This window comes from Nannobrachium achirus (genome assembly GCF_963921795.1).
Source record: "Nannobrachium achirus genome assembly, chromosome: 4".
Classification (NCBI taxonomy): domain Eukaryota; kingdom Metazoa; phylum Chordata; class Actinopteri; order Myctophiformes; family Myctophidae; genus Nannobrachium; species Nannobrachium achirus.
This window is the reverse complement of record NC_137813.1, coordinates 67,840,332-67,912,420: the sequence shown is the minus strand read 5'-3', so window position 1 is coordinate 67,912,420 and position 72,089 is coordinate 67,840,332. Positions and strand designations below refer to the sequence as shown.

The following is a 72,089-nucleotide window of genomic DNA, read 5'->3' as shown; positions in this document are numbered from 1 at the left end:
CGTAACCTTTAAGGACACACAGGTTCGTCATACGGGATACCAGAGCAATATAACGTTTCAGGAGAGAGTGACCAAGACACCAATTTAGAAAAGTATAACAAATCTTTATTTCTAGTTACAGAGGCCTCTATCACGCCATAAAACACAGTTCCAAAAATAAAAGAAATGAATCCTATCGCTCCTAAGCTAAAACTAGAAAACTCTAAACAACAATAAAACATCAGTTCAAAACCCCTCCTTCGTATACGTTTCTCACTTAGCAGTTAAAGTGCACTTTTCAAAGTTAGCTCCAGGCCTGTTACGTCCTTCAGATTGTAATAATATAATTATTACAATAAATGAATTTAGGCAAGGAGCGCAGACTAATAACTATTGATTATTACTATAACTAAACAGATATCAATAATAGGCGGAATAGTGACTTCTACAGCAGGTATGGATAATAATGGATAACTTCTACAGCAGGTATGGGATGCACCCAGCAGGACACAGCCAATCTTCAGCACGTCTACTTCTTCTGTCCACCCATCTGTGAATACAGAAAAGACGCCAGTATCTCTGTCGCTTCCAATATAACGCTCAACTTTAGATCGGTGGCTACAACAATAGTAGTGTACAGGAATCAGGTACTCACAACAAGGCAGGCTTTTGGCCTGCCGCTGCGAGTGAATCGCACAACACTAGCAAAGCCACTGCGGACCCCTCTCGTCGGCCTGGGTAGACTGGTTCGCTCGCCTGGACCCCTCCGCTGGCACTGCCTGGTCTCGAAGGTGAATGGCTGACACCGCCTGGTACTGCTGGACACCCCGATCACGGTCTGGAATCGCTGCACTGTACTGTAGAGTTCTAGTTCAAGTTCACATAAAAGCTCATTCAAGTTCAGTTTCGTTGCTCTGAGGCTACACAGTTAGCCGGCGCCACGAGCCGCTAACTGTCCTGCTTCTCTGCCTCGACCTGCTCACACAACGCACCGCACTGTCCGCCTGTTCCCCTTGCCGTTCAGAGACAGAGTGACTCTGGCTCTCCTTTTAAAGGCCACCCCTTCACTCTGCCAGCCGCCCATTGGCTAGTGATGACATCAGTCCGCCCGCATTGGCCGAGCTACTGGGCCTAGTTACCCTATCAGTTCTCAGTTCAGGACACACATGCACAGTAGGAGGAGTTGGTTCAGGGGGGAAACAGCATTAATAACATATCACAAAAGTCCAACAATGTATTCAAAAGTAGAAAGACAGAAAGAATACATGGAAATAGTTAATAATAAAGAAAAACAAAAAATAATAATACCGCTTCCTTTCACCCCCTCACACTCTCCCCCTCTTAATCGTTGCCAGTCCCTGAAACTATCCTACAGGAAAGAGAAAAAAAAACACCACGGCTCATACATTAAGTCACTGGGAGCTACACATACCTTTAAAACATTACTGTGCACTATTCGATCCCGCTAAGAAGTCAACTTCCTACCTGCTCTCTGCTCGTACATACGTTTGCGCTGTCTGGGATCTAAAGTCTTGATAACCTTGGCCTTCTCCAAGTAGCGCATGCAACACTCCACCATGTGCCTCATGTCCTCATCTTCCTTCCTCAAGACCTCCTGGAGCTCATCAATCTTCTTTGCCATATTGCCGTCCACTTTGGGTTCCAGGTCATCACTAACCTCCCTCTTCTTCTGCATGTCGGAGTGGGCCTCATGGAGCTTCTCCAAACCCTCCTCTGGCCTGGCCTGGCTCCTGCAGAGCCCGCTGAGGCTCCTCCACTTTGGCTCTCCTCTCTCGCCGGGACCCCTCAATCTGAGACTCCCTGCCTGCACCCTCCCGCTGCAGGGCAGATAGCTCCTCAGCCATGTGGCGGATTTGGACATTACACTGCTCATGCACACTCTCCACCTCTTTCCTGGTGTGGACAGCAGCATCCTGGATCAGCTGCTTAATGGTCTCCTTGGCCTTCTCCAACTCATCACACCTTTGCTTCTCCCTCAGAAGGGCCTGCTCCTTCTGTAACGTAGCCTCTTCGGTGAGCTGAGGGCTGTCGTGGACTTTAGCCAGGGCCTCGTAGCGCTCCTCCTCAAGGGTGGCGCACCTCCCCTGGAGCTCACCCACATTTCCCACCCACACGGCCTGCTCTCTGTGCACTGCCTTAGTCTCCTGAGACGCTGCTACTAACCTGGCTTCTAACTGACTCAAGGCTGACTGAAGCAGTTGTAGTCTCCAGTCCAAGGCCTCCTTCAGATCCTGAGCCTCCGCTGTGTCTTCCTCCCATCCCTGCATCTGGTCCTGTACGGTCTGTAGCCGCTCGGTCATCTCCTCCACTTTAGCTGTGGCGGTCCTCAGCTCCGTCTTGGCCTGCCTGAGCTGGCCACGTAGCTCCTCCATCTCCGTGCTCTGCTCCGTCACCATCTTGCGGAACTGCTGGTTGTTCCTACATAACCTCGCTATATGGCCTGGCTGCTTACATTGTCGACATATCGGCCTACCTCTCTCATCCCACTCGTTTCTCTGGGACGGCTCATACCGGCGTCTAGGCGGCGGCTGAGGGCGCCCAACAGGAGTGGCGGGTTGGAGGATTGGTCGGATTTCATTCATGAACCGGTGCATCTGCATCTTAACTCATTCTGTGCCAATCACGTGTATACACGTGATATATTAGCGCATCCCACAGTGCCAATCACGTGTATACACGTGATTCAAAAAAAAAAAAAAAAAAAAAAATTGAAAAATTTTTTTTGAATTTTTTTTTTTGGACCCCATCAAAACTAGTGAACATGATTTCAATCGCGATTTTGCATGTTTAACCCCCATACAACCCCCATACAACTCAGGTAGCAGACCTCCAAGCTCACAACAGTGTAAAACATAATGGCTATTATCTCAAGAATGCCTGAACGGATTTCCAATCGGATTTTTTTGTTTGAAAGCTGTGAACAAACTGCACAAACCCACAACAATGCAATCCAGGATTGCATTGGATTTTTTAGAGCTCATTCTTCTCTGTTTTTTTCCCATGCATGAGGTGTGCAAGGTTTAATCATGGCTAAGTTGACGAAAATAAGGCTTTTAAAATGCTTGGTAGCCAATAGCTAACTTCAAGCTAACTTCATCCTCTTCCTGTACATGCACAAAGGAAAGTGTTTAGGCAAGTCATGGCTGCAGGGCTTCTGCATATACCAGCATATCTCTATGGGATTGTCTGTGGCACACTTGGCCCCCTCTAGTGGTGAAAGGGTGGCATTAAATGAGTTAACAGCATCCATTATTTCTCGCTTCAGTTCGTCTTTCCAGGCAGAGGTCTGTGGTGGCACAGGGACAGTTACAGTGTTAATAGGAACACATGCACACACAGGAATACAGCATGATAGGAAATTTCAATGGCTGGTCTACCTCCATGTTCCGTGTCCAAAAGCAAAGCCTCTTCTCGTAGTGCAGTGAAATCTTCGCCTGGGTGGCGTTGAGCATATATTCGCAGGGCCTGGCCAAGTGGGCCCTCAGCTAACCCTATAAGAAACTGGTCTCGTAACATGGCCTCGGTGGGGGCTGTAGTCTCATCATAACGCCGCAACCCACAAAATAATTCTCTAAGTCTCAGAATAAAGGAATTAACACTCTCCCCAGGGCGCTGTGCGCAACCATAAAACTGTGAGCGCACCTTTGAGACAGGGATTGTTTCCTTATACACGCCATCTAGATAAGTAAAGATTTTTACCACAGTGTCTCGATCCCCCTCGTCCAGCACACTCACGTGTCGTCTAGCCTCATCTGTAAGGTGTGTAATAAAATAGCAACTTTTTTAGCCTCGCTAACGTCTTGCGTACTCAATAGCCCTTTACTCTGCGCTTTCCATTCCGTGTATTTAGTTTCACCCTCTGTACCTCCGAACGTGGGCAGCCATGGGGCACCCGGATATACCGGCATCATCATCATTACGGATTACAAGTTCAAGGTCACACACAACTGTTCAGTCTCTCCTTTATATTGCTCTGTACCCGACCCTGCCGACATACGTCAAATATGTAAGGGTGGCCCAACTCACATTAACAGCCAGTGTTAAAACTGGTACCTTTGTCAACACCTTATTACTGAGATTTGCTAATAAATAATTATGATTACACCCCTTGGTTGAAGTGTATTGTTTAAGTATTACCATTAGAGTACCCATATAATATATAAGACTTCCGACAACGCCACCTCTATTAAAGAGGAAAGAAGGTTCGTTAAATACGTAACCTTTAAGGACACACAGGTTCGTCATACGGGATACCAGAGCAATATAACGTTTCAGGAGAGAGTGACCAAGACACCAATTTAGAAAAGTATAACAAATCTTTATGTCTAGTTACAGAGGCCTCTATCACGCCTATCGCTCCTAAGCTAAAACTAGAAAACTCTAAACAACAATAAAACATCAGTTCAAAACCCCTCCTTCGTATACGTTTCTCACTTAGCAGTTAAAGTGCACTTTTCAAAGTAAGCTCCAGGCCTGTTACGGCCTTCAGATTGTAATAATATAATTATTACAATAAATGAATTTAGGCAAGGAGCGCAGACTAATAACTATTGGTTATTACTATAACTAAACAGATATCAATAATAGGCGGAATAGTGACTTCTACAGCAGGTATGGATAATAATGGATAACTTCTACAGCAGGTATGGGATGCACCCAGCAGGACACAGCCAATCTCACCCCCTCACACGTGCGTGCGTGCGTGCATGTGTGTGTGTGTGTAATAAATGGACATGTTAGTCTGCACGCCCAAAGTGAGAAGTTGCAATACCTTAATTCTTGCAATCCCTGCAGTAACAACTGTCAACCATAAATGTCTAACACAAACATTTTATAAATAATAAACACATAAAAACATTAAAAGTGTCAAATGTAAAACAAAATAAAGAAAACGATCCCATCAAAATTTGGCGAGCCCCCTGTAGTAACTCTGAGGACCCCCAGGGGTCCTGGACCCCCGTGGAAGACCCCTGGTATTTGCTACTACTCTTTGTTTTCAGAGCCCAGCTACAACAACTTTGCTTCAATTATGATATAATTTAACATTGTTCTCGAGCAGGAGCATAGCAATTACTGAGATAGGCTCCCTGGGGGGTCACAGGTGAGGAAAAACCCCAACCAAAAGTCAGAAAGGTTATTCTGGCTGTTTTAAATGTGTAATAAATGAACTCAGGATGTTTTAAAACCTACAAAACAACTCTAACATTATGAAAATCAGACATTAACTGGCTGGCGTACTGTTCTGGGAGGTCCCAATATAGATAACCCCCAGAAAGGGGGTGGGGGTCCGGAATATCTTACACCCATCATTTACTCATTCGATGCCTTGACCCAGAAAACATATAGGATTGGCATGTTTATTACGTTTCTAGGATGTTTAGAAGCCAAGATAGCACAAATTATGTATTTTATGTTGGCCATTTTGAACGTCCAAAATGGTGACTTTGCAATGGCAATAACAATTTTTGAATTCCCCATGCTCTGAATATTTCAAAAATGTATAGTTTTACAAATCCCCACAAAATTCCAATAAATAAACATACAGTATCTTAACATAGTGAACCTGACTACCCAGTGTTTTTATCCACCCCCGTCCTACCAGGCTGGGTCCTGCTCCTTCGACTACTATCACTGGTAATGACTTACTACCTCTGGTGCTTGAGTCCTGTACTGCGCCACGGAACCTGTTAGTAAGAATGGGTGTTTGGCCCTATTTGAATAAGGCATTTTATATGCAGCAATGACATAACTCGGGCTAGGAGCGGCCGAGAGAGCCGGGGCTGGTAACCACGGGTCCGCCTCGGCGCCCCGCAGCTGGCCGCGCATAGAGCGCCACCTAGTGGCGGACCCCCGCCACTGCAGCACGCATAAAATGGCATAACTCGGGCTAGGAGCAGCCGGGAGGGCCACTGCCGTGCGGGCCTCGGACCCGACGGGGAGCTCCGCGGACCCCTTGGACCACCCAGGCCAACCCCAGTCCCCAAAACGCCCCCACCGAGAGCTCAATCTGGCCAGCTGCCGGCGCGCCACTCGGCCACCGCTCCTCCAGGGGGGCCCTCCAGTCGTCCCTTGCCCTAGAATATTGTATTATACAAAAATGGACAACATTACAAGTATAGTCAATACAATGCAACAATGTAGTACAGTACAAGTACAGTTTAACACCCTGCCTAAAAGGAACATCCCAAATAAGTCCTTTTACAGTCTTTTTTACGTCGGAATCTTCACTGACCTAACAGACCTCAGGGTGTCCATACTCCATATGAACATGGGTGTCTGTATAATGTTTACTCCGACACCATTTGGAATTGGAACCGTTCAGATAAATGCCATTAAATGCCCCGATTATCTGCTAGTGTAAGGCCACCTTTTTTAAAGATAGTTTTGGGTCTTTTTCTGCCTTTATTGATAGGTGTACAGTAGGTTGACAGGAAACGAGGAGAGAGATGGAGGGGTGACACGCAGCAAAGGTCGTCGGGATCGGGACTCGAACCCGCGACTAGCCTAGGTTCCTGTACCACTACCCTGTGACCCAGGCGGGTAAGGCCACCTTGTCTGTGAATGCTACCTGGGCCTGTATTAGGCTCACCACAGGTGTGCTAGTCTGGGATACCTTACATTTTCGGGGTTTGATCTGTTCGGGAGCGGAAACCACTTTACGTCATGTTGTAGTTCTCAAAGAACTACAATTTGGCCGGAAAGATCAAACCGGATTCAGTTTTAACACAATATAATTCCCCTGCGCTCAACGACATACTTTTAGGGCCTACCTAATAAACCCCTTGATGCGGCGTCGTTTTTCTTTTGGAAAATGAGTTTGGTATAATATACCAAACACATTTTCCAAAAGAAAAACTAAAAGATGCATATTATGCATCTTTTAGTCCAACTCGTAGCAAGTGACAAGACTACACTAGGCTACTTGACCATTTTAATAGGGATTGGGGAAACAAACGGGGGAGAAACAAAACAAAGCAACACCGCTACTTCTGCTTGTGGTTTCCGCCTAGACCGGATCAAACGGCCCGTTGTCAATAAATACCAGGCTTTCCCCCGAGAAAGCCTGGTGACGCGAGGTTACAGGTGTGCCAGGTCAGGATCAGATCGGGCCCCACCCACCACTAAGTGAAGATCAGTTCTCACTCTACCCACTCTCGGCCAAAGAGTCAGTGGGTTCTTTACACGTGTATCCAAAAGGCACGCCGGTACAGTTAAAACCTGCCCGCGGAAGCTTGTGATTGGCTGAACCAGAGGTAGGGAGCGGCAGAGCGCTCCTCTGTGTTCACTTGGACCACGCGGAGATACCGAAGATTTACCATTCTGGTCCTCTGGTTTAAAACCTCTAACAGTGCTGAGTCGGCGCTCGACACAGCGCAACGCTCGATATGAATCTATTGAATCCTTCGCAACGCTTGAAACAGCGACTTGCTCGCTACCACAAGGCTAGGTCAACACCTACAGGCTGAGGTGGAGTCTGACCTTGAGATCTTGTTATTTGATAAGATAAAGATTGATATACTGTAGTTACTGGCCTAGCTGTGCAGTATTTCTGCATGTCTAGGGTTATTCCTCTTTCACTTCTCTCCACACATGTTGTTTGTGAGGAGTCAGCTGAGCTGTGGTCAGCCTCACGTCAGAGGCAGAAGCCTCTGTCTCTGATGTTTAGGAGTTCAGGTAGGATTCAATGTTACAGTTCATTCATCCTGGAAACTTCTGTTCATTATGACCTTTTCTGTGTTATATCTTATGTAATAGATTATGTCCTTGAAACCTTAAAGAGCTGAACCAAATGAGTTTTTACTTCTAGGTCTTGACATTCTTTGTGTTAAACCAGGGGTGCCCAAAAGGTAGATCGTGATATACCAGTGGATCACAAAGGCTGTGCAGGTAGACCATATAACATATGCCCCTAATATAAAAGGAAACGATTATAAACAAAAATCACAAAACCACTCATTTTGGTGACTTGACTTGCCTGTCAGCTCCCTTCACTGCTTCTAAAGTAGGCAAACCCCCACTTTGGTTTCAAGTCAGTAGCATTACAAAGAACCCAAAAACCTATCACTTTCATTTCCCATTTCAAGTGTCTTTGTGAGGAGTCAGCTGAGCTGTGGTCAGCCTCACGTCAGAGGCAGAAGCCTCGGATGCTGAGAAAAGGAGGTCTGTTTTTTTCTACAAAGAGTAATGCAGACAGTTTACTATTCCTCAAGGTGATTTGATTGTACTGATACTGATCAGCTGCTCCAGGTAAACATTTGTATTCCCACTTTGAAATACATGTTCAAATATGCCCCACCCCCTATTATAAACGCATTAGCCACATTTTACTAATTAGAAAAACATTTTAAAATAGTTCAGCTAGCCAATCTACATCCACACGTTGTGTTACCATGTATTGTAGATCATCTATTTGAACTATTGAAAAAATAAAAGCTGTCAAATAGGTTTAGGAATAAGGGGTAAAGCAGTGTACAAGATAAGCCATAAATGACCATCACAGGTGTTTAACTCGAGTGTACAAATGGAACCGTATTGGTCCATTTGGTTCTATTTGTACACTCTCAGAGTTATGGGGGTCCTTGCAAATAAAAACACTTAGAACCACTGTCCTAGTGGACTCCTAATGTGCCATAGTGCCAACCTGGAGACTGACATTCAGTGAGGGTCTTATGATCAAAATAAGAACATTGTAATGCTGTGTAAAAAAAAAACATCTCAAATTTGCCATGGTCAAGACCATGTCGTGCCACGGACACGTTAGTATGTGTGTGGGCACATGATGAACCCTCAGACAGCATGACGTCCATTTGACCACAGCCAGGCTTGCATTTTTAGGGTTGTTCCTCTTTCACTACTTGTCATATTTCATGTGATGTCTGAAGTGTAGCTGAGCTGTGGTCAAATGGACTTCATTCCTGTCTGAGTAAAACCCTGAAAGGATGGTTGTCTCTGATGTTTAGGAGTTCAGGTAGGATTCAATGTTACAATTTATTCATCCTGGAAAGTACTGTTCATTGTGACCTTTTCTGTGGTAGATCTTACATGGATAATAGACCGGTGGGATTTCAGAAAGAAAAATGCCTATAAGGAGGTTAGAAGCATTTTAGGATAAAAGTGGAGAACCAGGCCATTTTACATAATTCAAGGGTGCTGAATCTGACAAACCTGGCAACATTTTCAGTTTTTTACGTTGTAACAAAATGGATGACGATTTGCCAATTCTGAACTATTTCTAGGTTAACTCTGTGACAAGGCAAGCAAAGCTGACAAATAAAGTGTCTATATCTATGCTCTGAGGGTCAGACAATGTGATTAAGGAATGTTTTGACGTAATCCCATGGTCACTGAGAATACATGATTTAAAGGGATAGTCTACTTTCAAAAAAACTTTTTGTCATTGTATAGTCTAATCAGGCTTGTATGAACACCCTGAACAGTTTTTAATTTTCTTCATTCAGTATTTAGATATTTGATGTAAATGTTATCTGGTCCTCCAGGCCCAGGGCCTCTCCCCACACACACTCATTGTAACTTCAAACTCCATTTTAACCATGATAGATTCATTAAAAACACCCATTATTCTTTATGGTGACTCATACTACACTCCTAATACGTGAGCAGGCCGTGTTTTTTCAATAACCTTTTTAATTTATTTATAATAATTATTTTGGAAAATGGAAAAAATTAAATACAATAAAAATATATAAAAAAGAAATGAGAAACGTTATGGAAAAAACACGGCCTGCTCACATATTAGGAGGGTAGTATGAGTCACCATAAAAAATAATGGGTGTTTTTAATGAATCTATCATGGTTAAAATGGAGTTTGAAGTTACAATGAGTGTGTGTGGGGAGAGGTCCTGGGCCTGGAGGGCCGAATAACATTTACATCAAATATCCAAATACTGAATGAAGAAAATGGAAAACTGTTCAGGGTGTTCATACAAGCCTGATTAGACTATACAATGACAAAAAGTTTTTTGAAAGTGGAATATCCCTTTAAGTCTATGGAGCATCATGTTTTAGGGGAATTCTGCCTCAAATAACTCAAGAACCACTGTCTTGGTTCTCATATAACTGATTGAATTGATTCAAATGATATCAACTAATCAAACAACTTATATTATGTTCTGAGGTGCAGACAAAAGTCAGGGAAGAGGAGAAAACAACCCCGGAAGTGTTTTAAAGTAAGGCTTTGTTGTTGTTGCCGCGACTGTTCTCTGTGGCTGAGCGTTGCCAGATTTGGTGCAAGAGAAACAAACAACAAGGTCAATGAAAATAAGTCAAATATATGGCAGGTCAGTCAAACTGTATTGTCGAATATTGTTTTAGAGCCGAATATTGTTTTAGAGCAATGGTTCTCAAACATTTTCATGTCAAGGACCGCCAATATTTTACATTCTAAAGAAAACAACAAGCCCTAAGTAGCTTATAATAAGCAGACCTGGCAACACCCAAAAGTTATTTGTGTTCATGATAAATATTGGTCTTAAAGTGATCCCTGGCTAATACGACAAATATCCCTTAATACATTATAATTGTCCTCTATAACGGCAAAGTCAAATTAAAAACACCTTAAATATTTTATTTCTTCTAGAAATAGCTAATCTTTAACTTAACAGGGTCGCAAGTTGATGATGTCATAAATGTCATGTGTGATCTATCCCTATAGAATGTATGGCATGCATGTGAAAATAAAAACAAACTTAATATTTCCTATGGTTAATATGAGCATCAAATCAATATTTCAAATGTGTTTTTTGCACATGCATGCCGTAAATTCCATAGGGATAGATCACACATGACATTTATGACATCATCAACTTGCGACAGGCATTTCCCCTATTGAGTGAAAGATTCGTTATTTCTAGGAGAAATAAAATATTTAAGGTGTTTTTAATTTTACATTGTAGTTATAGAGGACTATTATAATGTATTAAGGCATATTTGTCGTATTAGCCAGGGATCACTTTAACAATAAGGTATTAAAAAAGTTTAATCTGACTTGCCTAAACGTATACCCTGTTACACATATCAACAAAGCTCCATTGTCATTTTAAAAGTAGCTTTCCCGTCAAAAAAGTGGGGGCACCCCTATGTTAAACTGTATGCAGTGGATACCATTATGAATAGGAGTCATCAATATGTCTGTACACTGACAAATATGTCTGTGGCAAAGATTTTGTCTTGTTCGTGGCAAAATTGATTTTATTATTATAATAAGACCCCATTTCCAAAGTCTCCAGGTTTTAGAGAGAGTATGGCACTTATTTACTACCACACTATGGCTTATTAGGGTTGACCTCTTAACTCTGAGATGCCACCCTTTTCACATTGGCCTGTTATAGTGCCACCAGCGGGTCAACTTTTGCAGAACACATTTTTGGAACAAAATGCCTCAAATCATGCAACGTCCGATTGCCGTGAAAGGCCAAATAGCGCGTGGCACCCTTTTCACTTTGGCCTATTATAGAGCAACCAGGAGGCCGAAGAAACCTACCTGACCTGCCGGAGACCTGTTCTCGGAAGAACATTGCTTCTAGTTTTTCATTGTTTTCTTTTTCCACTTTTCTTGCCTTACCTGCATTTTTTTGCTGCTTTTTCTTTTTTCCTACCTTTTCTGGCTTGGCCACTTTATCGCTGCTTGCAGCTATATTATTAGTGGCCAAGGCCACGAAGTGGCAAAAGGCCACTCCTTGATATTGGACTTCAGTATTATTATTCCGCCACTTTTTCTCTAGCGGCTAGACCGTGCAGTCGCTTTTTACGAAACTCGGCAGTATGGCAGAGGACTATGCCAAACGGCTAAAACGCGAAGCTCGCAACAATCGGCCAAAGGGTGGCGCTGTAGGAAGCCTTTGAAAAATGCCAACTTTGAACTGGTAAAGCTCATGCTCTGTTTCAGGTCCAGCCATGAAACCTGTATACACTTATGCGTCTCCTCATGCCGAACAACTGTTACACTCTGACTTTTGACCTCTGACCTTTACTTCTCCCACCATTTTGAATTATATGAAAAACAGTCAAAATCTATCTCCTCCTGGGTTTTTCGCGTAATGTGCGCGAAACATTTTTTTACATGAACTTTGGACCAATACGGTCAGATATGTCTCGGCGGATTTTTTTTAAAGCGAAACATTATTTTTTAATAATTCACTCAATGTTGCAGTTTTATGCAAATTATTCTTCTGCCTCTAAATCATACATGCAAAGTGACACGTTCATGGCATTTGGCAAATATGTAGAGGGATAGTCCAAATATCACTGAAAGCAATCTTACTCCACTTGGCCAAAGGGGGGCGCTATAGGAAGCGTTTGAAAACTCAAACTTTAAAGGGGCATAAGTCATGCCTTGTTTTGTTTGAAGACATGCAACTTGCTTACAAGCGTGCCTTGACTCAAGCAGAAGACATCTGTGTCTTTGTTAAGTAAGCTCCGCCCTTTGATTTTCCGCCATTTTGAGCAGTTTGTAAAACGCTTAAACCCGCTTTTATTCCGGAATTTTCGCATCACGTGCATGGAACTTATTTTACATTAACTTTGGACCAATATCTAAAGATCTGTCAGATCTGATTTTTTAAAATTGAAACATGCTTTTTTAATAATTCAATCAATATTGCACGTTTTATGCAAAACATTCTTCTGCCTCTAAAACATACATGCAAAGTAACATTTTCATGATGAACTACTGTAGAGGGTTAGTCCAAATATCACTGAAACCAATCTTACCCCAATTGGCCAAAGGGGGGCGCTATATTATTTTGAAAGAAGTCGTCAAGTACATTACATGAAACCTTTTTTTGTTTAATGACAGGTGTTTGTTTAATGACAGGTGTTTAATGACAGATCACGTTCATGTTTAAAATGAGCCCCTCTCTACTGGCCGTTTCTTTTTTTTCTGTTCTTAGTAAAAGAAAATATGATCACTTGAAAATGTCAGAAATACTCAGATTACATTTACATTTACTTGATTTCACCCCAAGCCTCCAAAATATAAAAAAGAAATCAATAAAATCAAGGCACTCAGCCTACATAGAACTTTTAAACAAACATGGTTAACAGATCCTGTGGCTGGCTAGTGTAGTGGTCATGGCATATGCCTTTCATGCAGAAGGTCGTTGGATCGAACCCCACCTGGGGTTTATATAAGCATAAAACCATGACATTTTGGTTCCTTGAACAATGTCTGATATGGAGCCTTCCTAAAAATGTCCCCCAACCCCCCTTGATGCGTATTTTAATATCCGCCATTACTAAATAATGTATTTTGCATCATAAATCCTGAAACAAGCATTATAATACAAACTGTCATGTCTACACCTATGTTGTGATTTCCAAGGATTGCAATGATATCATGTACCAGCTCAGTGGCCTAGTGGTTTGAGTTTCTGCCCTGAGACTGGGAGATCCGGGTTCAAACCCGGGTTGCGTCATACCAAATATTCTAAAAAATGGGACCCAGTGCCTCCCTGCTTGAAACTCAGCATCAAGGGTTGGATTGGGGGTAACTCCCTGTGACATACTTGCGTCATGTCCAGGGGGTGTACTTGTACATCAAGCTGCCTTACGCTACAGAAACAGGAGATAGGCTCCTGCCCTATGAGATTCATGGCCTGGCCGATTCATATGGTCTTCATAGCTCAGCAAGGCTTACTATGTACATCATCAAACTGTCCAGGTGCATAGTATCACAGTTTTGACGGATTTGTCAGATATCATATTCTATCTAATTGGCTAACATTGAATTCCAAGGTTTGCAGGATTGCTCCTTTTTAAACAAAATGTCTCAAACGCAGCCTGCTATGTGTGTGAGATTTTGCACACACATTCCCACTAGGCCAAGGAACAGATGCCACCCTTCTCACATTGGACTGTTATAGCGCCACCAGCGGTTAAATTTTGCAAAACACATTTTTGGAACAAAATGCTTCAAATCCCGCATGCAGCGTCCGATTGCCGTGAAAGGCCCAAGAACACGTGGCAACCTTTTCACTTTGGCCTATTATAGAGTCACCACTAGGCCAAAAAAAAACGATCTGACCTGCCGGAGTCCTGTTCGGAAGAACACTGCTTCTAGTTTTTCTTTGATATTCTTCTTTGCTTTCCCTTGATGCCTTTTTGCTTTCCTGCTTTTTATGCCTTGGACACTTTATCGCTGCTTGCAGCTATATTTTCATTTGTTATTGTCCTAAGATATTATTTGATAAGAACAGCGGCGCAAATGCGCTGAGCGACTCAGCCTACTTGGAAAATACACGTGTGCCTTTCCAAACATCATGTTATTACGATGTTTGCAACAAAGCACTGTAAATATATTTTATTTTGTTTAGTTAGCCAGCTAACATGACAACAGCACTGGTGTCGGGTTGGTGAATGAATGGGATGAAACGCGATACAAATGGACACACAATTCACACATTTCTCCTAATGTGTTGCACGCGGTCTGTCGGAATGCAGTCATAATGCATGAATGAGATGAAACGAGATGCAGAATTTGCATTTCGCCTTATTGGCACGGCAGAAAAGCCTGAATGGAAATTTGCATGTCGTCTTATCGGCACGCCCGAAAAGCGTGAATGGAAATGTGCATGTCGCCCTATCAGTACGGTAGGAGACCCCGTTTGCCCCTATTAGTACACTTCGCCTTATCGGTACGTCGCCAAAACGGGATTTCCCCGCCGTCAGAACACTGAACACACAATACAATAATACAGTCCACAAGCAGTGGGCACAGGTTAGCACAGCGGCCACCAGTCCAGAACACAATACAGTATAAATGTCATTACCTTGAGAATTGAATATCCGTCCTCCTCCACCACTATCCACATGATCATCACAGGCAACCAAAACAACAACTATAATCCAAGGTTTCCTTGTCCATGGTATGGCGGCATCCTTATTAATGCCAAATATGATTCCATCTTCATTTCTAGGACATCCTAGCAAGCCAGATCGCCTTCCATCGCCTTTTTGACCATTTTCTGTATTTCTTTTATTTTATTTTTTTTATTTTTTTTTTGGCAAAAAAAAACAGTGAATTCTAACACATCACAGCCTTTTACATGAGATTGCGTAAGATCTGACGTCAATTACGTAACCCGGAAATGGAGAAATGCTTCAGGATTAGCATGGCCTTGTTTAGCCATTGAAGCTAACCAAAACTAAACCATATCTCTGCTTCAGTTTGTCGGATTTTGATCCGGAAAAAAAGTGTATATGCGGTCCCAGCAGCCCAGTCGATAGGTTGATTGCAAGATCGGGCGCCCACGCTCCCATTTTGTTCCACGCTGTTTTTGTAGCTCGGGCTCCATGAAAATCAATGGAGCAGGCGGATCGCTGCATTCTCATGTAGGCTAGAGCAAAGACTGTTCAGAGATTTCATGGCCTTATCGATGGCACTCTCTAGTGGTCTATTAAAACCAGTGCAGGCTGTAATTGTACAGTGAACAAGTCAGTAAATGAATAAATACCAATATTTCTGGCATTATAAGCGCACAAGCATTTTTTTTTTCTTTTTTTACCCTTTTTCACCCAGTGCCAATTGCCTATGTAATCCTGGGCTCTGCTCTCCCTCTGCCGCGCCTGGGGAGACAACGGACTGACCTCATGCTTCCTTCAATGCATGAGTAGTCCAAGTTGTTTCTTTTCACCTGACAGGGGGGATTTCCCCGGGATGGACATAGTGCGTGGAAGGAACACGTTATTCCAACCAGTTCCTTTCCCCTCCATCAAGCGCCCCGGCTGGCCAGAGGGTGGCATTATTGAGACCAGGATTACGGCATGTTTTTGTGAGGGTATCAACCCTAGGAGACACAGGGAGAACATGCAAACTCCACACAGAAAGGCCCTATCGCCGACCCCACCTAGGGTGTGGGCGCTGATGACGCGGAGGGAGAAACACGCCCCCAGCACCCACAGCGTCCCCCGGGCGGGAATCGAACCCAGGACCTTCTAGCTGTGAGGCGAAGCGCTAACCACTGCGCCACCGTGCCCCCCGCACAAGCCAACTTAGAAATGCACAAGCATTTCTTAGTTGGCCGTAAATGAGTGGTTAACTCTTTGAAATGGCAGAACCAAAGTTATAAATATTGTCTTCTATTGAAGACCCCCCCGGTATTTTCGCCCGTGGATAAGAATGAAACACTAACGTGATGACTGTCAGTGAAATGAAAGAGGCTGAATGGAGAAGTTCTCTATGACCTTTTGAGAGTTCATCTGTGTACAGCTTCATTTGAAAGTTTATATTTGAAGTAAACAGATGACAATAGTGGCGTTTCCATAAAGCCTCTTAATGCTTCATTAAGGGTTATCCGTATAAATCTTTTTATGGAAACACTTCAAAATTCGAATAAACTTTCATTATCCGCAAAAACTTTTATCCGCTTGGAGGAGGTGGATTTTGAGGCTTCATCGAATGAACTAAATGCACATTTGTGAATGAAAACGGATTTGCGAATAAATGATGACGTCCATATCGTCCTCCAAGTTAACACTTTGACACGGACCGTGTGTAAATTCCTCACGTTTTCACAACGTGCCAGGCTGCCAGCTGTACCGCCTGTTGTGCAAAGACAACCCCCGACAGAACCCGTCGCTGTGTTCAGCTGGATCGTGCTGAGTCGGCTCATGCGACCGTCGCTAATTGGAATGACACCCGCAAATGGAAACCGGTTAAATTTGCTTTGTCTTAATGCGCATTTCTGATAATTCGCTTCCTATTTTCGAATACGTTTATGGAAACATGACTATTGACATCTGTCCACACATGAAGCTATAGTCCTGTAAAGGGAACATGAGACATGTGGAATATAGACGTAGAATCTATGTACAGGTAGTTACAGATCAAACAAAAGCTTACATGTGTACTGTAACTGTTTAACTGTTGTATCCTCTTTAGATCATCAATGCTGAACATTGTTGTCGCCAACCAGTGTCCACAGCAGAATTACTCCACCAAAAAAAAGTACCTGACGGTTGACCCTGAAGACAGCCATGATGCTACAGACAGGAAGCTACCATTGTTTCCCCTTCTTATTTCTGTTGTTCTCGCTTCATCTTAATCCCATACTGGCTTACTTCCTGAAAAACTGCACTGTTCTTTACTCTGACAATGTCTCTGCTGGTGTTTCAGTGGAATGTCGTGATCGGCATCTCTTTAGCGTGCCAGACGACATTCCCAGAGACGTTATATCACTAACACTAGAGTACAATAAGATCCAAAAGATAAACAGGACTGATTTTTACCAGCTGTCAAATCTCAAAGAATTGGATCTGAGTCATAATTTAATAACTCATGTAGATGACGGGGCTTTTGTTCCTTTGGTGCAACTTAAAGTGCTCAATATGGACAATAACAAACTAACAACAATGACAGACAACATGTTTCAGGGACTGTCTAACCTCTTGATACTGAGCTTGGATCATACTGACTTTCCATCCATCAACCCTGCTGCCTTCCAGTCACTCACCAGCTTACAGGAACTGAGTCTGGAGTGCTGGATGAATGCTCGGTATGAGCGCTGCATACAACAAATGACAGATATCATCACCATCTTAAAACTGCCAAGCTTACATGTGCTGAACATCACACTTCTGTTAGACTCTTTTCAGTCAAAAGATCTGCCATTAAACATGACCTCTAAGCTCAGGGAGTTGAGAGTGAGTTCATGGTCAATGGATATGTTTTGCATCTCAACAGCTGTATTTCCACATCTTAACACAATCGATCTGCACTATACTACTGGGGTCTATATGGGTTGTCGTTGTGCATACCAGACAAGTATTTTCTGAGGAATATAACTACTTTGTCTTTGCGGGGTGATTTCATGCCTTATCACACCCCAAAGGCTCTACAGAGCTTTGATTCACTGGAGCACCTAGAGCTGGTATGGTCTGATTCTGACGAAGAGCTATGCAGAGATCTAACTAATGTCTGTAAAATACCCACACTAAGGACACTAAAAATGCAGTCACCTACCTTCCGCTTTGACGAAATACCTTGTACTCAGTTTACCAACCTGGATCTATCTGATAATGGCCTGACTGATGATCGCCTGACTGACCTTCATAACGGTCTAAATCAAATGTATCAACTGAGTCACCTGAACCTCTCCCACAACCAGCTTTCCAAAGTGCCAGACGAGGTTAAGTATCTCTCCATGCTTCAAATCCTCGACCTGAGTAACAATCGTATTCATGATTTAAGCTGCTCAGACTTCTTAAATTTAACCAGGCTCACACACCTTTATCTAGATTACAACGACATACATGAACTCAAACAGTGTTCTTTTCAACATCTTAAAGAGTTAAAGGTTCTAACTCTGAATGAAAATGTCATTGAGACACTCAGCAAAGGGGAATTCATGAGCCTGAGATCACTCAAGCATTTAGAATTCAGATACGCGGCTCCCTATTATCTATGGAACAGCAACTATTTGGAAGGACTCGATGAACTTGAAACACTTAGTCTACATTTTAATAATTACCCCTCACAAATGACATATTCACCTCCCCATGAGTTACAATGGCAAAACTATAATACCACCTTACTGCAGAACCTGAAGAACTTAACCGTACAATTTGGTCCAGTATACTCTGCTCCATTTCATATCGTATGGGACATGCTCTCAGATATGAAACATTTGGACCACATGTATGTTTTCCATAGTGTAAAACCATACAGAGACTCATTTAAACATGTACCACAGCTGAAGACTCTTTCCTTAATAAACTGTAATCTAACATCCCTGGATTTCCTGGCACAAGCCTATCTGCCTAGACTCTCCTGGCTGGACCTGAGCCACAATGAGTTGACAGTGATCAATGTCGTTGTGTTCAGTTTTCTCCCTGCTCTCAGGTATATTAACATGAATGACAACCCTTTTAATTGTTGTGATTGTTCTAATGCTTACTTTCAGCAGTGGATGCAGAACAAGCAAACACTCCTAGTTTACGCTCACAGCTACACTTGTGCCTCTCCTCTGGCTAAAAATGGAACCAGGTTTCTGGACATTGACTATCATTACTGTTTGGTGGACGATAGCGAATTCATCTTCTTCATTTCCTCCACTTGTGTGATTGTCTTGACTCTGCTCACATCCTTCACCTATCTCTTGAGGTTGCATCTTCTCTATACCTATTACCTCTTCCTGGCCTTTCTTTATGATGCCAAGGGAAGAAAGAGGGGGTCTCCTCAGCGCTACGATGCCTTTATCTCCTACAACGTTCACGATGAGCTCTGGGTTTGCAGAGAAATGCTTCCAGTGCTGGAGGGAGAGCAGGGCTGGAGACTCTGTCTGCACCACCGAGACTTCCTACCAGGTACAAACCTCTTTTGTCTCTAGTAATACTAGTACAGATATGGGCTGTCTTCCTCCATATATGGGCATTCACATATGAAGTCCTCTTAGATAAGGGCTTAATATTGATGACATCAGGGATCTCCATAAATGGGCATAAAAGAGGTTATGTTAGAGTGGTTCCCATGACATCACAACATACAATCCCTTTCATGCCCATACATGGAGATCCCTGTCTGAACCAGCCACACAGGTATGGGCTGTCTTCCTCCATATATGGGCATTCCCATTTGAAGTCCTGATGTCACGTGTGATGTCACAGTGATGTGTCAGGCGTTATAATTTACAGTAGGAGGGGCTGTCACGCGCTCCTCATGCACCAATTATGGGTTTTATGCGGTTTTTATCGTGTTTTATTCGGGTTTCGGCAGTCTATTTTTTAGCTAGATGTAACACAATCGGGAACGGCACACTACACTTTCCCTTTGCCTCTCCACATGCACCAGCCAGCAAGATATAGTCTATAGTAGATGGATTTCTTGGTACCAACAGACAGACAACACGTGCCAGTTTCATAATATAATCATTCAGTTCCCAAAGCTTTTCAGTTAATCTACTTAGTTACTGTACACCACTGTCTACTACAGCATGATGGTTCCCAAACTTTTTAGCCCGTGAACCAAGAGAAATTAAACGTTAGGGGACCCAAACTAGTAGTAGTGAAAATAGCAGATCTACAAGCTCACAACGAGTCGATTCGCACTGCGTTGTGAACTTCTAGATTGGCTATTTTCAAGACCCATACAATGTGTCCGCGATGTGGCCCACGCATCAGTCCCGACCCCAGTGTTTGGAAACAGTGGCTCTGGTTCACCATAGCCACTAGCCCACAACAGTGTACATTAGCCAGCAGCATAGCATTCATCATTACTTTAAGTCTATATAGCCACGAGCAGAGGACAATGTTTAATGCCTTTATAGCCTAGGTTGTGTTGTCTTGGTGTTCTGCTTATACTCCTTTATGCCCGTGTTGTTAATTTCACCACGACTCCATGACGCACCATTCGTACGGGGAGACAGACGGCAGTTAAAAGGGGTGTCCTTTGAAAGCCATTTCCTCTCTAAACAGTGCCCAGAAGCACATTTCAAAACAAGAGTCTTTCTTTTTTTTTGTCTATACAATCGATCATTCAACACATGTTTATTTTGAAATTGTACTGGAAATAAAAGTAGCCAAATAGCCCCTACTTCATGCCACTGATGTCAGAGCCTCTACTTGCCGAGGGGCAATATATGGCGGTGGGGGGTGTGGTGGGACCTGGGGGAGAGGCTGCGGCCGCACCCCCAGCACCCCTACTTCCCTCGATATTGGAGATATGGACAAGCGGTGACCTACGGTCGCAATAAATATGTCTGTAGGAACCTCTCTGTCTGAAAAAAAAAGAACAAATAAAATTTTGTCTTTAGTATTATTATTACAGTATGTGATACTATTATCTATTTGTCTCGCAAGAATAATAGTTTTGAATGAATAATGTTTGCAGGTAAACCCATCTTAGAGAACATTGCAGATGCCATCTATGGCAGCAGAAAGACCATCTGTGTGATCAGCCATCATTACCTGGAGAGTGAATGGTGCTCTAGAGAGTTCCAGATGGCCAGGTGGGGGCGCCATTTCTCTAATGTTTCACTGTAAATTCCATGAAGATTATGAGGGCCACATTTACACACATGAAAGGGCCAGCATAATTTGTGTATTATTCAGAACTGACTTAAATTATTGTTTTATTTTTGTAATTTGTATGGCATGGGCAGGAAATAGATACCCTTTCACACATGTATGTGGCAGTGTCACACTATAAACTTTATTTGATGTAAATAAAGCATTAATTAATAAATTACTAGAGTATTAATTAAGCATTATTACACAACAGGTTGTTCCAACAAAGCAATCTAATTGGATGAAACAATTATGTGACCCTGATGATAACCAGCATTATGTGATGCTCTCGTAAATCAACTAAATCACCTGCGCTGGTAGCAAAACAAGCTGCCGGGCTCCCAGCACTATGCTATTGGCTATGCTAGCAGTTCAGGGACATACAGTAGTATAGCTAAATTTGGCATTAAGAAATTACACATTTCTATTGAATATCTTAATTACAATTGCATGACAATTACATTACATGAAGTTGACATGTTTTCTTTTTAAGGACAACGGTTGTATAATCGCAATATTGCGCTCGCTCGAGGGTGTGCAATACATCAATATCATCACTTCTGCACTGCCAACGGAACTTGCGCTTTTGGCTTGTTCCTGAGGAAACGCAGGCGTGATTATATTCACGATGTTGCACACCCCTCGTGTAATATTGCTTAAATATAGCATTAATAAAAAAAAACATTCTGTATTTTTTGTCTTTAAATGTAAGTAGTATTTTGTCTCACAGTAAATACGTGTAAATGAAACCAGACTGAGTGTAAGTGTCCTGTGGTCTCCTGTGTGCAGCTACCGTCTGTTTGATGAACAGAAGGACGTATTGATCCTGGTGTTTCTGGAGGACATTCCAGCCCACCAGTTGTCTCCCCACTATCACATGAGGAGGCTGATGAAGAGTCACACCTACCTGAGCTGGTCCCAGGCTGGACAGCACCCTGGACTGTTCTGGCAGAACCTACGCAGAGCTCTGGACACACCTCACACTGACCTGGACTTGAATCAATAATCTGCTATTTGATGTCTTTATGTTACAGTGAATGAGAATATAAGGGGAATCTGGTGGAGAATGTTAATTGATTTTTTAAGGAAGAAATCGTCCTGTCGGGGATGGGGGAGCGTTTGTTTTGTTGTTTGCAGTTAACATAAACAGACAGTGCTAGCTGTTGCCTGCTTGTACCTTTTATGCAATACAATTTTTTAAAGCACCTCTTACGACTCACCTCTTTAAGTAATCGTTTTTTTCTTTGTGTAACGCCGTTTTAATTGGAAATTATGTTTAGTATTCACTTGATGTTTTACCTTTTATTGGAATTCACAAGTTTGTTTGTATTTTGTTTATTTAGCAGAGATCATGTACAATTTATGTACATAATGTATGTACAATACATTTGTCTTTCTTCATCAGCTTTGATATGCATGCATGATAAATAATGTATCTTAATTGATGTATTATTTTTATTTAATGCATGAATGATTTGCATTATACTCATTTACATAATTATACTAATAAAGTTGCTCATTTACAATTATATAACATTTGTAGATATTTCTTATTGTAATTATTGTCTTTGTAGAGATGGATTGACCCTTGTATTTGTATTGACAAATTATTATACATATTTTACAAGCATTTGAGTATGCTGTGTGACAGTCAGAAGATTTCAATTGATTTGTTCATATTATGATTTATTGATAAAATACACAATTGATGGAAATTGAATCATTGGTTTCATTGATTATAGTTATGTTTTAATTCCCACTGTGTTATTCAGATTGCATCTTCCTCAGATGGCAAGACTGAAGTGTAACTATTCATGGGTTTGTAGTCCTACACCGGCCATGTTGAGGACCAACACAGGTGTTCTGATTGAAAAAAACAAAAACAAAAAAACATTTGATTAGCCAAAAATATAAAAATATTATGGTTAAAAAAAGAACTAAAAATAACTAAGTTCGTTCATTTTGGGGAACCATGAACTTAGTTCAAAATGTAGAATTATGAACTAGGAAATGAACTAGTTCATTTTAGAAGTGTTGAACTTGAACTAGTTCATTTTTAAAGTGAACTTTCCCAACACTGCATTCATGGAGATCCCTGATGTCATCAATATTAAGCCCATATCTAACAGGACTTCATATGAAAATGACCATATATGGAGGCCACATCAGCCACATACCACACTAACAGAATCCATATATGGCCAAGACAGCCCATATCTGAGTGGCTGGTTTTACAGACAGGGATCTCCATGTATGGGCATAAAAGGGATTGTATGTATGATGTCAGATGTCATAGACGTCATAGGACTTTCACATAACGAATAATTGAGTAAGCATGTTTGGCTTCTCACAGAATATCTCCATATACAGTACATGGATCTCCATATGGGTAACCCTCTCCATATATGGGTAACTGGTCCTATATACATCACTGGCCAGATGGCCAAGACATGGCGCGACCTCGCCCTGGTTGTATGTCGCCCAGAGGCGTCTTACTAGTAGTGATGTGTAAAACAGAAAATCATTTGGTGGGAAAGCAGATCATAATGAGGGGGTGGAATACACTGGGGGACCACCTGTGCTGGAGTGGCTAACTGAACTGGGAAAGGTGGCAGCATATGAGCGTTTATCTTATATGGGATGCAAAACAATTTCAATTGAAGTGGGGGAAATATTTAACTTATATAGGGGGACCCCCTATATAAGTTACCCGAACTGGCCGCAAGTTGATGATGTCATAAAACCATGTGAGGTCTATCCCTATAGAATGTATGCCATGCATGTGCAAGAGAAGGAGAAACACACACACACACACACACACACACACACACACACACACACACACACACACACACACACACACACACACACACACACACACACACACACACACACACACTTGAATATTAATTTTATGCTCATATTAACCATAATAGGAAGCATTACGTTCGTTTTTATTTTCACATACATTCTATCTAGGTCGTCCTCAGACGAGCCCTCCATCGTTGTTTCCAGTCATCTCGGTTCTCCATACATCTGGCCAGCTCATTGGTGTTCTGTGTCCCTACGTCTTCCTTGAGTACGTCCACGTATGTTTTTGTGGGACGTCCTTGCGACCGGTGCCCATGTGTTGGCTCCCACAGTACCAATTTGCTGGCTGGAAGCTCCTGGTGTCTTTGGCAGTGTCCTGCTAGTCTCATTCTTCTGGTGGCAATTTTCTCGCTTACCTTTGGTATTCCCTCATACAGGCTCCTGTTGGTAACATGTGCACTCCTGTTGATGTTGAGTACTGCACGCAACATTCTAGTGTAGCACCCGTCTAGAGACTTCTGCAGGGTTGGCTTCAGGGTCCAGCATTCACTGCCATAGAGGAGAACAGACTCCACCGTTGCAAAGAAGAAGCTAAGTTTGATTTGGCGGGGGAGGTTAGAGTTCCATACACTGTTCATGCCGTTCAGGGCCCTCCACGCGAGTGCCTTCCTTACTTTAAGGTCTTTCTCAGTTGAGTCGACCCATGCGCCCAGGTACTTGAAGTCCTTGACTTCCTTCAACACAGCTCCTTCTGTTGTTGTCAGAGGTGAGTGATCAGGTAGGTTATAGGTGATAACCTCAGTTTTCTTAGCATTTAGCCTGAGACCAACTTTGGCACACTCTATCTCCACCCTGTTCAGGAGTTCTTGTGCTTGTTCCATGCTGTCGGAGAGCAGGCTGATGTCGTCCGCATAGTCCAGGTCTGTCAGAACTACTGCGGGATGCCGCCTTGACCTCCTTGGTGTTAGCGTGAAGCCAAGCTCTTGTTCTCGTCCCCCTATGGCTTTCCTGAGCGCGTAATCTAGAACTATGATGAAGAGGTAGGGGGCTAGGGTGTCTCCTTGCATTACACCAGCTCGGATGTCAAACACCTCACTGCTGCCATCCGGGGTCACCACTTTGGCCCTTGTTTTTGCGTACATGGTCTCGATAGCCCGGAGAATGTTGGGAGGGACATTGTAGGCCTCAAGGATCTTCACCATCTTGCTTCTGTGGATAGAATCAAAAGCTTTTTTGAAGTCAATGAAGCACAGTACAGCTGCTAGGTTGTCCTTTTTCACCTGCTCTATTAATCTCCTTAATGCCAGGATCTGTGCTACGGTTGTTCTCTCCTCTCGAAAACCATTTTGGTTCTCTCTCAGGTGAGGGTCGATGGCATGCCGTATCCTGTTCAGTATCATTCGGTTGAAGACCTTAGCAGTGATACATGTCAGGCTGATGCCTCTGTAGTTGTCTGGCTTTGAGAGGTCTCCAGCTTTAGGCACCGGGATGATGTTAGACAGAGACCATATTTCAGGTTGCTTGTTGTGCTGTAGAGCATTGTTGCAAAAGTCTAGGATGAGGTTGTCTAGGTCGCAGTTCTTCAAGACCTCTGGGGGTATGCCATCAGGCCCAGCACTTTTTCCCTCTCTCAGGGTGGATTTTGCCCTGGCGAGCTCGCTGGTTGTGAAGGGTCCGTCGTCGATGTTCAGGCCCTGGAGGACTGTCGGTATATTTTCCTCCTCTCCCTCTTCCACTGATGTTCCCAGGAGCCTCTGGAAGTGGTCGAACCATGTTGCCACCCTCTCCTCTGGGCTGTGTCCTTCCATTCCATAGGGATAGATCACACAGTTTTATGACATCATCAACTTGCGACAGGCATTTCCCCTATTGAGTGAAAGATTAGCTATTTCTAGAAGAAATACAATATTTAAGGTGTTTTTAATTTTACAGTGTAGTTATAGAGACATACATTATAATGTATTAAGGCATATTTGTTGTATTAGCCAGGGATCCCTCTAATGTATATGCTTTGTTCAGTTTATGTTTGTTGTTTGCAGTTTTAGGTTTGGTCTTGTTTATGTATTAGTATGCGATATGTATATGAGTTTTTTGTTCACCTGGATCCTCACTGATTTAACCAGACCACAGGTTGTCCATAATCACTGATTCAACAGACTACTGAGACTTTAAATGTTGGCGTCTTGAGGACGTGTAGATCTACTACATAATTTGAGAAATACAGGTTAGGGTTAGGGTACCCTAACCCTATTGAACTTGGTATGATAACCCTTTCTGAGACACAGCTAAATTGGTGTTATCAGCCGCTAGAGTTGGTGTCCCATTAACTTTACATTACAGGGGGAAAAAAGCAAAAAAATGATCTGCTTTAAGTAACATATGAACATATGAGGGGTCAAACTAGGGGTTTTTCATGATTCTAAATCCATTGCAAGCATCTGTTTTGCATTAAAAAAAAACATTCATTGGACTAAAACGGCCCCCGGACTCATCACTTTTCATCACTAAACCATAGTCTTGTGGGGCCGTTTTTTAGCCCAAGGAATGTTTTTTGTGCAAAACAGATCTCTTCTCAAAAAGGTTCAACAAAAAAAGGCCTCAGACCAATTAAATCAACCACAGAATAACTTGATACGTGTAAATACATAATTTTATTAATTCAACTGACTTCCACTGCAGTAATGTATTTACAATAGTACAATTAAGAATCCAAAACACACACAAACATCTACATTTTCACACATTATAACATCATACGCAGGTCTTTGCGGTTTTGTACCGTATAAAATACGGTGTCCAGGGATAAGAGGTTCAAATTGACGGTAGGGCATTCACAAATAGTGATTTTTAGCATTCGAATTATTCGACCTCAAAGTATTCAAATTCGACAGGACTGGCCAAACTGTCAAATATTTAGTAAGCAAGGGGCGAACATTGTGAAAATAGTAGATCTACATGCTCACAACGCCTCGCAACGCGAGGCGTTGTGAGCATGTAGATCTGCTATTTTCACAATATTTATCTGTAGAACCAAGTCACATTAATATTAATATTCGACTTCGGTGAACAACGTCGAATAGTGACTTTGATATTCGAATATCGAATAGTTAGTGAATGCCCTAATTGACGGTGTGATGCGTTCTGGACGGGAATGCAGTGATTGTAAACATGTTCCTCACTTGGGTCTCGCTGAACCAGGGGTTCTCAAACCTTTTTAGGACCGTGACCCCCAAAACAAACATATTTGAACTGGGGACCCTCGCCCTGACAAGCATGAATTAAGAAGAAACACAGCCCCCTCCCACATTAGATGGCTAAGGACGGTTGTTTTCAATGACATTAATATGGTTAATATAGAGTTTGTAGTTACGAAACAGGGGCGTCACATGGGGGGGAAAGTGCAGGGAGTTACAAGGGCCCAAGGTGGAGGGGCCTTAATTATTTTATACTTTAGCTATTGAAAAATAGCAGATATACAAGCTCGCAGCACGGCACCGAGTGCCGCGCTGCGAGCTTGTAGGTCTGCTATTTTTGAAAAGTCATGAAAATGTGTGCAAATCTTTGAATAAATGTATTTTTTAAACGAACATTTGTAACTCAAATTTTGCTTCTGGGGGGTCCCTGGAACTAAATATTTTGAGATGGGGGTCCGTGGCCAAATACGTATAATTTTGGGGGTCCTTCACATAAAGTTTGAGCACCACCAACATAGAAACATAGGTTTTTTCAATAGGTTTTCCAAAAATAAAACCTTAGAAGGATTTGAAAATTCATTTTTGTATTTAATTCTTTCCATTTTCCCAAAGAATTATTAAAAATAAATGAAAAAAGTTGAAACAAATGAAAACACGGCCTGCTCTTTTAGGAGGGTATTACGAGTCACCAGAAAAAAGATAATGGGTGTTTTTAATGAATCTATCATAGTTAAAATGTCATCATTTACATCAAATATCTAAATATTGAATAAAGCAACATAAAAACTGTTCAGGGTTTTCATAAAAGCCTGATTAGACGATAACATGACCAAAAGCTTTTTTGAAAGTGAAATATCCCTTTAACTATTGAAAAATAGTAGATGTACAAGCTCACAGCACTGAGAGAAAAATTTGAATGGTATATTGACCCGATTCTATAAATGCAGAAGCAAATATTTGATACAAATGTTCACTTTGAAAAAGAGATAGGCCTATCCAAAGTTAGAACATTTTTGAAAAGTCGTGAAAATGTGTGGAAATCTGAATATTGAATATTATGTATGTTTTAAGTGAACAAAAACTTTGCTTCTGGGGGGTCCCTGGAACGAAATGTTTTGAGATGGGGGTCCGTGGCCAAATGCATATAATTTTGGGGGTCCTTCTCATGAAAAGGTTTGAGAACCACTGACATAGAAACATCGTTTTAAAAAAAAAAAACTTTTTTTCACGTTTTTTCAAAAATAGCAGATCTACAAGCTCGAAGTGTGGCACTCGGTGCCGCGCTGTGAGTTTGTATATCTGCTATTTTTCAATAGTTGAAGCACATTAATAACGCGTAATAATGCATTCCCGGTCTAAATGGGTTAAATCCACTCCTCCTATAAAGAGCATTCATGGGGGGCCTGCAGTGAATCCTTGTACCCAGGGCCCAGAATTTGGTGCGACACCCCGGCTCAAAAGTGGCAAACATAGCAAATGCACAAGCTCACAACGCACCACGTTGTGCTATTTGTGTGCGTGTCAGGGACGTGCAAAGCGGGACAACTCCCGAACGGCCGGTTCATTCCCGGCCGGTCCAGGCCGGCCATTAGGAAAAAAATTAAATAAAATGTCGGCCTTCGTTCCATTTTGGGGGCTGTGCGGACAACAAAGTAAATCGTCACTGTCGGGCAGAAACCTTGTATCTCCAAATTTCAAATTTATACATTTTTTCGCAAAGCCCTGCTTCATCATACAAGGCTGTTGCACAAAAGTGTTTTCACTAGTTTAAATCGTTTTTAAAATGATAAATACAAAACAAACGGTTTTGGACATATAAGGTTTCCACCCGACAACGACGAAATATAAGGGCCTCTCCAACTCTTTTTCCCGGGCTGAATCAGGGTCCCAGCACGTCCCTGGTGTGTGTGTGCTGGTTTTATGAATATTTAACAAATGAAAAGTATTAACAAGAGCTTTGATTAAATAATTAGAACACTTGGTCATTTTATTACACTTTTTCCCGGAAAAGTATGCGTTTTTTGGGCAGACATACAAGGTTTCCACCCTACACGTTGGCTATGATGGGACATCGTGTTCTTTGGGGCAGGGGTGGGATTTCAGAAAGAAAGACAAAGTACAAGTTGGGGAAAGAATAATATGCACAAATAAACTGAATTTGAGGTAAAACTTTCAACATCAGGAGGGTGACAATTGCCGCCCTACCGAGACTCCTTAAAGGGATGTTACACTTTCTGACATGTTCAGAAGGACGAAGTTGTTTAAAGGACAACTTTGGGTTCATATTTTAGATTGTAATTAGAGAAGAGAAAAGGTGAGTGTTTTCATTTACTTCGTTCTATTGTTTTATCGTGTTTACCGTGCTAAATGTGGGGCATGCGTACAAGTGGCTAAATATAAGTCTTTTTAGACACAATAAGCCGGTGATTTCTTTACTGTAACACTACTAGCCCCCATAAGTCCCATATGCACATGAAAGATTGTGGTGCATCTTGGGAATGGGCTTGTTGTGTCTAAAAAGACATATTTAGCCACTTGCACGCATGCCCCTAACCACTGAAATCAAAGTAATTAAAATCACTAAAACAATAGAAAGCAGTAAATGAAAACATTTTAACATTCATCTTTTCTTTTCTCTAATTACAATCTAAAATATGAACCCTTGTTGTAAAAAAGACAAAGTTGTCCTTTAAAGGGATATTCCACTTTCAAAAACTCTTGGTCATTTTATTGTCTAATCAGGCTTTTATGAACACCCTGGGCATTTTTTTATTTGCTTGATTCAATATTTAGATATTTGGTGTAAATGTTACCAGGCCCTCCAGGCCCAGGGCCTCTCCCCACACACACCCATTGTAACTTCAAACTTCATTTTAACCATGATAGATTCATTAAGAACACCCATTATTTTTTCTGGTGACTCATATTACCCTCCTAATACGTGAGCAGGCCGTGTTTTTTTTCAATAACCTTTTTCATTTATTTTTAATAATTATGTTTTTTATTAAATTTTTATTTATTTTCCCTAATAATTATTAAAAATAAATGAAAAAAAGTTACGGAAAAAACACGGCCTGCTCACATATTAGGAGGGTATAATGAGTCACCAGAAAAAATAATGTGTTTTTAATGAATCTATCATGGATAAAATGGAGTTTGAAGTTACAATGGATGTGTATGTGGAGAGAAGCCCATAAGCTGTTTCCCTGTTGAAAGTGGAATATCCCTTTAAAAGCTGTCTGGGGGGCACTCACAAACGTAGACGATAAAATGACCCCAAACACGTTTGAAAGTGAAACGTCCGTTTAACGCAGGGTTCCCCAATAGGCGACTCGCGGGCCATTTGCGGCCCACGGGGGGCTACGGTCTGGCCCACACCAACCCCAGTAATAATGGTGGTATAAGAGCAGCAACAACACTAGTATATCGTCGTTGTCGGGTGGAAATCTCCAAATTTGTACGTTCTTTCGCTAATCATACAATGCCGTCGCACAAAAGTAGTGAAAACAGCAGATCTACAAGCACACGCCGCCTCGCGGTGTGCTTGTAGATCGGCTGTTTTCACTAGTTTAAATCATTTTTAAAATGATAAATTCAAAACGAAAAGTTTTGGACATACAAGATTTTCACCCGTCAACGACGAAAACTGTCGCTGGAGTAGCGGGAACGCCACCGTCGCCCCCCTGCAATGTTGTGGCCCTCGGCTCGGTACCCTAGACATAATTCGGCCCTTGGGGAAAACTAATTGGGGAACCCTGGTTTAAGGACTGGCCCCCCCCCTGCTTTGTGTGGACAACATCGTCTCGCCTCGTCTCGTCGCATCACATCACGGAGCAGCTGAACCAGTCTTTCTTGGCGGAGGCGGTCCAGCGCAGCCAGCCCAGGTTGCGCTCCGTGTACGGCGGGTAGCGCAGGCCGTTGATGAACTCCAGCGCCCAGCCGCGCAGCATCACGCCGCGCCGGTGGCTGAAGGTCTCGAAGCCCCAGCGGCCGTGGTAGCTGCCCCAGCCACTGGCACCTGGTGGGGAGGAAAGAGACAACCACACACACACAGGGTTAGGGATGGAGCCCTAAACAAGGGTAGCTCGATAACCCGATAGCACATTTATTGAGTACCCGGTAGCAATAAGCTTATCAAGCTCGTTATCGAGCATAGCGGCCCATGATGTCATGTTTAAACAATCAAGATAAGAGGCGATCGAGAAGTTATTACAGTACTATCCATAATATAAACCATTTTACACTTATTGCACGCTAATGAATGACTGAATGAATGACTAATGAATGATTGTTTTAATGATATTTAATGATATTTGTTACACTTGTCAATTGTCGTCTTCATAGATTGTGGTCAGCAACAAACAGTCACAACAACTGGCCAATAAAAAAAGATACCAGTTATGTTCTGAAATTTTTGTCTCATACCGGTATCTTTCCTCAAAATATTAGAAAACGCTCAATAGCAGGCTCGATAAAGTGCCGCGCTGCGAGCTTGTAGATCTGCAATTTTTGAAAAAGTCGTGAAAATGTGTGCAAATCTTTGAATATATGTATTTTCAAAGGGAACCGTTTGTAACTCAAATTTTGCTTCTGCGGGGGTCCCTGGAACGGATACATATCATTTTGGGGGTCCTTCACAAGAAAAAGTTTGAGAACCACTGACATAGTAGTCTCTCAAGAACAGACTATCTGAGCTCCAGTTACGTGAAAAGGAACTTTTCTTTGACGATGGCTGGCCACATTGTTGACATAGAAACATAGGGTTTTTCAAAAAATCGTAGAAGGATTCAAAAGACACTTATAGAATCGGGTCAAAATTCTAATTTTCACGATTAAAAAAAAAATAGAAGATCTACATATCTGCTATTTTTCAATAGTTAAAGCATAAAATAATGATACACAACAATGTGTACCCGTTCTAAATGGGTAAACTGTCACTCAGATAATTGCGATTGACCATTTAACTGTGATTTTGTCGTCGACAATTACATTTCTGTTTGGCTTGTGGGCTTTGAAGTTACACATGGCAGATATGACACATACTAAATATACAAAGAAATGACATATAATTGACAACTTTATACTTAAAAAAAGAATATTGATATTGGAAAGAGCCGATCTACAAGCTCACAACGCATCGCATCAAGTCGCGTTGTGAGCTTGTAGATCTGTTAGCTATTTTTGAAAAATATATGAAAAATGTTCAACATAATTATGACAATTATGACAAAATAATTGTGATTATGTCAAATAATTGTGATTAAACGATTATATTATAATTGTGACAGGCCTAATTGATCCCTGGGTTGTTTTTTACAACCAAACATCATGGGGTTAGGTATGGGTATAGGCCAGGTTTTCAAAAACTATTGCCAACAAGTTGGGCTCTAATTGATAGAATGGATTTTTCAATGGATTCTGTCACTATTGGGTAGGCACCGAGTGCCGCGCTGCGAGCTTGTAGATCTGCTATTTTTGAAAAATCGTGAAAATTTGAATTTTGACCAAATTCTATAAGTGTCTTTTGAATCCTTCTGAGATTTTTTGAAAAACCTATGTTTCTATGTCAGCAATCTGGCCAGCCATCGTCAAAGAATAGGTCCTTTTCACTTAACTGGAGCTCAGTTAGTCTGTTCTTGAGAGACTACTATGTCAGTGGTTCTCAAACCTTTTCATGTGAAGGACCCCCAAAATGATATTTATTTGGCCACGGACCCCCATCTCAAAATATTTAGTTCCAGCAGGGACCACCCAGAAGCTAAATTTGAGTTACAAACGTTTGCTTTGAAAATACATCTATTCACAGATTTGCACACATTTTCACAACTTTTTCAAAAATAGCAGATCTACACGCTCGCAGCGCGGCACCGGTGCCGCGCTGCGAGCTTGTAGATCTGCTATTTTTCACTGGTTAAAGCATTCAATAATTCTAGGCCTAAATGTAATCTCAACAAAGGACCACTAGGTGGCAGTAGCCGACCACCCCACAAATGCAACTCTTTGTTGTTCCAGACATGCCATTCTTACCGACTCCTCCAAAGGGCAGGCTGGGCAGGGTCATGTGGAGGATGCCATCATTGGAGCAGAATCCTCCACTGCTGGTCTGCTTCAGAACCGTGTTCACCACCTTGAGGAAAAAAGAAGAAGAAATAAAAGCTGTTAAATAAATGAACGTATAAAACCATACGAGGTTTCTGCCAGACAATGACGCTATCTATTATACAATCATTCGTCATACAAGAGTGTTGCCCCAAAGGTTAACCATCTACCGAGCGGACCGCACAAGAGACTCGGGTAAGGGGAAAGCAGGCGGCGTGTGCATATATGTAAATAACAGTTGGTGCACGGATACTTCTGTTATAGGAAAACATTGTTGCACGGACTTAGAGTTTTTGTTGCTAAAGTGCAGACCATTCTTTCTGCCAAGGGAGATGTCGGCAGCCTTTGTTATGGCTGTTTATGTCCATCCCCGAGCTAATGGAAATAGCTATGGCTAAACTGCATGATGCTATTAGCAAACAACAGAACAAACACCCAGAGAGCTTCTTTATCGTGGCCGGTGATTTTAATCACACAAACCTTAAGACTGTCTTGCCTAAGTTTTATAAAAACATTGACATTAAGACCAGAGTACACAAAACATTGGACCAGGTATACACAAATATACCTGGAGCCTATAAGGCTTATAAATCCCCCGAACTGGGAAATTTGGGAACAGAGAAAAAATCTGACCATTTATCTGTTGTACTCATTCCAGCTTACAAGCCGCACATCTGCAGAGCCAAGCCCCAAGTCAAAACGGTGCAGACCTGGACAGAGGAGGCTTCATCAGCTCTGCAGGATTGTTTCGAGGACACAATGTGGGAGCTCTTTGAACATGAGGACATCGAGCAGTACACCTCCACTGTATTGGCCTACATAAACTTCTGCACTGACAATGTATGCCCCAAAAAGCAGATTAAAATATTCCCCAACCAGAAACCATGGTTCACTAATGGGGTGAGACTACTGCTCAGAGCCCGGGACAGTGCCTTTAGATCAGGGGACAGGGAGGCTTATAGCAGAGCTAGAGCCGCCCTGAACAGAGGCATAAAAAATGCAAAAAAACAATACAAGGAACGTAGTGAGGCCAATTTCACTGACAACAACTCCCGCGATATGTGGCAGGGCATCAGAAATCTCTCAGACTATAAGCAGATCCCCAGTACCCCCCCCTTGACTGACCCCACCCTCCCAGACCAGCTTAATGCATTCTTTGCCAGGTTTGAGAATAGCAATAATGCAGGTCCAGATATTAACATCACAACGGAGGGGGGCCATCAACGTCAACTCACCTTGCAGCCTTATCAGGTTAAACAGGTTTTAAAAAACATCAATGGCAACAAGGCAGCTGGGCCTGACGGTGTCCCAGGCCCAGCACTGAAGGCGTGTGCTGACCAGCTTGCTGCAGTCTTCGCAGACATATTCAATCTGTCACTTAAGCAAGCAACTGTTCCAACCTGTCTCAAAGAAACCACTATCATCCCTGTACCCAAATCTTCTGCCATCAACTGTATGAATGACTACAGGCCGGTTGCTCTCACGCCGGTGATCATGAAATGTTTTGAGAGACTGGTGCTGGCCAACATTAAGACCTGCATCCCCCCCACCCATGATCAACATCAGTTTGCCTACAAGGCCAACAGATCAACTGACGACGCTGTGGCATTAGTGCTACACACAGCCCTCTCTCATTTAGAGAATCTGGAGAGAAAGCCTAATATCTATGTGAGGATGTTGTTCGTTGATTTTAGCTCTGCATTTAATTCCATCAGCCCCTGTAAATTGGTAATCAAATTACAGACACTAGGTATAGAATCAAATCTCTGTCTGTGGCTAAAGGACTTCCTGACCAACAGGCCCCAAAAGGTCAGGCTAGGCCAGCACACATCCTCCACTATTATATTGAACACAGGCGTCCCCCAAGGATGTGTCCTTAGCCCAATCCTCTACTCTCTCTTCACCAGTGACTGTATTGCCCACAACCGTTCCAACACTCTAGTCAAGTTTGCGGACGATACGACCATAGTGGGTCTGATAACAAACAATGACGAGGTGGCATACAGGGAGGAGGTCAGTTCACTAGCTGCCTGGTGCAAGGACAATGATCTGAGCCTGAACACAAAAAAAACAAAGGAGATCATTATGGATTTCAGGAAGGAGAAACCCAGTCACAGCTGTCTGAGTATCGGGGGAGAGGAGGTTGAGAGGGTCTCCAGTTTTAAATTCCTCGGTGTGTACATCTCGGAGGACTCGACCTGGAGCCTCAATACCTCAAATCTGGTCAAAAAGGCCCAGAAACGCCTCTTCTTCTTGAGGAAACTGAAACGCAGTGGACTTCCACAGAACTTGCTCAGTAACTTTTATCATTCTACTATCGAGAGTATCTTGACCTATGCTTGCACAGTCTGGTACTCCAGCTGCACTGATGCAGAGAGGAAAGATCTGCAGCGGGTGACTAAGACGGCGCAGTGGATCATCGGCTCTCCACTTCCACGCCTGAGTGACATCCACTCAAACCGTCTCCAGAATCGGGCCTCAAAGATCTACAAGGACCCCTCACATCCTGGACATCACCTGTTCCAGACCCTCCCCTCAGGTAGACTGAAGGTCATTGCGGCCAGGACTAACAGGCTGTCAAACAGCTTTTATCCAAAGGCTGTGAAAGTCATGTTGGACTCGCAAGAGCGCACAGACACACACGCGCGCGCACGCACACGCACATGAACTGTTTTTCTGGCCTTGGTGCCAGATGTACTATGAACTATGAGCAAGTGCAGTATTATTACAGTATATGATATGATATGCTTATCTGAGGCTGCTGTCTTTCTTTTATTCTTTTAATTTTTATACTATTATATTTTATTCTTTATGATACTACATGTATATGGATGGTCTTGTATTGATTGACAGACTATGGACTTATGACTGACTGACAAACAAATGGTTTTATGGCATATTGCTTATTGCTTTTATTGTCTTTGTTACTGATGCTGTCAGTGTTGTGTGCACTAAATAACATTTCGTTGTATGTTCTCATACAGTGACAAATAAACGTCTTATCTTATCTTATGTGGGTCAGTTATTTTCACTATTTTAGAAAGACTTTGAAACCAGGTTTTGAATCAATATTTAACCAGTGATTTATCTTGAACAACAATAAACAAACTAATCGTCTCAAATAATTCTTAGGCATGAATCAGGATTTTTCGCAACTTTTGTTTGACACTCTTGCCCTGTATGTGATGTAGGCAGCTACAGTAGCATTAAATCAAATGACGAAAAAATTCAAACCATCAGGTTTCTGCCTGACAGCGATATTATAAGCCCGCAGCCCCGTTAAGGGTGCTAGTACACATTCAAACTGTGAAATTGTAGCATTTTAACTAATTGACTGCTTTACCACGAGTTCCCAGAGTTTTGGGGCGTTAAAAAAAAAAAGAAAATGCGAAATTGCATGTTTAACCCCCATAGGGCCCATACCAACCCCATCTTTCAAACATGGCAACCATGTTTGTTTACATATGATGAAAACATAATGGCTGCCATCTCTTGAATGCCTGAATGGATTTCCAAGCGGATTTCTTTGTGTGAAAGCTGATAATGATGATAGTTACCTACTCCTCCCGCGAGGGAAATTCGAGTATCGCAGCCCAACCCAGCTGCTTTTTTTTTCAGCTTAACCCAGCTGAACCCAATGCAGCCCACAAGGAGCGCGAGGGGGGGAGCAGTGATAGCTGGAGCGGGGAATCGTACCTGCGACCTCTGGGGTCTCCGGAGTCCTAGGTATGGACACTAACCACTCAGCCATCACTGCTCTATAAAGCGTGGTGCATGATCTAGGCATGGGTGTGCATGATCCGTGCACTATGAATTACATGGAAGTCTACGGAGACTCGTGGCATCCTGGAACTTCAAAGAGATTTTTAAAATGCTGCAAATGAGTTTAAGTCAGTGGTCTTTTTCATCCCAAGGACCACTTAGGACAGTGGTTCTCAACCTGTGGGCCGGGACCCCCAGGGGGGTCCCCAAATTATTTTGGGGGGTCCCCAAATGTTTAGCTTAATATGCAACATTGTTTTCTCACTAAACAGTAAACAAACCAATATAACGTTTAAGTGTATAGAGGGTTTCTGCACATTTCTAAAGTGACAATTTAAGGACTTTTTAATACCTCTATGACAAATTAAACATTGGCCAAATTGTCAAATATTAGAGGCAGAAATTGTGAAAATAGCAGACGCGAGGCGTTGTGGGCATGTAGATCTGCTATTTTCACAATAGAGCTAGACAAAATGTAATGCCTCAACTCTTAGTTCTCGTCAGGGTGGGGGATCCCCAGTTCAAGTATGATAATTTTTGGGGTCGCAGACTGAAAAGGTTGAGAACCACTGCCTTAGGTGATAGAGAGAGACAGATTAAAGCAGGGACCTGGGCATCCCGGAGGCCCCCGGTTGCAGTCTTACCGAGGATTCCTCAGAGAAGACATAGAGGGCCAGGGCCTTGTCCCGGCGGTTGATGAACTCGATGCCTTCCTCCAGAGAGTCCACGGTCAGGATGGGCAGGATGGGCCCGAAGATCTCCTCCCCCATCAGGATGTCTCCCTCGGGCACGTCCACCACCACCGTAGGAGCTGTTATGAGTAAAAAAAATACTGTTACTAAGGCTGGCCTTACATTAGCAGATCATCGGGCGCGATGAAATCGGGTAGCACCACACACTCCAGGACAATCGTTTCAGATTCTCTTACCAGATAATCTAAACACGCTCACAGTTAGCCGATTTGAAAAGTCGGGGACTCAGGATTAGGACACACTACAGGATTCTATCCAGATTGAGTCGGGCCCGAACACAGCAATAATAAACCAGTAAGACTCCCTAATCGGGAGATAGGTCGCTTATCTCCACAAATAGGGCAAAAATTAGTTTTTCCAAAATCTGCCTGATCCATGTTGATGACATGAGTGTAGACATGCTGTGTAGTGATTTTCGTGATTTTAGGGCAAAATCTGTAGGAGCAGTGTCCAAAAATGTGTTTTTAAAAATCGGCCTGAAGGTGGCGCTATATGGGACAGATTCATGGTGATGGGATGAGTGTAGACATACTGTGTAGCGATTTGCGTGATTTTAGGGCAAAAACTGTAGGAGCAGTGTCCAAAAATGTGTTTTAAAAATGGGCCTCATGGTGGCGCTAGAAGAGGGCCATGTGAGAAATGAGGGGTGGGGTGTCCGCGTTGCCTTGGCGGACGAATAGGTACCGGCCCCGGCTCTCCCGGACCCTCCTAGCCCGAGTTACGGCATTTTATGTGAGCTGCAGTGGAGGGGGTCCTCCACTGGGGGCGCCACCACTTTTGCATCCGTTCTGGAGCAGCAGGAGTCGGTGGTCCCCGGGAATTCCCCGTGAGCAGCCCCGTTGGGGTGGTCATTTGGTCATTTTTGCACATTTGGTCATTTTTTACATCTGGGGGTCCCCCAGGGACCTGGGGGTCCCTGGAGCTCCGGGGGTCCTTGGAGGTTGTAGTTTGACAGCCAAGGAGCGTGTGTGCAAAATTTGGCATGGATCGGGGCAACGGTTGCGGAGATATGAGCAGGGCAATAGTGTGACGTGTGAGGTGTGACAGACAGACGGACAGACAGACAGACAGACAGACAGACAGACAGACAGACAGACAGACAGACAGACAGACAGACAGACAGACAGACAGACAGACAGACAGACAGACAGACAGACAGACAGACAGACAGACAGACAGTTTGTGCAGGTTTTGATAGTAAGTGCGACCTACGGTCGCAATAATATAATGAATACAAAATGTCACGGGGGCTGCCCTTCTGAGCGCTGTGCCTTGCAACACACACACACACACACACACACACACACACACACACACACACACACACACACACACACACACACACACACACACACACACACACACACACACACACACACACACACACACACACACACACACACACACACACATTAACGTTATCCACTCAACACCATCGCCTCGCAAAAAAAAAGAAAAAAGAAACACTTCAATATGGAAGTTGTGTCCCATTTTGATGATAATATGAGTTCACGTTGACAGTTGTTTCATGGATCAGTTCAACTCTCAGACTTTTACCCTCTCTGCTAAACTAGTCAACACTGCTGCGTCTGCTTCTCATGATGCCCAATTAGCCGTATGACTGTAGCGCGCAGAACATGTAGATCTCCAAGACCACAACGTGTCCCTCCGTGCCACGTTATAGGGCTTGCAGAGCAGGGTTTTGTAGGAAATGGGCGAGTAGGTTTGTCTTTGACTTGCAAGAGCAAAAGCGAGACCTGTCCTGTACCCTGTGTGTGTGACTGTATGGCAGGGGTAGGCAACCTTAGGCACGGGTGTCAACATTGGCACAGTGGATGGTGATCACTGGCACACTGGCAGAAGTGTGAGAGCGCCCTCACAGCTATATGGCACGTACTGCCTGCATATACTGTAATTCTACATTCATTCAAGCTTATGACTTTGACTGGGGTGGGTGAGACTGACTAGTCTGGGAGACAGTCTGGGAGAGTGGGTTATTGCTTGAGTCTAATGATCATTAGGCCTACATAAGCCTACATCCTAATGTAAAAGAATATATTTCTAAAGAGGAAGGACAAAAATAAAGGATGTTATTTGTAGCCTGTCCAAATCAATTGGAAATATGACATTTTGATGTGTTATGGCACACTAACTATCAAGAAAATTAAAACATGGCACTTCATGTCAAAAAGGTTGCCGACCCCTGCTGTATGGTATTGTTTATTTCTGTTGTTTCTGTTTGATATAACACAACCCCACTCCCGTCCGCACCCGTTGACTTTTCAATGGACGGACAGACGGTATGAAAAGTGTGTCTGTGTGTGTGTGCATGTGTGTGTGTCTGTGAGAAGGAGAGATGGAGAGAGAAAGAGAGAGAGAGAGATCTGTCGCTCAGATACAGATACTATGGTGAGGGTCAGACTCAGAACAGCGGCTCTCGCCACCAACAGTCCCCGTTTCTAGCGTCCGTCAGTGGCTGCATTTTCTCTCGGTCTGTTCCAGACCAGTAGTGATCCAGAAAAATACATTTTTTTAAAAGAGTCAGGCTGGCCCCGATCGCCCTCCGAGCCACTCGGCAGTGTTCAGATTGATCTGTGAGCCCTCACGCTAGACGACATTTATGCCCGATAATCGACCCCGTTTCAGACGCAGGCAGCCCGATTGTCGGGAGGGTCATTAAATGCCCCGATTATCAGCTAGTGTGCGGCCAGCTTAACACGTTGCAGTCCGAAATAGAATGGTGGTTGGTAGATTAGCCGTGAAATTTCTATTATTGTATTGTGATCTGAGACATAATATTATGTTTATAAACATGACCCCGCAGCCCCTCCATCTTGAACAGCGCCGCTGTTTTTTCTTTTTTTTTTTCCCCCAGGCCAGTAACTCACCATGATTTTCTCGATCTCCGTTGGGATAGAATGGGGGTTTTGGCCGATCGTCGATGTCCCCGTGCATTTCGCGTGCGCGATCCTTTCACGTAAATGTCCCCGCAAATAGTCCATGTGTGACTGAAGAACAGAACTGAAAAGTTTCGCTAGCATAGCCCCAAGCATGGCTGCAGGAGGAGCTCGAGTGTGTAGACAGTAAACGGATGGGTGGAAGGTGCCTTGGAGAAGGAGAGGCGCTGACGTCACCTCTGCTTCATGCACGGTCTGCATGAGCTATCAGTGCACGAGTGGTGACTAGGGAAGGTTAGACGATCGCCGATTTTCGGATCAAAAGCTTTTATTCCGGTTTTAAAGACAAAGTCCGGGAATGTACGACGTGGCTGAGAGTCCCTGGGGGGATGTGCGATATAGTACGGTTTTAACATTAAGGGGCTCCCCTTGGCTTAGAAGGTGTTAACTTACTGAACATCTATTACCACTGTGGGAGCTGGTAGCAGGGACGTGCAGAGAATGTTTAGTCAGGAACACACACGCCAAAGTAGATTTAACCATTGGTAAAACGTACTTAAGTTATGATATACATACTTGTTTTTTCTTTTTTTTTTTTACTTTTCTTCTTTCCTCTTTCTTTCTTCTCTCTTTCTTTTTTCTCTTCTTTCTTTTTTTTATATTTTTTATCCCACGGTTTTTGCAACCCATTTTCTCACCCAGTGCCAACTACCTAACCTGTAGTCCTGGTTTCCACTCTCCCCCTGCCGCGCCAGGGGAATTGGTGAGCAGGCTGGCTGGCTCGGGGGGAGGTAGTATAGAAACCAGGACTACTGCATGTTTTTGTGTGAGGGCCTATGCCCAAGGAGACACGGGGAGAACAGGCAAACTCCACACAGAAAGGCCCTATCGCCAACCCCCCCTAGGGTGTGGGCACTGATGACGCGGAGGGAGGAACACGCCCCCAGCGCCCACAGCTTCCCCCGGCAGGAATCGAACCCAGGACCTTCTAGCTGTGAGGCGAAGCGCCAACCACTGCGCCACCGTGCCCCAATGATATACGTACTTGATACCGTCTTTTGTCACTCTCTACCAAAATCTCTTTGCCAAATAATAGTTGCAACGTGTTGTGAGCTTGTAGATCGGCTATTTTTTGGCAAATGTTCCGCCCCAGGATAACCGATGTTGGGGATATTTTAGCTATCGCAATAATAATATCGTAATCCGTGATTTCTTTGGTCATGATAATCGTGATATGAAATGTTCATATCGTCCCATCTCTATTAACACTTCCCCTGCCTAATCCGCCTGGAGTTGTGTTAGCGTTGCTAGGGTAACCAGGTAAACAGCTGCTTGCTGCGGGTGCTGGTGAAAGCATAGGTCATGACGCAACGCGGCAAGAAGCAAAATGGAGCGTCTATTCTCCATAGACTCCTGTTCAATGCTGTAACATAAAAACGGCTGTATCTCTGAATAAAAGGTGCAAATAGCGCCGAAAAGGCCGAAAAACGCTCTTTTCCGCGGCTACACTGTTCCGTGATGGTCGGCCCCGGTTAGGATTTTAGTTTCGCGACCGTTTGTAAACAAACAGACCTCCATTTTGGAATCGTCAGATTACACAGCATGCACACGCACGTGGCCTCCGGGGCTCTTCAAAATAAAACAACAGTCTATGGTGGCAGACAAAATGTTAGTGACTCTCCTTCACTAGGGCTGTCACAATTATTACATAATTGTCTAATCGCAATTATTTGACATATCGCGATTATTCGCGAAGTCAATTAGTGGATATAGCAGATCTACAAGCTCACAACGCGATTTCCACTATCAATGTTCTTTTTCAAATATGTCAGTAATTTCTTTGTATATTTAGGCCATGTGTCATATCTGCCATGTGCAACTTCAAAGCCTAAAAGCCAAACAAAAATGAAATTGTCAACCACAAAAACACAATTAAATTGTTAATCGCAATTATTTGAGTGATAATTAATCATCATGTAAAACGACATAATCGTGACAGCCCTATCCATCGCCGCACGTCCACCCACCCATGTACTTGTCGTCCTGGTCGCCGTCGCCGCCGATCACCACCCTGGCCTTGGTCTTGTGCAGCATGTCGGTGAGCCGCGTCCAGTGGCGGGGGCTCACGATGCGGCCCAGGTCGGGGCTGCTGCGCGGCTCCTTGCCGTAGAAGTCCTCCAGCACCTTGCGCAGCTCGGGCACCAGGGCGTCGCGCATCTCCGGCGAGCACAGCACGTAGTCGGGCGCCACGCAGCTCTGGCCCGCGTTGAAGAACTTGGCCCAGGCCAGGCGGCGCGCCGCCGCCTGCACGTGCACGCGGCCGTAGATGAAGCACGGACACTTGCCGCCCAGCTCCAGCGTCACGGGCGTCAGGTGGAGGGCCGCCGCCTGCAGGATGCTCCGCGCCACCGCCTGGGAACCTGAGACGGAGAAAAACTATAAGCATGAGACGAGTAAAGCCCCTATCATAGTAGGCACCGCGGTGCTAAGCTATCCACCGCGGTGTAGTCTTTTTAAGTCATAAAACTACAACATTGCGCCATTACTTAACACTGACACATCTCTCGGTTTTTACTTTCAGACAGATCGACCCATCACCCCGTTCACTGATTGGTCGATCTAGACCAGTCAGTCACAGTGATAGGACTTCACCGTGACTGACTATGATGGCCTCCACTTATTTTCTCACTTTAGGTGGATAGCTTTACACCTAAAATTTGCGGTGATAGGCTCTTCACCGCAGACTCTGATAAGGGCTTAAGACTCCCTAATCGGGAGATAAGCGACCGCCAGGTCACAAACTTTAGAAGGCAATGGTAGCCAATCAGGAGGGAATATAGGAAATGGGACAGATCCATGTTGATAAAATGACTTTAGAGATACTGTGTACCGCTTTGCGTGATTTTAGGCCAAAATCTGTAGGAGCAGTGTCCAAAAATGTGTTTTGCAAGAATCGGCCTCATGGTGGCGCTAGAAGAGGGCCATGTGAGAAAAAGATGGGTGGAGGTTGTGGTTTGGCAGCCAAGGAGTGTGTGTGTGCAAAGTTTGGCATGGATCAGGGCAACGGTGGCGGAGATATGAGAAGGGCAAAAGTGTGACGTGTGACTGACAGACAGACAGACTGACTTACTGACTGACTGCCGGTGGAGGTTTTGATAGTAACTGCGACCTGACGGTCTTAATCATTACGAGTACAATCGAAAATCGTAGATCAAAGATCGAAATTCTCAGTTCAAAGTGTGTTGGATGCATGACTATGAGGTTATTGCGACCGTAGGGAGCTACTTACTGTAGAAACCTCCACCGGCTGTCCGTGGCTGAGTCAGTCAGTCAGTCAGTCAGTCAGTGAGTGAGTCCGTCACACTTTTGCCCTGCTCATATCTCCACAACCGTTGCCCCCATCCATGCCAAATTTTGCACACACACTCCTTGACTGCCAAACTACAACCTTCAAGGACCCCCAGAGCCCCAGGGACCCCCAGGTCCCTGGGGGACCCCCAGATGTAAAAAATGACCAAATGTGCAAAAATGACCAAATGACCACCCCAACGGGGCTGCTCACGGGGAATTCCCGGGGACCACCGACTCCTGGTGCTCCAGAACGGATGCAAAAGTGGTGGCGCCCCCAGTGGAGGACCCCCTGCCACTGCAGCGCACATAAAATGCCGTAACTCGGGCTAGGAGCGTCCGGGAGAGCCGGGGCCGGTACCTATTCGTCCGCCAAGGCAACGCGGAGACCCCACCCCTCATTTCTCACATGGCCCTATTGTAGCGCCACCTTCAGGCCGATTTTTAAAACACATTTTTGGACACTGCTCCTACAGTTTTTGCCCTAAAATCACGAATATCACTACACAGCATGTCTACACTCATGTCATCAACATGGATCAGGAAGATTTTGGAAAAACAAATTTTTGCCCTATTTGTGGAGATAAGCCACCTACGGTCGCTTATCTCCCGATTAGGGAGTCTTACTGGTTAAGCTGCATGTTGACACCTTTTCGTGTTTTCGGGCCTAAAAGTATTGTTCGGGCCAGGCCGAGCCTCGGCCCGCCTAAACTTTCAGGCCCATTGAGAACTCTAGTACCTGTGTAAAAGATGAATGTAGGCGTGTGTGCCTGTGTAGAATATGAATGTCTTCAGGTGAGCGCGTACCTGTGTAGAATATGTGGTCAAACTTATTCTCTAGAAGTGCCTTCGTCTGCTCTGCCCCGCCCGTGACAACTGCATAGCAGTCCTGCAAAAAAAAAGAATCATCGTATTAACAAAATGTGAACACTAATGATAACAGAAATGTGATTCAACAATCAATACAACATGATTTAAAATCATACGAAAGGAAACTTAAAGGAGTAAGTCAACCCCAAAATGATGACTAATCAATTTTTTCTTAGGGATGCAACAAATACAAAAAAATATATATTATTGAACTCAAGTCTCCATGGCATGACTAATCAATAGAAAATAAAAGTCATCTTGGGGGCGAACTACTCCTTTAAAGGTGATACACCATGAAAATTAACTTTTCCTATTTTAAAACCTTTTTTGGGGGTCCCACTAGCACCTTCTATCCTCACAAAGTCCCATTTCAGACCGTTGTGTCTTTCTCTGGTTTTGGGAAGGTGGAGGTTAAAAGCATCCCACGGGTTCTCAAAACAGACTGTCCAGATTTGCTGCCGTTCGTGACGTCATAAACGGCCGTTTTTGAAGAAAATTTTTTTTTCTCAAAAATAAATATTTTTTTTTTGGGGGGGGGGGGGGGGGGGGGGTATGCTCTGGGGGGGGGGGGGGGGGGGAATGCTCTGAGAGCCATTCAAAAATGAGAGGCTCTCTATTCAGCCTCAAACCTTTTGAAAAACGTTTTTGGGACATAAACAATATGACAAATACTTTTTAAATGCATGGTGTATCACCTTTAAGCTAAACGAATGAACATTGGTGGAACAAAAAGTAGCCCACTATCCGTCAACTGAAACAATTTTGAGTGCATCTTGTCTTTCAAAACTGTCCTGGAAAAAGGAGAAGACAAGGGTTGGTAAATGTCAATTTCCATCAAATGGCGGTGTCATTCACTGCAGCAGTTTTTTCCCCTTCTCTTCTTTGTACATAATGTGTTTCGTATTTGTTGATGACATGTGATATTGTGTTAATTTTTTACCCTATGCCAGGAGAATTCAGGTTTTCAGGCCAAGGACCCCTTAGTTGAGAGAGAGACGAAGTAAGGACCCCCACAACCTATTTTTGGCTTCATATTTTGGGCAAACGTGAACTGAACATTCTTTGTTTTCGCTTGATGAACGATATTGTCGAACGCGTTCATTCTGACGCCCGTGAACGGCGTTCGTCGGCCGTTCATGCGGCGGTCCGCGCCTCCGCGGTCGCCTGTCCTCTCGTCTCTTTTTCATTCACATGCTCCAATAGCACGCACTGCACGCAGCTCCTCGCGAACGTTGATATGCGGTGCTGCAGCTGGGTGCTTCATCACATGAAGCACTGTGAATCTCCTCCTCGTTACGTGTCGCAGTCGCAACTCGCAAGCAAAGCCTGACTACTTTGTCGTATGTGTGTTGCACGGCGAAAATAGCTGATCTGCAAGCTCACAACGCGTCGCATCCACGAGACAACGTGAGCTTGTAGATCAGCTATTTTAACGCGGAAACATGTGCGCGAGGTTTAGAAACTGCCTTCAGCCCTTCACAATAAGGGTGCAGGAAGACTGGGCAGTTGGCACCTAAATATTGTGGGCACCTCAATGTTAAGCTGGATGAAATTATTGCTGTGTGTGGTTCCTTATGGGCTGTGTCAATAATTTTGACAAATAATAGCTTGCAGCAACGTCTAAACATATATTTTTTTCTTTTTTTTAACTCATTCTGTGCCGTTTGCGTGATGTCACGCGATAAGTACTCGAGTACTTACAGTGCCGAATGCGTGATGTCGCGCGAAAAGTAATAAATTACTGTAACGTTGAGTACATTACCGAGTAGAATGGCCGGATGTCCGGAGACGAAAATCCGCGCTGATTTGTCATCATCACGGCTCCACGAGCACACAATAGTCATCCCATAACATTGAGGTGGACGGGGGATCTCATCTTTAATGTCCATTATCTCAAAACTACACTTTAGAAGCGAAGATGGAGGCAGATGCTCGCTTATATAACACATGTATAAAAGCTCCAACGCAATCCAGCATGGCACCACGTAAACAACGATCGGTTCCGGCGCACGACCCGATGACGTCAGACCGGAAGTGATCACGCGGTGCACTTCTGGGCCTTCAAAATAAGAGAGTGCAAGTGGACGGAGCCTGCGGGAGGCACTCTGGACATCATTGCGACCGAAAATCGCGGGCACAAAATGAGTTAATAGCCAAAAGTATAAAAATATTATGGTTAAAAAAAGAACTAAAAAGAACTAAGTTAGTTCATTTTGGGGAACCATGAACTTTAGTTCAAAATGTAGAATTATGAACTATGAAATGAACTCGTTCATTTTGAAAGTGAACTTTACCAACACTGACACTAGGGTTCAAGTTGTTAATATAAAAAGGATTGGAAGATTCGGAGGACCCCCTGTAGTAACTCTGAGGACCCCCTAGGGGTCCCGGACCCCCTGTTGAAGACCCCTGCCTTATGCTATTTTTTTCCCTTATCGCATCAGACATTTTTTTCACAGCTCTTTTGTGCATACAACTAGAATGCTGCGCGTCTCAGTCATATGGTGTAAAAGGTGAAGGCACACAAACTGTGTACACATTTCAGGTGCCTCGTGGCTGCATAGGGGTGGTACCTCGTGCCTGACGTGGCAGGCTGGTAGTGTGTGGAATGTACGGAATGGAACAGGCATGTGCACACATAGACATCAAAGGGGGCTCGAGCCCCTGCCCTTTGCAGTTTTTACTATGGTGAAAGAAATGCAAATGCCCCCTATCCATGCCACGACTGAAGGCTGCATTCAAGAGAATTGCCTTGTCCAAACTCTCCTGAACTTGAATGCAGCATCTTATGTTGAAAGAAATTGCCCTGTAGAAATCCATGCTGTTATGCCACATCTCCAGAATTGTCTTGATTATGCCTAGTTCAGTGTGATATCACAGAGCTTGGAGGTCTGCTATTTTCGATATATCCAGCTATTTTCGACATTTCCACCAAAAGGCCCTTTTAGAAATTTCATCCCCTGCCTCTCTAACATTCTCTGCACGTCCCTGGAATGGAATGTATGTCACCTGTTTGTAACTTGACCTGCCTGGGAGCCTTCAAAAGCCAGTCAATCAGGCCCATTTGGTTTGTCTGCCTACACTGCTGCATTCACACTAGCAGAGGCGGAAGCTACAAAACTAACCCAGCGCGCGGTCAGCTACAGCACTGGCTCCCAAACAGTGGGTCGGGACCCGTTTGTGGGTCGCAGACACATTTATAATGGGTCAAAAGTAAATGTAAAAAAAATATATATAAAAAAAAAAAAAGCTAACGTTTCATGCATACAGGTAATTAAAAAATAAAAAATGTTTTTTTTATCAAATAATTTCTTGAGTACATTTAAAATAGAAAACGCTAAGCAATTCCATAAATTAGAAAACAAATGTTTTAGAAGTAGTGAAAATAGCCGATCTACAAGCAAGTATCACTTCAATTTAACCACTTTTACTTTGTAAAATCGCACCTGAGTTGCACTGTACTTGGTGCGACCTTTTTCAGCCTACAGTCTCTTCACCAAGAGACATTTATAAAAGCTATGTTCGATTTGTCCTAATGGAAACAGACTATTCTCTCGAGTTTTCTTAGGAGGAAAGATTGACATACATGTGACCTGAGACAAAAGAGTTTGAGAACCACTGGCAAAGGCGTCACAGGGGGGGAGGGAAGTGGGACTAGGGCCCATGCAAGGGGGAGGGGCCTTCATTATTTTATGCTTTAGCTATTGAAAAATAGCAGATATACAAGCTCGCAGCGCGGCATCTGCTGTTTTTGAAAAGTCGTGAAAATGTGTGCACATCTTTTAAAGCGAACATTTTTAACTCAAATTTTGCTTCTGGGGGGGGGGTCTCTGGAACTAAATATGTTGAGATGGGGGTCAGTGGCCAAGTACATAGGCCTATCATTTTGGGGGTCCTTCACATGAAAAGGTTTGAGCACCACTGACATAGAAACATAAGTTTAGAAAAAATAAAACCTTTGAACGATTTGAAATATTCAAAGACTTGCACAAACGTTCACGATTTTTCAAAAATAGCAGGTGTACAAGCTCGCAGCGCGGCACTCGGTGCCACGCTGTGAGCTTGTATATCTGCTATTTTTCAATAGTTAAAGCACAAAATAATGCGTACTAATGCCTTCCCAGTTTAATGGGTTAAACCCCTTCCCCGCCGTGCTGTGAGCTTGTATATCTGCTATTTTTCAATAGTTAAAGCACAAAATAACGCGTAATAATGCGTTCCCAGTTTAAATGGGTTAAACCCCCTCCCCGTATGAAGAACATTCATGGGGGGCCCGCCGTGAATCCTTGTACCCATGGCCCAGAATTTGGTGCGACACCCCTGCCAAAACCAGCATTTTATGCAGAATCGCCAACTTTACCGATACCAGAATCGGGAAAAGGGCCTAGTATTTAGGAATGACTTCTTACTGTACCTGGTTCATGTATTTAGGGATGAGTTCTGCCACCATGCGCTCGCTGGCCGCGCTGATTTCCGAGGGCTTGATCACCACACAGTTCCCTGATTGGACACATCAACGACCAATCAGTGATAACATTGGTAGGGCTGTCACAATTATTACATAATCGTCTAATAATCGCAATAATTTGACATAATCGCAATTATTTTGGGATAATGTTGAAAAATGATTATATATGTTCAAACATTTAAAATAAATAGAGGAAATAGCAGATCTACAAGCTCTCAACGCGCCGCGATGTAACGCGTTGTGAGCTTGTAGATCGGCTATTTCCACTATGAATGTTCTTTTTAAAGTGTAAAGTTGTAAAATATATCAGTAATTTCTTTGTCTGTTTAGGTTATGTGTCATATCTGACATGTGCAACTTCAAAGACTAAAAGCCAAACAGTAATTGTCAACGACAAAAACACAATTAAATCGCTAATCGCAAAAAAGTGACAATTAATCGTCACGTCATATCGTGACAGCCCTAAACATTGGCCATAAAACATAATACATTGTGTGACACATACAGTGCTAATTAGTTTTAGTGGACTAAATCAGTTCTTCTCAACCTGTGGGTCGGGGGGGTCCCCAAATGATTAACTTGATGTGCGACATTGTTTTCTCACTCAACAGTAAACAAACCGACATAGAGTTTAAGTGTATAGAGGGTATCTCTGTCTCCGGCACGAAATGTGTTAAGTAAAAATATCAATACTGCGAATGCGCCTCTATCCACTCGCGTGCGCGCGATTTTTGCGGGATTTGGCGTACATTTAGTCGAATTTGGGCCAGCTTTAGGCCGGTTTGGGGCTGGTTTGGGTCCACTCCCTCCATTTCGCCGCAATCAGCTATTTTCACATTTTCTGCCTCTAATATTTGACAATAAAAAAAAAGTACTCAAATTTTCACTTTAGAAATGAGTAGATCTCCATCTTTCATTAAGAATTTAACAGATTACAAACTTCTAGTTTGTGGTTTACAGTCTGGTAAATCAAAGAAATATATATCTATATTCAAAATTGTAAAATATGGACTTCGACTGTCATAATCGTGACAGGCTAACAGCCCTATCCACAACTTTCCAACATCCCATTGTGCATTGCACAGAATGTGCAGGCGGCTTCCGGCGCTGCAGCCGAGAGTGATCTACAAGCTCTACAACGGTTGCATCTGCGACACGGCGTGAGCCTGTATGTCTGCTGTTAACCGGAAGTGTCCCACAAATAATGCTACAGTAAATTCTCGCGGAAACAGGTGAATAAGTGAGTGCTTTTTTCCCCCCCAACCACTGGTGGAGGTTTACCTGCGGCGATGGCGGCCACCATGGGCAGCAGCACCAGGTGCAGGGGGTAGTTCCACGCGCCGATGATTAGAACCACGCCCAGCGGCTCTCGTTTGATGAAACAGGTGTCCACCTTCGTGGCCTGAAATGGACACGAACAAAAGTCATGCACAACGGACATTGGCAACCCAGTTCAACAATTAGGGATGTCAGAATTATTACATAATCGTCTAATCGCAATTATTTGACATTATTTTTCATAATTGTCACAACCGTTTCCATGTTAAAAAATGTCATATTTTTCTTTTTAAGTAAAAAAAAATAAAAAATAGTGGAAATAGCATATGTACAAGCTCACAACGTGTCGCATCGCGACACGTTGTGAGCTTGTAGATCGGCTATTTCAAAGCCTAAAAGCCAACAGAAATGTAATTGTCAACGACATTAAATCGTTAATCGCAATTATTTGAGTGCCAATTATTCGTCATGTAAAATGTCCTAATAGTGACAGCCCTATCAACAATAATGTGTTTTGGTTCAGCTGGCATTCATCTTGATTCAACACAAACTGGCATTCTTCTTCTAAGCATGTCAGAACAGACAAATAGATTCTGATGATAATAGACGAACATGCATGGAAAATAAAACAAATCCAATAAAACACCTCAATTCCTACAATTCCAAGCGCTTGTTGGGGGGGGGGGCATCAGCTAGGGCAGTGGTTCTCAACCTTTTCAAGCCGTGACCCCCAAAATGATCATATTTTAACTGGGGACCCCCCACCCTGTGAGAACTAAGAGTTGAGGCATAACACGGTTCTATTGTGAAAATAGCAGATCTACATGTAGATTGTGTATTTTCACGATTTCTGCCTCTAATATTTGACAATTTGGCCAATGTGTAATTGTCACTTTAGAGGCAGTCCTTAAATTGTCACTTTAGAAATGTGCAGATATACACTTAAACTTTATGTTGGTTCGTTTACTGTTGAGAGAAAACAATGTTGCACGTTAAATTAATCATCTGGGGACCCCCCAAAATAAGTTGGGGACCCCCCTGGGGGTCCCGACCCACAGGTTGAGAACCACTGAGATAGGACTATTCACAGGTCACAGCCTGAAAACGGTTGAGCTCCACTGCCGTAGGCTAACTCAGGGGCGTCAATTGGGTATGGCAGGGGTATGCAGCTGCCATACCCTGGCAGGGGGGAAAATAAAAGTTACTTTTAAATATAAATCCATGAATGTCTCTCTGTCCATCTGTTCTGGTTATTATGTTGTTAAATTACAGTAAAATAACTACAAATGCAAAATGTAACAAAATAGTCACTTTAACAAGGTATTATAATTATATTCTCCACACTTGTATTCTCCCCATCTTGACAAAATGGTATATTCCCAGGTTCTGCAGGTCAGCTGCACAGGTGCAATTCATTATTGTTAATTGTGGCACATTTACTAACAAGCCAAGTTTAGCTGCACTTGAACAACCGTTCCAGGCTGCCATATCCAGCCCAAGAAACCATGGAAACCTGTGTAAAAAACTGTCAAAACTTTTTTTTTTTTTTTTTCAGACATTGTGAAAATATCCGATCTACATACTCATGCCGCCTCGCAGCGTGAGGCGTTGTGAGCATGTAGATCTGCTATTTTCACAATAGAACCGTGTTATACAAAATGTAATGCCTCTTTTCCAAGAGGACTCCCATCTTTGCCATACCCTAGCTTCTGCTGAACTTATTTTGACAGAGTCATAACCAACAAAGGGTCAAACTCGTTCTTCTGCTATACCACCAAAATGTGGAAAGCCCTACCCTCCCCTGCCCCTTCTTTGTATATACTTACTGTTTGTTTAGACTAGGGATGTCACTAACGGTTTATCCAGTAACCGGTTAGCCGTCAGCATTAACCGGTTAATTAACGGTTTTTAATTATTATTATTTTTTATATATTTTTTTATTATTATTTTTTTTTAACCCAAAATTATATATATAAGTACACAGAATTAATGTTGGTAGACGAATGGTAGACATTTAGTTATGCTCCTTTGAAAGACAAACAAAAAAGACGGATTTAACAATAAAAATAAATTGTTCTAGGCTTAATCATCAATAAACAAGCATCGCCTGCGCGTTTCAACAAGTGGTCGGCGGCGGTGCCTATTCTGCCTTTCAAACAAACAAGCTCTAGCCTAGGCTGAGCATTTTTATTGAGAACCATTAACATGGCGACGAGTTCTGTTGTGTACAAGTCTGTTGACTCGCGCTGCAGAGAAAACTCTTCCGAGATGAACATGGCAGATCTACAAGCTCACAACGCGTCGCGTTCTGCGACTCACGGCTTGTGATTGAGCATCGCTGTTGCCTCATGTCGCTGCTGTATTTGAGAAAGATACTGTCGTCTACACTCCTTTCCTTTTGAAATGCTCCCAGACCGAAATACCTCTGTTGGCTACGTGTTCTGTTTTGTGTATTCCGACGCTCGTTGTCTGATCCTCCCCGGACCACACTGTGGCACAGACCCCACTGCGTAACACTAAAACAGCTGTCTCTCATTCACTGTTTGATTGGACACGATGTAAGACTACTTACTCTCTTGCGCCTCCCAGAGTCTGTTTGACAAAATCACATCTCCATAGCCAAAAACACTATGCAGGTCCAGGAAAATGCGATCATATTATTATGAAAATTAACCGTGAAACCGTTAAGCATGACCGGTTATTTCTTAACGGTCGGCTAACCGGTTAACCGGTTAACCGCTGACATCCCTAGTTTAGACTTACTGTTTTCTTTTTTTTTGTTCTTTCATTTTATTTTATTTACATATCTACTGCATAGTACTGTGTTCTATTCGTCTGTCATGCAATGTCATATGAGATACTTAAATGGTTTCCTGTGGAAATAAGCTTAGTCTTTTCTAGGATCTCCTTTTAGTAGACCTTGTACCAGTGAACTGTACCGTCATGAAACTGTACCTTTTCCTATGCAAACTTCTAATAAAGTCTTCAATCAATCAATCAATCAAAGACGCCACTGGGCTAACTGTTAAAAGAGGAACCTCAACGTACAAGGTTGGTGGCTGCGGATTCGGGCTCCATCCAGCTCTTGAGGTTGTCCATGGCGCAGTAGATGTCGTTCGCCACGATGTCGAGCTCGGACAGCACCGCCTCGAACTTGGCCTGGCGGGTCAAAACGGAAGAGAAAAGTGTGGGGAGGGAAGGGGGGTTATTCATTAATTATTGAGTCACACTAGGACATTCACGAATAGTGATTTTTAGTGTTCGAATTATTCGACCACAAAGTATTCGAATAGTCGAATATTCGACAGGACTGGCCAAACTGTCAAATATTAAGTAAGCAAGAGGCGAACATTGTGAAAATAGCAGATCTACATGCTCACAACGCCTCGCGTTGCGAGGCGTTGTGAGCATGTAGATCAGCTATTTTCACAATATTTATCTGTGGAACCGAGTCACATTAATACCTACAATTCCAAGTGCTTGTCAGGGTGGGGGTCCCCAGTTCAAATGTGTTTATTTTGGGGGTCAAGGCCTAAAAGGGTTTGAGAACCCAAGCCAAAGGGCTCCGTAAGTCCCGCGAGAGACGAGTTTTCAGCGGTGGATGAAATAAATCAGTGGATGTAAAAAACGATGGATCCAGACTCTAGACCATACATGGGCAACTGGCGGCCCCCACCTTCACTTAACGCGGCCCTCAGGTTAAAGGTGTATTCAGTCATAATGAAAGTGGCCTTACAGAGTGGAAATGTGTAGTTTTTTATAGATTTTTTACACCATGTTCTCGTTTTGATCATTAGACCCAATCTGAATATCGGTAGGCCTACATCTCCAGCTGCAGGATATGTATGATGCTGATTTACTACGAGACTGTATGGCATTTTATGAGTTCAGTAGTTTACAATCTAGGCATTTAGCAGACGTTCTTAATTCAGAGCGACTGTGGTTCTCAAAACTTTTATTTTGACCATCATAACTAAACATCATAACTACAGCCATACTCTACCCTGATTGGTCAAGGACTGGCTGGCTACCTCTGAAAACCGAATCTAGCTATGCTCGTAACACGGGCCATGGTGGAAGTCCTTATATGGTCAGCACACATTCTAGTGAGGAGAATGATTGGAAAATGTACCAATTATATTTTTATTTAAATGAAATACAATCACTGAATATACCTTTAATATTGGAATACTGATATATTATTGATTTCAGCTGTTGCAATTCCAAACATGACCTGCTTTAATTCTGTCTATATTAGTAGCTTAATAAATAGTATAGTAGTATTAAAACGTATTTCTTTTATGTCCAATGTAGGTATGTGTATTTAGATTCATAAAGTTAACATGAGTATATCTAAATGTGTTTGAAATTAAATCAAAATGTTACATTTCAGGATTCCAATTCAAACATAACAAAAACAAATCAGGATTCCAATTCAAAAGAAGCTAATATAGCCGATCTACAAGCTCAAAACGCATCGCAATCTGCTATTTTTGCTTCTTTTGTTATGAGATACTAGAAAGTGACAAAGTAGGACGTAGCAATATGCAATGTGGCCCACTGGAGTGAAGGTGAACATATGGACGGGTTTCTGGTCCACGTTACACTGATAAGAACTAGATGCGTGCGCAGGTCGGTACCAAAATTAGCCAATGAAACCAGCGCTCCCCAAAACAACAGGTTTGGGGATTGGTGGGAATTGATTACATGATACAGTCACCTGTGCATTTAGTCTCAATGTTTGTGAACAAGAAACGGGTCTATAGTGGCCCTCGCCATCATCAAAGTTGCCCACCCCTGCTCTAGACATTACATGCTACAGGCATGCAACTTTTCGAACGAGATACAATAACCAGATTAACAATTCAATGCAGCGGTCCTGTATGGAGCCCTGGTCGGGTAGGACATGCGATCCAAAATGGAATATATTGCTTCTTTTGAAAATAACAACTGCTGACGCCTGGACCATCATTTTGATGACCAGAAAGACACTTTAAAAAAAGGTAGGAGACATCTTCTCCGTATCGTTTGAGATCGTTTGAGAATGATGGGAGGAGAGGGGGACCCAATTCATTTTCTATCTAAGTCACGTGGTTTCATGTCGTTGCCGTGTCTCTTGCTCAACCGAAGGCTGTCTTTTGGCCAAGAGATTTGCAAGAGACAAAAAACCACGTGACCTCCATTGAGAATGAATTGGACCCACCCTTCCGCCCCTCATTCTCAGACGACACGGACACGATAGCTGTCGCAAATGTTTGTACGCCGCCTGAGAGCTCCGGCTTGTCCACTGTGTGTTGTTCCTACTAGGGATGGGACGATATGAAAATTTCATATCACGATTATTGTGACAAAAGAAATTGCGATTTACGATATTATCAGCATAATCAAAATCCATTATCCTGGGGCGGAATATTTGCCAAAAAAACTAGCCAATCTACAAGCTCACAACGCGTCGCGGCGCGTTGTGAGCTTGTAGATCGGCTAGTTTTTTGGCAAAGACATTTGATAGAGAGTGAAAAAGAGACTGTATCAAGTAGGCCTACATATATTATAAGTACCTTTCACCAATTATACAGGGTTTAAGTGGTACCGGATATGCAGCTTGGCAAATAAAAGGTGAATTGATCCCAGTGCATGACGGAGGACAAAATATCACGATAAATTAAATCTCTGCGAGAATCTCCAGTGTTTTTTTTATCACGATATCGCGTATCTTTCCATCCCTAGTTCCTACCTTGGCCAGGTCTTTGTGCAGGGCGTCGAGCAGCTGCGTCTCGTTCTCCTTGATCAGAGACAACAGGTTCTGCAGCTGTGTCCGCCGGAACTGCTCCGGCGCCGTGACCCCAGAACGAAACGCCGCCCGCAGCCTCTCCATCACCTCACCCTGGGATGCCATCTTTGAACCTGATGAGCATGGCACACACACACACACACACACACACACATTATTACCTATCATCTTTATATACTGTATATCAGGGGTCTTCAACAGGGGGTCCTCAGAGTTACTACAGGGGGTCCTCCAAATCTTTGAGTGATAGAAACCTTTTTTTTATATTAACCACCTGAACCCAAGCGTCCATGTTCTGAGAAAAATAGCAAATCTACAAGCTCACAACGCCTCGCGCCGCGAGGCGTTGTGAGCTTGTAGATCGGCTATTTTCGGCGAAGAGGTTTGGTGTAGAGGGGGGAAAAGAGCAGACCAAGTACAGAGTGAAAGGTCAAGTTTATTAAGTATTGACAGTTCAAGTGAATAAGTAAACATCTGAAAACACAAATTGACGTGACGTGAATCCAAAATACACTGATGATTGTGCTGTGACTGTCAAACGATGGAACTATATGGAATCAATGGAAAGGTTGTGGGGGTCCCAGCTTCATCTCTCTCTCAACTAAGGGGTCCTTGGCCTGGAAACGTGGAAAACCACTGTTGTGTATATATGTGTGTATATATATATATATATATATATATACACACACACACACAGTATATAGCGTGCCGTTTGCAGACCTTCACAGCTGACTCACTGACTTAGTAAATAAAAAGGTGGAAACGATGATGACGTTTTAACCAAAGAACCAGGTTTTAAAGGAGTAGTCCTAACCTGAAATGATTTTCTCTCTATTGATTACTCACGCCATGGAGACTTGAGTTCAATAATATTGTTTGTATTTGCTGCATTCCTAAGAAAGAAAAATATTATATTAAATTTATCCGCCATTGATTCCGAATGGGGACCCAAATGCATTTGGGTCCCCAATCCGGAATCAATGTAAGTAAATTTATAGTAATCAAATTACTGTCTTAGGAATGCGACAAAAAACTAAAACAATATTATTGAACTCTCCATGGCGTGAGTAATCAATAGAAAAAAGGTCATTGTGGGGGTGAACTACTCCTTTAATGCCCTTTCAATACAGCAGGGGTGGGGGGCCAAATGCGGCCCGAGGACATATTTATACGGCCCGCGGCTTCATTCCTAAATTGTATTATTAGTGGCCCGCCAGCACTGTCAAACAAGAATATTTCTCTCTTTAAAGTGTTTGAAAAGTGTTGAATAATATAGATTCTTCTCTTCTAGGGGTACCTGGCACCAAACAATTTCAGATGGGGGGGTTGGGGGGGTTGGGGGGGGTCCGTGGCCAAATTGGTGTCCTTGGTACACACACACACACACACACACACACACACACACGCAAATTGCAACACTAGATTACCAGTAAAGGGGAACACACACTGGACGCGGAGGCGGCGCGGAGGCGGCGCGGAGGCGGCGCGGAGGCGGCGCGGAGGCGGCGCGGAGGCGCCGCGTCAAAACATACGGCCCCGTTATTTTCAATGAACTGACCCACACCGGCGGTGTCAGACGCGCGCAGTCGCGGCTCTGGCGCCTCGCCTGCCGCGCCGATACGCCACTGTTCTATTTTTCCAGCGTTGCCGCGCGTTGAACATGTTCTCCCATGGTTCTCCCCACCGGGGAAATGGATGTGCTGTGTGGCAGCCTATGGTGGCAGCGCGCCGCATCCAGTTGGGGTTACCGTGCGGCACTTCATGTGCGTCGATACCGCGACGCGACGCTGCGCAGCCGTTCGCGTCCAGTGTGTGCTCCGCTTAAGACTCCCTAATCGGGAGATAAGCGACCGTCAGGTCGCAGCGTGATTTTAGGGCAAAATGTGTAGGAGCAGTGTACAAAAATGTGTTTGAAAAAATCGGCCAGATGGTGGCGCTAGATGGGATGTTGATGACATGAGTGTAGACATACTGTGTACCGATTTGCGTGATTTTAGGGCAAAATCTGTTGGGGTTAGTGTCCAAAAATGTGTTTGAAAAAATCGGCCTGATGGTGGCGCTACATGGGACAGATCAATGTTGATGGCATGAGTGTAGACATACTGTGTACCGATTTGCGTGATTTTAGGGCAAAATCTGTAGGAGCAGTGTCAAGAAATGTGTTTGAAAAAATGGGACTGATGGTGGCGCTATATGGGACAGATTCATGTGAACAGCCCCGTTAGGGTGGTCATTTGGTCATTTTTGCACTTTTTGGTGGCGGCGGAAGACGGTCCCTGGGGGTCCCTGGAGCTCCGGGGGTCCCTGGAGGTTATGGAGGTTGTGGATTGGCAGGCAAGGAGTGTGTGTACAAGGTTTGGCATGGATTGGGGCAACGGTGGCGGAGATATGAGTTGGGGAAAAGTGTGACGTGACTACAGACTGACAGACTGACTGACAGACAGCCGGTGGAGGTTTTGGTAGTAACTGCGACCTGACGGTCGCAATTATTTTTTTAATCTGATGAATAGGGTTGCAATACCTCCCATAGGAGCAATGCATCAAAACGGTTTTATCTGATTGTAGCCTATTAAACAATGTCAGACTCACCAATATTGCGGCTCTATGGAAAACTTGAATTATGCTGTTGAACTTTGGAAGCGCTTGTCTTCAATACCGCAACGTCCTGCTGGCTGCTGCCTCCTGCATTATGTCACATTTTAGATACACAGGACCGTTGAGTGATTTCCCACGAGCGCTTCCAAACTCCAATACTTTACATGAACTGAATTTCTTGACAGAAAGTAACCTCGCCTCGACAGAAAGTAACTCATAACATGTCTACGGTGGACTTTTTTTTTCTGAAACAAACACTTTGCAGATAGAAAGATAATAATTCAAGTTTTCCATAGCCTAGCAATATTGGTAGTGGCGGAAAAAAATACCTCTGGGAACTCAGATTGCAATATTGCCGAGTCTGGCGTTGTTTAATAGCTTACGATCACATAGCCAAAAAAAAGAAAAATAAATTTAAAACTAGAAGCAGTGCTCTTCCAAGCACAGGTCTCCACCAGGCCGTGCGTCCTGGTGGTGCTACTGTATAATAGGCCAATGTAAAAAGGGTGGCATATGTTCTTCACCTTAGATCTTTCATGGCAATCGGACGCTGCATGCATGATTTCAAGCATTGTGTTCCAAAAATGTGTTTTGCTAAAGTCTACCTGCTGGTGGCGCTATAACAGGACAATGTTAAAAAGGTAGCATTTGTTCCTTGACCTAGTGGGAATATGTGTGGCAAATGTCACGGTAATCGCAAGCTGCGTTGATGATTTGAGGCATTTTGTTCAAAAACGGAGCAATCCTGCAAACTTTGGAAGCTAATATTAGCCAATCAGGAAGGAATGTGAAATATCAGACGGATCGGACTTGATCACATGACTATAGAGATACTGTGTACCGATTTGCATGATTTTTGGATAAAATCTCAAGGAGTAATATCCAACAATGTGTTTTACATAAGTCGGCCCAAAGGTGGCGCTATAAAAGGCTGATGTGAAAAATGCAGGGCAAAGGTTTATCCTTAGCCTCTAGGGAGTGCGCTTACAAAGTTTGAAACTGATCGGTGGAGTTATAGGTAAAACCACAAATCGGGCTGTTATAGCGCCACCATGAGGCTGATTAAAAAGAAAATAAGTGGCATTTCTTCCTTGGCCTAGTGGGAACGTGTGTGCGCGATTTCATGATAATTGCACTTTGCGTTTGTGATTTGAGGCATTTTGTTCAAAACGGCTCAATCCCACAAACTTTGGAAGCCAATCTTAGCCAATCAGGATGGAATATGCAAAATCGGACAGATCCGTGTCGATCACATGACTGTCGAGATATTGCTTACCGATTTGTAGGATTTTTGGACAAAATCTGTAAGAGTAGTGCACAGAAATGTGTTTAGCAAACATCGGCCACTAGTTGGCGCTAGAAAAGGCCCATTTGAAAAATTTAGGGCAGAGGTTCTAGATTGGCATCCAGGGAATGCGTGTGCTCACTTTGGCAGCGACCGGGCCAACGGCGACTGAGATTTGGCGCTCACAAACTGCGAGGACGCACGGACGCACAGACGGACGCACGGACGGACACACGGACGGACACACGGACGGAGGGGAAAACATACTCTCCCTCAGCCTTCGGCTGGTGGAGACAAAAATCTAGTGTTGCAATTGAACTCCATTTCAATTTGGACTCTCCTGCTTACATTGCTGTCAAACTGACAGGCAAAAAAGTCTGACAGCAGTAAGCTATCACTTTTAAATCTGCTGTCACCTGGCACTGCCTTACGAATGGTGCAATCATTTCGTTTCTCCTTTTAGACGCTTTCTAAGTCAACGCTTCTGTTAAACACAGCATTGTTGAACATCTTATCCAACGTTTTGTTCTGAGTCTAATCAAATGGCAGTAGGAACCTACTGCGCGGCTCAAATGCCGAATAAATAATGGACTTTGATACGAAAACAGTTGAAAATCAGATCACTGATCCAAGGAGGATGAAGCTGGGGAATTGACGGGGACTGATCTCTCGCTGAAGGCAAGCAAGTGCACCACCACGCCAAACGACCCTAAAAAGTAAAATGACAACAAAAGTGTTTCTCCGTGGAATAAGAGCGTATACTTGTCTAAATGAATAACTGACCTGTCTGTGTGTTGGGTCGGGTGATCCGTCTTGTGTCCGATGGCCTCTGGTCTGGAACAGAACAGGGAAATAAATAAATGTCCGTGCGTTGGCGAAGAAGCCTTTTTATCAGAGCCCTGCCTCCTCCTCTGCTCTGCCGCTGCCGTTTCGCAGACACACTGGACTGGAATGGAGTGGGAAGCCTGCTGATCCGGTCCGGATCTGAACATGGCACTGCAGCGGATACGGAAACGTAACCGGAGGGCGGGCTCCTATCAGGTTTTTTCCAAAGAGGACGTTGAATGAGATGGGGAGATAGAAACAAAACAAAAGCCAGGGGTGGAAAAATTAGGCTACTCAAGTCTTTTAGTTCTCAAGAAAAAGTATCAATATAGTCCTACTGCAATTTAGAAATACTCTGTTACAAGTAAAACTTTAACATTTACTTGAGTAAAAAGTAGCCTAGGCTAGAAAAGTATTGGCATAAAAACTTAAAGTAGGCTACAAAAAGTAGAACGTTGAATGACTACTCATAATCCAGAATGTCCCATTTCAAGTTTCTAAATGTATAGAAATCCTTTGAAAATAGCCGATCTACCTAGGGTTGCCACCTTTCAGAAATTGAAATAAGGAACACCTCTTCCAGGCACGCGGTGCGTGCGTTCCGTGCGCGTGGCACAGCTGCCAGCCAGCGAAAAAATGCAGTCCCAAACCCATGAAATGCATAGAATAGTTATAACTATAACACACAACATGGTATAACCTATATTGTTTTGCAGCAGTTTGAAGTGACCAATTGTTTCTAAAATATGAATAAGTTAATTTTGTATGAAATAAAGCAATGTATGAATGATTTGAACCTGGCTCTTGGGTCACTTGGTGGTCAGTAAAGAGAAGGTAGTCAAGAAACCATTAAGTCATATACTTAAAGTTTAAAGTGCTTTATTAGCAACGAAGATTAAACATTTTTTACTTTAGGCTGAATAGGCTTCACTAGCCTGAACCTGAGCATAGCCTAGTTTAAAGTGCTTTATTAGCAATGAACATTGAACATTTTTACTTTAGGCTGAATAGGCTTCACTAGCCTAAACCTGAGCATAGCCTATTTTATGAACATTGAACATTTTTACTTTAGGCTGAATAGGCTTCACTAGCCTAAACCTGAGCATAGCCTATTTTATAAAGTGTCTACTGTCTACAATCTACTGTCTTGACACTCGAACCAAAATTGTTCTATAGATCATAATCTACAAATTGGAAGTGAAAAATAAACTTTAACACAAATTTAAAATGAAAACCAACTAGAAGCAGTGCTCTTCCGAGCACAGGTCTCCACCAGGCCGTGCGTCCTGCATGGTGCTACTGTATAATAGGCCAATGTAAAAAGGGTGTTCTTCAACTTAGATCTTTCATGGCAATCTGATGCTGCATGCATGATTTGAAGCAATGATTGTGTTCCAAAAATGTGTTTTGCTAAAGTCTACCTGCTGGTGGCGCTATAACAGGCCAATGTGAAAAAGGTAGCATTTGTTCCTTGACCTAGTGGGAATATGTGTGGCAAATTTCACGGTAATCGCAAGCTGCGTTGATGATTTGAGGCATTTTGTTCAAAAACGGAGCAATCCTGCAAGCTTTGGAAGCCAATCAGGATGGAATATGAAATACAGACGGATCGGACTTGATCACATGACTATAGAGATACTGTGTACCGATTTGCGTGATCTTTGGATAAAATCTCAAGGAGTAATATCCAAAAATGTGTTTAACATAAGTCGGCCCAAAGGTGGCGCTATAAAAGGCTGATGTGAAAAATGCAGGGCAAAGGTTTATCCTTAGCCTCTAGGGAATGCGCTTACAAAGTTTGAAACTGATCGATGGAGTTATAGGTAAAACCACAAATCGGCCTGTTATAGCGCCACCATGAGGCTGATTTCAAAAATTGTAAGTGGCATTTCTTCTTCGACCTAGTGGGAACATTTGTGCGCGATTTCATGATAATTGCACTTTGCGTTTGGGATTTGAGGCATTTTGTTCCAAACGGCTCAATCCTACAAACTTTGGAAGCCAATCTTAGCCAATCAGGATGGAATATGAAAAATCGGACAGATCCGTGTCGATCACATGACTGTCGAGATACTTCCTACCGATTTGTAGGATTTTTGGACAAAATCTGTAAGAGTAGTGCACAGAAATGTGTCTTGCGAACATCGGCCACTAGGTGGCGCTAGAAAAAGCCCATTTGAAAAATTTAGGGCAGAGGTTCTAGATTGGCATCCAGGGAATGTGTGTGGTCACTTTGGCAGCGACCGGGCCAACGGCGACTGAGATTAGCTGCACACAAACTGCGAGGATGCACGGACGGACGCACGGACGGACGGACACACGGACGGACGGAGGGGAAAACATACTCTCCCCCATGCCTTCGGCTGGTGGAGACAAAAATTACATGTACACTACACGGAACCCCACTATAGGCAGAGCGTAGAGCGCACCACAGCCTCAGCGACTGCGAGCCGCCTCACAGAAGGTCCTTCGTGCCTCTCCCTCCTTTTGCTGTCTTTTCCTGTGTTTTATTTCATTCAATATTGTTGTCTCCACCAGCCGAAGGCATGGGGGAGAGGTATGTTTTCCCCTCCGTCCGTCCGTGTGTCCGTCCGTGCGTGCGTCCGTCCGTCCGTCTGTCCGTGCGTGCGTCCTCGCAGTTTTGTGAGCACCTAATCTCAGTCGCCGTTGGCACGGTCGCTGCCAAAGTCAACACACACATTCCCTGGATGCCAATCTAGAACCTCTGCCCTAAATTTTTCAAATGGGCCTTTTCTAGCGCCACCTAGTGGCCGATATTCGCAAAACACATTTCTGTGCACTACTCTTACAGATTTTGGCCAAAAATCCTACAAATCGGTAGGCAGTATCTCGACAGTCATGTGATCAACACTGATCTGTCCGATTTTGCATATTCCAACCTGATTGGCTTAGATTGGCTTCCAAAGTTTATAGGATTGAGCTGTTTTGAACAAAATACCTCAAATCACAAACGCAAAGTGCAATTATCATGAAATCGCGCACACACGTTCCTACTAGGCCGAGGAAGAAATGCCACTTAAATCTTTTTAAATCAGCCTCATGGTGGCGCTATAACAGGCCGATTTGTGGTTTTATCTATAACTCCACTGATCAGTTTCAAACGTTGTAAGTGCACTCCTTAGAGGCTAAGGATAAACCTTTGCCCTGCATTTTTCACATCAGCCTTTTATAGCGCCACCTTTGGGCCGACTTATGTAAAACACATTTTTGGATATTACTCCTTGAGATTTAATCCAAAAATCACGCAAATTGGTACACAGTATCTCTATAGTCATGTGATCAACTCCGATCCATCTGATATTTCATATTCCATCCTGATTGGCTAATATTAGCTTCCAAAGTTTGCAGGATTGCTCAGTTTTTGAACAAAATGCCTCAAATCATCAACGCAGCTTGTTCCTTGCTTGTCAAGGAACAAATGCTACCTTTTTCACATTGGCCTGTTATAGCGCCACCAGCAGGTAGACTTTAGCAAAACACATTTTTGGAACACAATGCTTCAAATCATGCATGCAGCGTCCGATTGCCATGAAAGATCTAAGGTGAAGAACATATGCCACCCTTTTTACATTGGCCTATTATACAGTAGCACCACCAGGACGCATGGCCTGGTGGAGACCTGTGCTCGGAAGAGCACTGCTTCTAGTTAAATTCTGTGTTGAGGTTTGTGTGACAGACCTTTATGGGGCATTTGGTTAAATACGGAACAAACCGTGTTCCGTATTGGTTCAATACGGAACGCATCTTTTAATTGTCCAATACGGAACGATTCCGTATTATACGGAACGGGTGGCAACCCTAGATCTACCAGCTCACAATGTGTGTGTGTGTGTGTGTGTGTGTGTGTGTGTGTGTGTGTGTGTGTGTGTGTGTGTGTGTGTGTGTGTGTGTGTGTGTGTGTGTGTGTGCGTGTGTGTGTGTGTGTGTGTGTGTGTGTGTGTGTCTGTGTGTGCGAGCGCAAAGATAATTTGAATGAGTTGTGTCAGATGGACAGTGTGAGTTGTCATCCTGCTACTCCAACTAGAAAAACCTGTCTTGGAAGTTGGAACTCGTCGGGTGTGGGCGTGGCTGTTTCTATGTGTCCTCTTTTCGACACCCAAACCTAACCCTTACCTCAATCTGGCTAGCCATCGTCAAGAAAAGGGACCGCCAACTTGTCCCTACTACTCTGTCTCGAGAGAATGCCCTTACCCTATCCCTAACCTCCGTGGGGTGAGTCGCTAACCCTCCAGACGCTTCGTTGTCGAAATGATGGGACGTATATGACTATGAATAGCGAGATGCACTGCCTGTTCCTTTGTTGTCCGGTCTCTGATGAAGTGATAATGATCAGAGGCGTCAATTGGGTATGGCACGGTATGGCAGCTGCCTGCCATACCTTGGCTACAGGGGAAAGAAATACGATGTAGCCTACTTCTTGAAATACATTCATCATGCCTTTTGCTAAGGTATGTGGCAACATGACTGGTGTCTTGCTGAACTGACGCCACTGCTCATATTCAAGTGCACGCGCGTACATGCGCGCCGTCAAGATGTGTGACTGTGCGGTCCACTCTTCATTCCCCCTACCTTGCTGCTTTGCATTTAACAATACTCGGGCAAGCAGGCCTCGCCTACATCCTCAGTTACACTGTATAAACTTTGCATATCAAGCAGGCCTCACCTACGGTACGTCCTCATTTACACTGTACCAGTAAGACTCCCTAAATCGGGAGATAACAAGCTTTGGAAGGCAATGGTAGGCAATCAGGAGGGAATATGGGAAATGGGACAGATCCATGTTGATGACATGACTGTTAGATACTGTGTACCGCTTTGCGTGATTTTAGGGCAAAATCTGTAGGAGCAGTGTCCAAAAATGTGTCTTTGCTCTTTTGCCTCTTTTGCCTTTTGCACTCTCTTTCTTTCCTAAGTCATTATTACTTATTATTCTTTAGATGTGTTGTTTTTTGTTGTTCTGCTTGTTATTTGATATAGGTCTATACCACTGCATTGTCTGAAAGGAAGCCGGGAAAAAAAAAATACATTTTACTCTTATGTACCTGTACAAAAGACGTAACAATAAAGTACAACATTGAGCCTTGAATAGAAGCAAATAAAGAATGTGTTACATGAAACGGGTGCAGTCACTACCACTGAGCACTAGTCTAAAACTGGTCTAAATGTGAAAGTTTTTAGATGCCTAAGCTTAGATTAGACGTTGATTAGACGTTATTTCAACGGTCTATATAGATGTCTCATCTAAGCTTAGATGTCTAAAAAGCTTTCACTTTTTTTGTAGATGGGATTTATGGCTCTTTGAAGTGAGCCAGATCTCTGGCTCCATTCCTTTCAAAGAGCCGTTCAAAAGACTGACTCATTGTGATTATTATAATTACAAATCACTTACAACCCTATATACATTTCAGTCATATATCCACAACTTTCCAACATCCCATCGTGCATTGCGCAGAATGTGCTGGCAGCTTCCAGCGCCGCAGCCGAGATCTACAAGCTCACAACTGTTGCATCTGTGACACGACGTGAGCTTGTATGTCAGCTGTTAACCGGAAGTGTCCCGCAAATAATGCTACATTAAATTCTCCCGGAAACAGGTGGATACATTTCCACCATTTGAAAATAGCCGATCTACAAGCTCACAATGCGTCGCATTGTGAGCTTGTAGATCGGCTATTTTCAAAAGATTTTTCTCCATTTTATTCATTGGACAACTTGTGAATTTGGACATTCTGCATAATGAGTACTTTCTGCTATTGGTACTTTAAGTACATTTTGATACCAATAGTTTTACTCAAGTACATTTTAATTCCGAACTTCTACTTGTGGCAGAGTATTTCTACATTGCAGTATTGATTGACTTTTACTTAAGTAAAGAAGAATGTAATCCCCCTCCTCAAAAACGAGGAACGGCTCCCACTGCGAACCGGATGCCATTGTTCATTTAAAAAAGCCATTCAAAAGACTTGATTCGTCCGCGAACGTCCCATCTCTACTGTGTCCCATGTGTAGTGTGTCCTGTCCTCAAGAAGCACGCTGAATGTCTCTCCATCCATTTTCAACTGCTTAGCCGGAGTCGGGTCGCGACCCGAAATGTCTCTACTGTTGCCAGGGGTGTCACACCAAATTATGGGCCCTGGGTACTTTAACTATTGAAAAATAGCAGATATACAAGCTCACAGCAGCACGTCACCGAGTGCCGTGCTGTAGTGATGCGCGGATCAACCCGGTGCCCCCACCCGCTTACTTAAGGGCGGGTTATCACCACTCTCATGTGCAAAAAATAAATAAGAATAATCTCCTGTTCTTATTTGCCTTTTATTCTTAATAAGAGTAGGCCTATAAGAATAAGAATACAACGTTTGAATACGAGCACGAGCGAGTGAGTTTTAAAATGCGCCAGAGAAGAGCGAGGTTTCTCCTCCGCTCCTTGGTGCGGGGACCGTCCCAATTCCGCTCCTGTTGGGCCCGCGAACCACATTTTGCCAACATTTGACACAACGTGAGCACAGCAGAGAGGATGCACAAACAATCCAGTGTGTGTCGCTGATCAGGATTTCACTTATATGTCTCTGTCATCCACACAAGTCTGTTTATAAATACTTTGCGTCTGTTAAGTTATATAACCAGCCAGTCAACGGATACGATTTGAACACAACTTTCGCATATGAGACAGATTTTTTGACTGAATGAACCAACCACGCTTACCTCGAGACTCCAGTCGCTCCCATGCATCTCTCCAATTTGGTGATTAATCAATAACCAACAGGATTTAATATTGTCCGTCTTTTGCTGTCTGTTTAAAGTGCGAGGCGCTGTATAAATATGATTGACATAAAACCTGAAACGCCATTCTTACCCCGACGATGCCCCAGAGAGAATGAACGTCTTTGAATGAATGTCTTTTAGGCTAAACCCCAATTTGAACAACACGTTTGTTTATTTAGCCCATGACAATATTGTGCTACTGTAAACCTTTCTGTAAAGCGACTTTGGGTACTTAGAGGAGCCATATATAAAGATGAGCTATTGTGGAGATGATATACCATCTTTTTTTTAAATGCGGGTTGCGGGGCGGGCGGATTCGTTGATTTATATATTGTTCTGCGGCGCGGGCGTGGGCGGGTTACGTTCCGTGCGGGCTATAGCCCGCGCATCACTACCGCGCTGCTAGCTTGTAGATCTGCTATTTTGGAAAAATCGTGACGATTTGTGCAAGTCTTTGAATATTTCAAATTGTATGTTAAAAAAAGAATATATATATATATGTGTGTGTGTGTGTGTGTGTGTGTGTGTGTGTGTGTGTGTGTGTGTGTGTGTGTGTGTGTTTCTTTGTCAGTGGTGCTCAACACACACTCCTTGGCTGCCAAACCACAACCTCCACCCCTCATTTCTCACATGGCCCTCTTCTAGCGCCACCATGAGGCGGATTCTTGCAAGACACATCTTTGGACACTGTTCCTATAGATTTTGCCCTAAAATCACGCCAAGCGCGGTACACAGTATCTCTACAGTCATGTCATCAACATGGATCTGTCCCATTTCCCATATTCCCTCCTGATTGGCTACGATTGCCTTCCAAAGTTTGTGTATGCGACCAGACTTTAGAGATACTGTGTACCGCTTTGTGTGATTTTAGCCCAAAATCTGTAGGAACAGTGTCCAAAAATGTGTTTTGCAAAAATCAGCCTGATGGTGGTGCTAGAAGAGCGCCATGTGAGAAATGAGGGGTGGAGGTTGTGGTTTGCCAGCCAAGGAGTGTGTGTGTGCAAAGTTTGGCATACATGGATAGGGGCAACGGTACCGGAGATAAGAGTAGGGCAAAAGGGTGAGGTGAGGTGAGGTGGCGTCAGTTCAGAAAAAAGCTAAGGCATGACTGGTGTCTTGCACGTGCGCCTTCGCGTGCGTGCAAGACACCAGTCATGTTAGCAACAAGCAATGCTTGTTGTTAAAATGTATCATGCTTGTCAAGTGGATTTATATTTAAAAGTAACTTTTATTTTCCCGCCTGGACCCAGGGTATGGCAGCTGCATACCCCTGCCATACCCAATTGACACCCCTGAACTACATTGGATCCACATTGGAATTCCCTTTCCCTGCAAAGTAACTGTTCTGGAAATGCGAGGTTTATGCGCAACAGTGATATTTTTATACCGCTGCCCTACAGAGAACCTGTCAAACCATTCTATTAATAACACTATCTTGAATCTTTGAACATTAGTGAACATGTTGTCCTGGAATGACAGGGCTGTGGCTGCGGGCCGAATGATGATAAAGGAAATCATTAAATGGAAAACATTAATTAACTTCTTTTACTAGCCTACTAGTAACACTAGTGGAACCGCGTTCTTGCCACACGTGAATAATTATGGTTGTAAACAATAACACAGACAATATAAATCCTTAATTAGTCTAGTAGTGGGAAGAAGGGGTTAATCATCATGGCCCCAAATAACTTGAATAAACGGCCCGCCAGCACTGGCGTCAAACAAGAATATTTTCCCAGAGTATAATTTGTCAGGATTGTTCCCTGTTGTCTCTTACATTTGGTCATGTGAAATAAGGTTATTTGTTTTGTTCAGAGCAAACACCACCCTTTGTCAGCCTTCTGGTTGGTCCCTGACTGACCATCCAGCAGGCTCTATCTGCCTTGTCCTGCCCTGGTTCCGCCTTTTTATGTTGAATTTGCTATGATCTTTGGAGAAATAAAAACATGCTCTCTCACTATACTGCCACTGAGCAGCTCCATTTTACTGAAACCAAATTTGAAATTAGAATTGAACACACCGAATAACAATACAAAGCAACTGAATTAAGCAACTGAGTGGGACTGAGTTACTAGGTCCCAAGGTGGAGGGGGCTTCATTATTTATTATTGAAAAATAGCAGATCTACAAGCTCACACCGTGCTGCGAGCTTGTAGATGTGCTATTTTTGAAAAGTCTTGCAAATGCGTGAAAATCTTTGAATATGTGTGTTTGTTTGTTTTTTTAAGCGAACATTTGTAACTCAAATTTTGCCTCTGGGGGGTCCCTGGAACTAAATATTTTGAGATGGGGGTCTGTGGCCAAATACATATAATTTTGGGGTCCTTCACATGAAAAGGTTTGAGCACCACTGACATAGAAACATAGGTTTTTCGAAAAAACCTTAGAAGGATTTGAAATATTCAAAGACTTTCAGGATTCAAAAATAGCAGATCTACTAGCTCGAGCTGAGCTTGTATATCTGCTATTTTTCAATAGTTAAAGCACAAAATAATTGAAGTGAATCCTTGTACCCAGGTCCCAGAATTCGGTGCGACACCTCTGATCAGATCCCAGAGTCTGATAATGACAGTGTTGGGGACGTTACTTTGAAAGCGTAACTTTTACAGTTACAAGTAACTCAACGTGGCAGTAACTTGATCAAGTTACAGTTATATCCCTGGAGAAATGTAACTTGTAAAGTTTCAAGTTACTTTTTTTTGCCAGCGTTAAATTGAGAATGTGCATTTGGTGTATACTTTTATTTAACAAAGGCTGACATTTTCTTTTGTAAACATCTGTGTTCCTAAAATAAAATTCCACACTGCCCCGTCCTTACTCAGGCTCCGGAAGAGATGTCCCAATTCATTTCATCCACAGACATGTCATAAAGTATTCATTTAAACGTCTTTTTTTAGCCTCTGACAAAGCCACCCGGGGTGCTGAGGAATCATGACAATGAAAAAAAAATGTAATGCAACGATTAATTAGAAAGCTGAATTAGAAAGGGCAGGGTACAACACTGTGTACATAATTTTTGTCAAAAGTGCAGAAACTGCACTCCCACATTTTTTCTAAAGAAAACATTTGAAAACATCATGGAAGTTGCAATGGGAAGAATATATTGTAGAGCGGAGAGATGATGAGAGGTTCCAGGTTTAGTTTATTGCAAAAGAATAGAATACAAACCGGATGCATGATTCTGGACATCGAACAAAGTACACAGCAACCATAAAACCGACAAAAACAAAACAAAACAAAATACAATACAATACAGCAAACACAACCACAAGATAAAACAAAACTAAAAACTGAAGTAAAACTAAAGTAAAACAATGCCAATGGGTAACAGCCACATTACATAATACAGTATAACAGTATATTGCGCCATAACCACTCCTCAAGTCCTATTGGCCATACACATTATAAAGCCTCCCCATTTATCCATTCTATCAGTCCTCCTATAAATCATTTCCTCATAAGCAGCCACCCTGCCAATCTCTCCATACCATGGTCAACCCACTGTGAATGTAGATCTGGGATATCTCGTCCCCAATACAACTCGTCCCCAATACAACAATTCTATGGTCTTTTATTGCAAAGCACATTCAAAGTGAGAAACAGAGGATGCGTCTCTTTCTGTCAATGAAACTCCTCAAACTCAATGATCAGTGTAACAAAAGGTATCTTGTTTACAACACAGTGGGTCACCTGCCTGTTGGGCCTGGTGGCCCTCCAGACGTGTGTATCAAAACAGCAGCGCAGTTCTGCCAGTGGAGACGCCCCTCTCGTTCCGCTTGCCTCTGATTGGCCTAAGCCCGTGGCGGCACCCACGTTATAAGTTATCTTGAGTATGACAGTAGTTCGGGTTTTAATGTTAAAGTAAAGGCGAATTCGAATAAGCTTTAAGGAAATGCTGAGTATGAACGTTAATTCACATTTTATGGTTTCCTTAATTGTTTCCTACAGCCCATGTTTTACAAATGTATTACATTTTTGGCTGTTGTAAATAAACAGTTATGTCTGCATTTTCTAACGTCTGCATTTTCTAGTAGTGAACAAAACAAGACAGTATATTTTTATCTTTTCAAAGTGTGTTTCAAAGCCGTTTTCACTAATTCTAATTTCTCTTGTGTGCCAACCCATTGAAAAAACACCCAGCATAAAATGAGAGGCCTTTCACAGTACAAGTGTCAAGTTTATTTTGAGCACAGCACAAAAGTGTCAAGTGCAGGCTTTAACAGTTTGGTGTGTTGTTAAGAGGGGCGTCTCCATAGAGTATAGGGGCGTCTCCACTGGCCGAACTGCGCCGCTGTTTTGATACACGCCCT

At 43.3% G+C, this 72,089-nt stretch overlaps 3 protein-coding genes across 4 annotated transcripts in view; 1 reads left to right on the top strand and 2 right to left on the bottom strand.

Annotated features, from left to right (window-relative positions):
* The window catches only part of LOC308283152 (aldehyde dehydrogenase, dimeric NADP-preferring-like), a gene marked incomplete at both ends in the record, with an annotated part of 20,022 nt that extends 18,347 nt beyond the window's left edge, over nucleotides 1-1,675 (bottom strand). The window contains one exon of the mRNA XM_080723533.1: nucleotides 1,465-1,675. Within this exon, the coding sequence (XP_080579659.1) occupies nucleotides 1,465-1,675 (211 nt within the window). The remainder of the gene's footprint in view (nucleotides 1-1,464) is intronic.
* Nucleotides 1,676-17,825: 16,150 nt separating this feature from the next.
* Nucleotides 17,826-22,826, top strand: LOC308283151 (toll-like receptor 13; the record flags this gene model as incomplete). Its single annotated transcript, XM_080723532.1, has 6 exons — nucleotides 17,826-17,885; nucleotides 18,123-18,280; nucleotides 19,118-19,320; nucleotides 20,843-20,960; nucleotides 21,808-21,940; nucleotides 22,791-22,826. The coding sequence occupies 6 exons, from the start codon at nucleotides 17,826-17,828 to the stop codon at nucleotides 22,824-22,826; spliced, it is 708 nt and encodes a 235-aa protein (XP_080579658.1).
* A 4,011-nt stretch (nucleotides 22,827-26,837) lies between these two features.
* aldh3b1 (aldehyde dehydrogenase 3 family, member B1) lies at nucleotides 26,838-61,084 on the bottom strand. Of its 2 annotated transcripts, none has more exons than XM_080723995.1 (10): nucleotides 60,952-61,084; nucleotides 56,232-56,401; nucleotides 53,546-53,656; nucleotides 50,501-50,621; nucleotides 49,166-49,251; nucleotides 44,689-44,770; nucleotides 42,561-42,953; nucleotides 37,529-37,695; nucleotides 33,051-33,150; nucleotides 26,838-31,041 (listed from the first exon to the last, which is right to left on the bottom strand). In XM_080723995.1, exons 2-10 carry the CDS (start codon nucleotides 56,391-56,393, stop codon nucleotides 30,845-30,847), a joined length of 1,419 nt encoding a protein of 472 aa, XP_080580121.1. In that variant the 5' UTR covers nucleotides 56,394-56,401; nucleotides 60,952-61,084; the 3' UTR covers nucleotides 26,838-30,844. The 2 variants fall into 2 exon arrangements, with proteins under 2 accessions (XP_080580121.1, XP_080580122.1); XM_080723996.1 differs by having other exon boundaries at nucleotides 60,948-61,071.
* Nucleotides 61,085-72,089: the final 11,005 nt, after the last annotated feature.

Coding starts and splice junctions, on each gene's coding strand:
- aldh3b1 (XM_080723995.1), bottom strand. CDS start 56,393: ATGGCATCCCAGGGTGAGGTGATGGAGAGGCTGCGGGCGGCGTTTCGT. Junction 49,252..50,500: donor GGTGGCCGCCATCGCCGCAG/GTAAACCTCCAC, acceptor GTGTCCAATCAG/GGAACTGTGTGGTGATCAAG. Junction 33,151..37,528: donor TCTTCTCTGAGGAATCCTCG/GTAAGACTGCAA, acceptor TTTTTCCTCAAG/GTGGTGAACACGGTTCTGAA.